Source organism: Arachis hypogaea, chromosome 17 (assembly GCF_003086295.3).
Source record: "Arachis hypogaea cultivar Tifrunner chromosome 17, arahy.Tifrunner.gnm2.J5K5, whole genome shotgun sequence".
Classification (NCBI taxonomy): domain Eukaryota; kingdom Viridiplantae; phylum Streptophyta; class Magnoliopsida; order Fabales; family Fabaceae; genus Arachis; species Arachis hypogaea.
Window position 1 is genome coordinate 85,516,500 of NC_092052.1, and position 72,089 is coordinate 85,588,588.

At 40.3% G+C, this 72,089-nt stretch overlaps 1 protein-coding gene across 1 annotated transcript; it reads right to left on the bottom strand.

Moving 5' to 3' along the window:
• Window positions 1-23,953: 23,953 nt before the first annotated feature.
• LOC112763480 (uncharacterized) lies at window positions 23,954-26,239 on the bottom strand. Its single transcript, XM_025809136.1, has 3 exons — window positions 24,937-26,239; window positions 24,580-24,840; window positions 23,954-24,225 (listed from the first exon to the last, which is right to left on the bottom strand). Exons 1-3 carry the CDS (start codon window positions 26,237-26,239, stop codon window positions 23,954-23,956), a joined length of 1,836 nt encoding a protein of 611 aa, XP_025664921.1.
• Between the last annotated feature and the right edge of the window lie 45,850 nt (window positions 26,240-72,089).

The following is a 72,089-nucleotide window of genomic DNA, read 5'->3' on the forward strand; positions in this document are numbered from 1 at the left end:
CATCACCGTTGTCAGTGGCTACATCCCCTCCTCTCAGTGAATAATATGCTCACGCACCCTGTCACGGCACGGCTATTCATCTGTCGGTTCTCGATCATGCTGGAATAGGATTCACCCTCCTTTTGCGTCTGTCACTAACGCCCAACAATCGCGAGTTTGAAGCTCGTCACAGTCATTCAATCATTGAATCCTACTCAGAATACCACAGACAAGGTTTAGACCTTCCGGATTCTCTTGAATGCCGCCATCATTCTAGCTTACGCCACGAAGATTCTGGTTAGGAGATCTAAGAGATACTCATTCTAGCTTAATTCATGTAGAACAGAAGTGTTTGTCAGGCACGCGTTCATAAGGGAGAAGGATGATGAGCGTCACACATAATCATCACCTTCATCACGTTCTTGAGTGCGAATGGATATCTTAGAAGAGAAATAAGAAGAATTGAATAGAAAACAGTAGTACTTTGCATTAATCTTTGAGGAACAGCAGAGCTCCACACCTTAATCTATGGAGTGTAGAAACTCTACCGTATGAAAATACATAAGTGAAGGTCCAGGCATGACCGAGATGGCCAGCCCCCTAAAACGTGATCAAAGGATCATAAGGTAATCCAAAGATGTCTAATACAATAGTAAAAGGTCCTATTTATAATAAACTAGCTACTAGGGTTTACATGAGTAAGTAATTGATGTACAAATCCACTTTCGGGGCCCACTTGGTGTGTGCTTGGGCTTGGGCTTGAGTGTTACACGTGCGGAGGCCATTTGTGGAGTTGAACGCCAGTTTCTGTGCCAGTTTGGGCGTTCAACTCTGGTTTTGGATCCTTTTCTGGCGCTGGACGCCAGATTTGGGCAGAAGGCTGGCGTTGAACGCCAGTTTACGTCGTCTATTCTTGGCCAAAGTATGGACTATTATATATTTCTGGAAAGCCCTGGATGTCTACTTTCCAACGCAATTGGAAGCGCGCCATTTCGAGTTTTGTAGCTCCAGAAAATCCACTTTGAGTGCAGGGAGGTCAGAATCCAACAGCATCAGCAGTCCTTTTTCAACCTCTGAATCTGATTTTTTGCTCAAGTCCCTCAATTTCAGCCAGAAAATACCTGAAATTACAGAAAAACACACAAACTCATAGTAAAGTCCAGAAATGTAAATTTAACATAAAAACTAATGAAAACATCCCTAAAAGTAACTAGATCCTACTAAAAACATACTAAAAACAATGCCAAAAAGCGTATAAATTATCCGCTCATCATCTACCTTTCGAACAAGGTTGTAAGTTTCCCTAACATGATTTTGAGACTTTTGGGCTTGGTTTTGAATATTAAAACATGGGATATAACCTAAGGGCTATAGTAGATGAATTTAAGACAAATTAGAAAATGGAGGCCTAGGTTTCTGGCGTGCTGAGAATGGTTTGACGTTAGGTGAAGGATGATTGATATGTGAGATGAGGAAGGATGAACTGTTGATATTTGGAAACTGAGTTATGAATGGACAGTGGTTGAGATGAGTCAAGGACTCTGGATGAGATGATGGATCCATGTATATTAAAAATGTTTTCTGAAAACCACTGAAATAATATTTTTATTGAGATTATGAGACGTTATGCACCCGGCAGGGATGGTGGTTGGATCCCGCCTGTCGAGGTAGTGGTGGCGGCATAAGGGCGGTGGTTCGTCCTGCTTGCGTTGAGATGTGAGGTTTGTTGTAAGAGTATCCCGCTTGTATCCCTTTGGATCTATAGAGCGTGCAGGTGCCGGTACCTGGACAGTGATCCGACCACTATATCTCGGGGGTTACTGTTCCGAGGGTTATCTGAAACTGTAGGTCGATCTCAGACGAGATCCTCAGTGATGGTCGGAACTGATGTGTCCGGCTGGTGAATGGAGGCCGGAGCTGGTACGTCCGACTTGTTTGGACTTGGACGTGCTGCTGATCCTCTGTCACCGAAGGGTGGGGGGTACCTGCAAGAGACTCCGATGCTTAAGTTAGCATAGGTATTAAACAGGTGTTATGTAGAATCAGAGTATGAGTTATACCTGGGTGCTCCAGTGTATTTATAATGGTGAGGTGTGACCTTTTTGATAAGATAAGTTAGTTATCTTATCTTATCTTTATCTTTGAGTTGAGGTCAGCGTATCTTTCAACGGAACCGCCTTCATCTCTATAGGCTTAGGCCGCCTTAGGATTTGGGTCGTGCTCCTCTGTTTGGGCCCTTAATTGGGCTCTTCTGTCGATTTGGCCGAGCTCTTTGAGAAGAGGTCGGATAGTCTGACCTGAAGAGGTTTGGTCGCTTTTTCTCGAATCATCCTAGGTCGGATAGCTCGACCCAGGGTATGAACAGTGCCCCTGCTTGAGCTCGATCTTCTTTTTGAGGTCGAGTTCTTGACTTCGGTCCTTCTCAAAGTTGAACTCAAGCATTTTTCGATTCCTTTCTTTGTAAAGTCTTTTTTGAATGAAGAACGTTTTCCTCTAAAAGCGCGCGCTTTTGTATTAGCGCTTTTTTGGGAACGCAAGCGGTTTTAATATCTGCATTTAATTGGCATTAATTTGCCCTTCATTCTCTCTTGGTTTTTATTTTGAATTTCGCGATCAAAAATGGTTTCTCTTCTTCATTTCTTCTTCGTAACTTCTCCCTTTGCTCTCTCGTTTTTTGTTTCTCTCATCTGCTCTCTGTCTTTCGCTTGCGCTTCTGCTTTCGTCGCTTGGCATTTTTCTGGGCAGCTTTTATCTCTGCGCTTCTACTCTTCCTCGAAGCTTCTTCCGTCTCCAGGTTGGTTCCATTTCGTATTTTCCTCGTTATTTTTGACTTTGCGATGGGTTTTCCTTTTGATCTTCTTTTTGCAGAAAGTTTGGATCTTTCTGTTTTTTATCATGCTTGACTTGTTGCATGCTCTGAAATTTCTTTGCTTTTTGGTGCAAATCTTTTTCTTGTTGCTTGAATCTTTTTCTTTTGCATGTTGCCGCCGTTTCTGTTTGTGCCTTGGCTGATGATTTTTTGCTTGATTTCAAAAGAAAGTTTGCGCCTTTGCTGCTTGGCCTTTTTTGACATTTCTAATATACTGTAGAAGTAGTATTTTTTGCTGGTAAACTGTAGAAGTGTGGTCCTTTTGCGTTTTTTCTTCCTTTGTTTTCTTTCTGGATTTTATTTTGATGAGTGCTGGGATGTAGGCCGTAGAAATAACTTGAAAACCTTGCTTGTTTACTGCCTCCAAGGGATGCCCCAAGACCTTTGTCTTGAGTCTTGGGGTTTTCCCTTTTTGTTTATCCGCCCGTCGAGATGTTTTGCCCTCTGTCCGAGATGTTTTTGAATAATCCATTCTTCTTTTCTTTTTGTAGGATTTAGTTGTCCTCATGTCTTCCCGAATTAACGTTGTCGAAATGCCTTCCCAGGTTCCCGCGGGTATGGCTGATTAGGTGGACTCCATGGTTCTTATGTGTGTCTCGCTGGTCGATTCTGAATTTTGTACTCAGCTTAGGCAGTTTCACAGTGTCTGTAGTAATTCTGTTGATGAGAAGAACTATGAACTTGTCCCTCCCTCTTCTGACGAGAGAGTCTGCTTTTCGACTCGAGTTGTTGATGGTCGCCCTTTCTTTTATGCTTATGATTTTTTCTTTGGTCAGCTGGGTATCACCCTTCCTTTTACCAAATTCGAAACCGACCTGTTATGGTCTTGTAATGTTTCCCCTTCTCAACTTCACCCCAATTCCTGGGGTTTTATTAAAATTTTCCAATTGTTGTGCGATGGTTTTGGTATTCCTGCTTCCCAATCTCTCTTTTTCTATCTGTTTGTCTTGACTAAGCCCGGTGTGGTAAAAAAGAAGTCGGCTTGGGTCTCCTTTCGTTCTACCCAGGGGAAGAAAGTTTTTTCCATGTTTGATGAGCCGTTCCATGATTTTAAAAACTACTTTTTCAAGGTCCGAGCTGTTGAATGAGCTCGGCCCTTTTTTCTAGATGAGAATGACGAACCTGCTTTTCCCTTGGAATGGCAAAAAGATGTGAGGGTCTCCAGGTATTCGTGGGAAATGTTGGATGAGGCTGAGCGAGCCTTTGTGACTATCTTGGAAGAACGCTGGGGTCAACCTCCCCATCTTTACACAAAGAAATTTCTAACCAATCCTACTCTTCTTCAAACTGAACTGGGTATCTTGTGTTTCTTTTATTATTTTGTTTATGTTGCTTGTAGCTATCTTTTCCGACTTATCCGACTTGTAGCTGAGTTTTCTGTTTTGTTTGCTGAGGCAATGAAGAATAATGAATCCATGAAAGCTTATAAGAGGGCGCAGAGGGCGACTGCTGCCAGAAATGCTGCTGCCCAGGTGGCTGGGGAGGGATCATCCCAAGTGCGCGAGAAGCCATCAGTGCAGAGTTCCGCCGGGGTGAAGAAGGTGATCCCTACACCCCGAGTTCATTTGGCAGATCCTCAAGTCACCTCTGCTGCTACTTCTGTTGCTCCTCCCAATAAAAAACAAAAGATTGCTGACCCCTTTGACCTCGATGCTCCTGATTTTAATGCTATTGAATTCGTGGATCAACAAATCGGTCCTTATGGCACTCTCTCCATGGACGATGTGTCCATCCTCCATCACTTGGAATTCATGGCCTGAAATCATGTGAAGATGGCGTACATGTCGGCTGCCATATATCGGACTGCTCAGAATCTCCCTCTCCACGCTACTAAAGCGTTTATGGAGGAGGCGAAACAGGAGTTTGATCGGATGAAGAAGCTAAAGGAGGAGCTTGAGACGAAGGTAGCCAAGCTGAAGAAGGACTTGAAGAATGAGGAGGCGAGCTCTCAGTCATTGGCGGCTTCTTTGAGGTTGGCTGAGGACGCAGTCTTGATGCACAAGGAGAGTCATCTTATCGGGAAGTGATGCGCCTGAGGGGGGAGCTTGACAGTGTTCGGGAAGATTATGCTGAGCTCCAAAGTCATCTCGTTGGCAGCGTGACTACTGCTTATGAGAACTTGAGGGAGCAAGTTCAGGTCATTGCTCCCGAGGCTGACCTCACCCTTTTTAGCCTGGATAATATTGTCAGGGATGGCAAGATTGTCCTTGATGATGAGGGTGATGATGATGATGTCGTTCCTCCTGTGTCTTCTACCAAAGTGCCAACCTCTTCGGTTCCTCCCGCTGTGCCCGACCCGGATTGCCAGATCCTGAATCGGGAGGATGGAATTGTGGATGCTGTGCCGATCCAGACTTGCCCTTCTTCTCCTTGTCCTAATGCTGCCAAGAAGCCTCCTGATGCTTGTTGATCTTTCTTAAAATTTGTGTAGTTGGCCCGGCTTCTGGGCTTTTTTAGAACTCTTTTATTTATTTGCTGATACTTCTTAGTTGCTTATCTAGCAACTTTTATTTTGAAAAACAAACAATAGCTCGCTATTTTTTTGATAGTAGTTTTTGGTGGCCTTTCGAGGCCTTATAACTCTGTAAAAAGTAGTTTTTTGACTAGGCATCTTTTCTATTTTCTGCTGATGTCGAAATCTTGTGGCTCGACCTCCTTGGGTTATTTTTATTATGTTATTTGTAGCTTGAATCCTTTGAGGTCGTGGTTGTGGGGGTCCAACTTGTTTCTTTGGTTTTCTTTGCTTTGTATGCTTTATTAACGTTGGTCCCCTTCTAAGCTATTCTCGTAATCCTGTGTCTTGGACCTTTGCTAGTTCTCCTTCAGGGATTACTTTTATAACTTTCTAGTTGTAGGAGTCCGACTTCGTTAGGTCAGTCTCCTTTAAGTTATTTGTAGTCCTCTTTCTTGGATCTTTATCAGATCTCTTTCAGGGACTACTTTGGTAACTTTTAAGTAGTAGGAGTCCGACTTGGTTATACCGGTCTTCTTTAAGTTATTTTTTGTAGTCCTCTTTCTTGGATCTTTGTCAGATCTCTTTCAGGGACTATTTTGATAACTTTTAAGTAGTAGGAGTCCGACTTGGTTATACCGGTCTCCTTTAAGTTATTTTTTGTAGTCCTCTTTCTTGGATCTTTGTCAGATCTCTTTCAGGGACTATTTTGATAACTTTTAAGTAGTAGGAGTCCGACTTGGTTATATCGGTCTCCTTTAAGTTATTTTTGTAATCCTCTTTCTTGGACCTTTGTCAGGTCTCTTTCAGGGATTACTTTTATAACTTGTTAGTAGTAGGAGTCCAACTTCGTTATATCGGTCTCCTTTAAGTTATTTTTGTAATCCTCTTTCTTGGACCTTTGTCAGGTCTCTTTCAGGGATTACTTTTATAACTTTTCATTTTGGGCTGACTTTGTCATGTCGAGCCCTTCTAAGTTAAAGTAATCCTCTTTAATAGGGTTGGCCAGACCTCTTTCCAGGGTTTACTTATAACTTGGGTTGACTTGGTCCGACTTCTCAATGTCGGCCAGTCTTTAAGTTATTATTTTAGCAATCCGTAAGACCTCGTCAGGTTTTTTTTTAGATCACTTTTGATAACTTCTTACATTATTCTGTGTTCATCTTTGCCGATTTGTAGAAAGTGGTTGTCGTCTCTAGATCGTCCTTTGGGTGAATCGCGTTTTCACCTTTATCGGACGGTTGTCTTTATCATGATCGTGTAGTGAAATTGTTTTTCACTTTCTGCCGATCTATTGCTTTATAATCGGACGATGAATGCTTCAGATTAATGCGTCTTGAAATCTTTGTAGAATATCTAAAATAAAATTATTTAAAGGAAAAATGCAAATATATACATATGGGATTTGTCTGAGTCTCAACTTGGTGCCTCATTAAAAAATCTTTTCAGGAAAAAGAGTGCATCCAATGATGAGATCTTTTATCTTTTCTAACTATAGTACCTTCTGAGGTTGCAGGCATGCCATGACCTGGGAAGCTCTCGTCCATCGAGTTCAGACAGTCTGTAGTAGCCCTTTCCAAGTACTTCTACAACTCGGTAGGGTCCTTTCCAGTTTGCTGCCAGCTTTTCCTCTCCTGGTCGAGTTGTTCTGATATCATTTCGGATTAGGATGAGATCATTTTCTGCAAAACTTCTCGGCACTACCTTTTGATTATATCTGGAAGCCATTCGGCGTTTTAGAGCTTCTTCCCTGATCCGAGCTCTTTCTTGGATTTCAGGTAACAAGTCAAGCTCTTCTCTCTGAAGTTGGGAGTTTGCTCCCTCATTGTAGTGAACTACTCTGGGCAATCCTTCCTCAATCTCTACTGGAATCATCGCCTCTATTCTGTATGCTAATCGGAAGGTGGATTCTTTCGTGGTGGAATGTGGCGTTGTTCGATATGCCCACAGGACCTGTGGAAGCTCTTCTGCCCAGGCTCCCTTTGCGTCTTGTAATCTCCGTTTTAATCCGGCCAATATGACTTTGTTAGCAGCTTCGGCCTGCCCATTGGCTTGTGGATGTTCGACGGAGGTGTACTGGTGCTTTATATTCAAGTCGGCTACTAGTTTTCTGAAGCCTGCATCTTTGAATTGAGTGCCATTGTCTGTGGTTATTGAATATGGAACCCCGAACCTTGTGACAATGTTTCTATATAAGAATTTCTGGCTTCTTTGAGCGGTGGCATTGGCCAGGGGCTCTGCCTCGATCCACTTTGTAAAGTAATCTACCCCTACTATGAAAAATTTAACTTGTCCTGATCCCTGTGGGAAAGGGCCAAGAAGATCGAGTCCCCATTTTGCAAACGGCCAAGGCGAGGTCACGCTGATGAGCTCTTCTGGCGGGGCGATGTGAAAGTTGGCATGTTTCTGACATGGTGGGCATGTCTTTACAAATTCTGTGGCTTCTTTCTATAGAGTTGGCCAATAAAATCCCGCCCGGGGTACTTTTTTGCCGAGAGCTCATGCTCCGAAATGATTGCCACAAATACCACCGTGTATTTCTTCTAGTACTTCCTTTGTGTTGGAGGTTGGCACACATTTTAGTAAAGGTGTTGAGATTCGTCTTTTGTACAGGATGTTGTTTATGATGGCGTAGTACTGTGCCTCCCTTTTTAACTTCTTTGCCTCCTTTTCTTCTATGGGGAGCGTTCCTATTCTGAGGTAGTTGGCTATAGGGGTCATCCGTCCTTGGTCCTGACTTGTTATGGTCAAGACTTTTTCCTCTTCTGAGATTGACGGGTTCTGTAACATTTCCTGGATGAGGCTTCTATTGTTACCCCCTGGTTTGGTGCTGGCTAGTTTTGAGAGTGCGTCAGCTCGGGCATTTTGTTCGCGGGGTATGTGGCAGATCTCATACTCCCCAACTTGTCCAAGCTGTTTCTTGGTTTTATCCAAATACTTTTTCATGGTGGGATCTTTGGCTTGGTAGCTCCCTGTTATTTGTGATGTGACCACTTGTGAATCGCTGTAAATGTTGAGTTTTTGAGCTCCGACCTCTTTAGCCAGCTTTAAACCAGCTAATAACGCTTCATATTCCGCTTGGTTGTTTGAGGCCGGGAACCCGAACTTGAGGGAGAGCTCAACCTGGGTTCCTTGGTTGCTTTCTATTATCACGCCCGCACCGCTTCCAGTTTTATTTGAAGAACCATCCACGTAAAGATTCCATTCTGTGGGGGTTTCTTGGGCATCTGTGAATTCTGCGATAAAATCGGCCAGATACTGTGATTTGATGGCCGTCCGAGCTTCATATTTGAGGTCAAACTCTGACAACTCGACTGCCCATTGTAGAATTCTGCCTGCTAAATCTATTTTCTGCAATATTTCTTTTATGGGCTGGTTAGTTCGAACCTTAATGGTGTGAGCCTGGAAGTACGGGCGGAGTCGTCGAGATGTTAGGATAAGAGTATAGGCAAATTTTTCTATTTTCTGGTAGTTCAGTTCGGATCCCTGTAGTGCCTTGCTAATGAAGTAGACGGGTTGTTGCCCATTTTCGTCTTCTCTGACTAGTGCTGAGGCTATTGCCCGGCTCCCTACTGCGAGATATAATATGAGAGGTTCTCCTTCTCGTGGTCGAGATAGGATATGTGGCCGTCCTAAGAATTCCTTGAAGTCTTTGAAGGCTTGCTCACATTCTGTCGTCCATTCGAACTGTTTTCCCTTTATTAGAGTGGCATAGAAGGGGAGAGATCTTATCGCAGCTCCTGCTAAGAATCGGGATAGGGCGGCCAATCTCCCGTTGAGTTGTTGTACTTCTTTGACACAGGTTGGGGTCTTCATGTTGAGTATGACTTGACATTTGTCTGGATTTGCTTCAATTCCCCTTTGTGTGAGCATGAAACCTAAGGATTTGCCTGCTTCTACTGCGAAGGTACATTTTGCGGGATTGAGTCGCATGTTGTGTTTCCTTATGGTGTCAAACACTTGAGCCAAGTCGGATAATAATGTATCTTCGGTTACGTTTTTATCAACATGTCGTCCACATAAACTTCCATAATTTTTCCGATGTAATCTGAGAAGACTTTATTCATTAGCCTTTGATAAGTAGCTCCTGCGTTCTTGAGACCGAAAGGCATCACGATGTAGCAGTAGTTTGCCTTTGGTGTTAAGAACGAGGTCTTTTCCTGATCTGGTGGGTACATGGGGATTTGGTTGTATCCCGAGTATGCCTCCATAAATGAGAGATATTTATATCCAGAGGAAGCATCTACCAGAGCGTCAATGCTTGGAAGTGGGTATGTGTCTTTTGGACAAGCTTTGTTGAGATCGGTGTAATCGGTGCACATTCGCCACTTCCCATTCGACTTTTTCACCAAGACGACGTTGGCTAGCCATAGTGGGTACTTGACTTCTCTTATAAATCTGGCTTCCAGCAGTGCTTGTACTTGCTCTTCCACAGTTTGGGATCGCTCTGGCCCAAGCTTTCTTCGTCTCTGCTGCACCGGTCGAGATCCTGGATAGACCGCCAACTTGTGGCACATTAGCTTAGGGTGTATGCCTGGCATGTCCGCGGCTTTCCATGCGAAGAGATTGACATTATCTCGTAAGAATTGTATTAGCAATTCTTTTAATCCTCCTTTGAGGATTGTGCCGATATTAGTTGTTTTTTCCGAGGTGTCCCCGATCTGAATTTTTTCTATCTCACCTTCTGGTTGGGGGCGAAGATCTTCTCGTCGTTGAACTCCGCCCAACTCAATTACGTGGAACTCTTCTCCTTTGCCTCTGAGGTTTAGGCTTTCGTTATAACAGCGACGTGCCATCTTTTGGTCAGCTTTTATCGTGGCTATCCTTTTTGGCATTGGGAACTTCATACATAGGTGTGGGGTCGAGACTATTGCACCGAGTTGGTTGAGTGTTGTCCGACCTATGAGAGCATTGTAAGCTGAACTTACATTGACTACGATGTATTCTATTTTGAAGGTCCTGGATTGGTCTCCTTTTCCGAAGGTTGTATGTAGTGATATATATCCTAGTGGTCGAACCGGGGTATCTCCTAACCCGAACAGACTGTTTGGATATGCCTTAAGTTCTTTTTCTTCTAAGCCGAGTTTATCAAAGGCTGTCTTGAATAATATATCAGCAGAACTCCCTTGGTCTATTAAGGTGCGGTGTAGGTTGGCGTTTGCCAATATGATGGTGATGACCATGGGATCGTCGTGTCCTGTGATGATGCCGGACGCGTCCTCCTTAGTGAATTTTATCGCTGGGATGTTGAGTGCTTCCTCCTCTCCTTCGACATGACATACTTCTTTGAGATACCTTTTGCGGGAAGATTTGGAGATCCCTCCTGCTGTGAATCCGCCATGTATCATGTGGACGTGTCTTTCTGGTGTCCAAGGTGATCGTTCTGCTCGTTTGGTATCTTCATCTCTTCGTCTTTTTCATTGATCATCATCTCGGGTGGCCAGGAATCGATCTAATTTTCCTTCCCTCACCAATTTTTCTATGATATTTTTCAAGTCGAAGCATTCGTTGGTGGCGTGTCCTCTGACCCGATGATATTCACAATATTCCTTCCGATTTCCTCTTCCTCTTTTTCCTTTGAGGGGCTGTGCTGGGGGAATCTTTTCTGTATGGCAGACCTCTTTGTATATTTCGACTAGGGATGCTCTTAGGGGAGTATAATTATGGTATTTCTTAATTTTCTCCCCTTGTCGGTCTTCTTTCTTTTTGTCTTTATCTCGGTAGGCGTTCCTAGATTTTGAGGTTTCTCCCAATCGAGCGTTTTCTTTCATGTTGATGTATTTTTCTGCTCGCTCCTGTACTTCGTCTAATGAGGTAGGGTACTTCTTTGATATAGATTGGCTAAATGGCCCCTCTCGTAGGCCATTGATGGGTTCCATGATGGCGGCCTCTGTTGGTAAGCTTTGTATGTCCATGCATGTTTTGTTGAATCTTTCCATGTAGTTGCGGAGGCTCTCCCGATCTCTTTGCTTGATCCCCAGTAGACTGGGGGCGTGCTTGGCTTTATCTTTTTGGATGGAGAATCTGGCCAGGAACTTTTGGCCAGGTCATCGAAGTTTGGGATGGAATTTGGAGGTAAGTTGTCGAACCATCGGATTGCTGCCTTTGTGAGAGTTGTTGGGAAAGCTTTGCAGCGAACGGTGTCTGAGGCGTCAGTAAGGTACATTCTGCTTCTGAAATTGTTGAGATGGTGGTTGGGATTTGTGGTGCCATCATATAAAGTCATATCTGGGAGTTTGAAGTCCATTGGGATTTTGGTTTTCATGATCTCTCTGGTGAATGGATCCTGTTCTTTACGTGAGCTTTCCTCAGGAGTGATCCGGGGGGCCTTCGATTTGAGATCGGCTTCCAATTGCTGTAATTTTTCTTCCAATTCTCGACGTCACCGTATCTCTCTTTGTAGATCCTTCCCGATTTCTCGTTGTTGTTGGGTTTCTTTTTCAAGCTGCTTCAAGTGATCTTGAAGTACTTCTATTGCCCCCGGGTTTGCTGGATTTTTGTCTCCGTTGGATTCCGGGGTGTCTTTTAGTGGGGTGTCCACGTTTTTGTGCGGCGTTCTGTTTTCTAGATGTGAATCGTGATCGTTGTCATGGTTGTCCGCCATGGTGTTGGGATGACTTCCAGGTTCCCCGGCAATTGCGCCAATGTTTCGAGGGTTACCTGAAACTGTAGGTCGATCTCGGACGAGATCCTCAGTGATGGTCGGAACCGATGTGTCCGGATGGTGAATGGAGGCCGGAGCTGGTACGTCCGACTTGTTTGGACTTGGACGTGATGCTGATCCTCTGTCACCGAAGGGTGGGGGGTACCTGCAAGAGACTCCGATGCTTAAGTTAGCATGGGTATTAAACAGGTGTTATGTAGAATCAGAGTATGAGTTATACCTGGGTGCTCCAGTGTATTTATAATGGTGAGATGTGACCTTTTTGATAAGATAAGTTAGTTATCTTATCTTATCTTTATCTTTGAGTTGAGGTCAGCGTATCTTTCAACGAAACCGCCTTCATCTCTATAGGCTTAGGCCGCCTTAGGATTCGGGTCGTGCTCCTCTGTTTGGGCCCTTAATTGGGCTCTTCTATCGATTTGGCCGAGCTCTTTGAGAAGTGGTCGGATAGTCTGACCTGAAGAGGTTTGGTCGCTTTTTCTCGAATCATCCCAGGTCGGATAGCTCGACCCAGGGTATGAACAGTTACCATATGAGATTTTCGAAGGGCGACGTCTCCATGGAGATGTGTCGGGTTGGCAGTTGAACTGACAATGTGATATCACAGCCAGTAGGACAGGAATTCATCATATGCATTTTCTATCTACTTGTATGCTTTGTCTACTTGCAATGGCTTGCCTATTTGTATAACATGCCTAATTGCTATTTGAATTATTTGCCTTATATATTTCTACTTGTGATTTGCTTGCATTGTGTATTATCTGTGTTTTCTACTTGGATTGAGAAGGTTCGGAAGGCGATGGCGATGGGATCACATGGGGGATCGGTTGGTGAAGGCTGTGGGACAGCGGTGTTTGGTTAGAGTAAAAACCCCTAAGATAGATTAAACTATTTATTTAAGTTAAGGTTGATATAATAATGCTTATTTGTTTTAGAATGCTTTAAGATTGAATCTTGTGATGGATAGGGAGCTTAGGATTGCCTTTGGCATCCCGGGGTCTTATATCCTACATCACTGGGCACAGTTACCGTAATGATAACCTCCGGTTCTCATACCACATTTCTGCTATGTTTTTCAGATGTAGGTCGCAACCCACCTCAGTGAGTGATAAACCCATATTTTATGATATATTTTGTGCTTAATCTGAGTGATTTATTCAATCCTTCACCCACTTATTCATATTAATTGCATGGTTTTACTTTCCCTTCCTTATTATATGATGTATGTGAAAAACATGTTTCCTATGCTTTAAAATTGATTATTTTAATTACCTTTATTTCCATTCAATGCCGTGATTTTTGTGTTGAGTAGTTTCAGATCTTCTAAGGCAGGAATGACTTAAAGGATGGAAAGGAAACATACAAAAATGGAAGGAAAGCATAAAACAGAGTTTTTGAAGAAACTGGCATCCACGCGATCGCATGGGCGACGCGACCGCATGCCAAGCGCGAAGAAGCAGCGATGCGGCCGCATGGCTGACGCGACCGCGCGCCTTAAGCAGAACACATATGACGCAGTCGCATGACTGACACGACCGCGTGACAAGGAAAACTCCGAATGACGCGACCGCGTGACCCACGCGGACGCGTGACAGAGGCCAAGCACCAGAAATTACAGAAAATGCTCCCAGCGAATTCTGAAGCCCTTTTTGGCCCAAATCCAAGTCCAGAAGGCATAGACCAGAGGTTATGAAGTGGGGGAATGCATCCATTCAAGAGAGACGACTTTTTAGTTTAGTTTTCATGATTTAGATTTAGTTTAGAGAGGGAGATTCTCTCCTCTCTCTTAGGATTAGGATTTAGGATTTTTCTTAGTTTTAGGAGTGACTCTCGATCCCAGGTTCAATGTTCTTTTACTTTATATTCATCTCTTACTTTTAGATTCTCTAATGCTTATATTAGTTATGTTGCCTATTTGGTTTATGCTACATTCATGTTACAGATTACTCTTTTGAATTAACGTTATTTGAGGTATTTCAGTTTAATATGGCTTTCTCTTGTTTTCATTATTGTTATTCCCATCTTAAGACATTTTTATTCCAGTAGATTTACTTTTCTTCTTTTTGGTCTTGATTAAGAAATCAGTAACTCAGGAGTTATCAAACTCAAACATGAATGATAATTGTTATCTTGTTAATTAAATGAACTTCAATAATCCCAATCTTTTCTTGGGAAATAAATAGGATTCGAAGATCAAACCAATTAATCCCTTGACCTTCCTTTATCATAGTAAAGGTTAACAAAGTGGAATTAAGATTCAATTCTCATCATCATTGATAAGGATAACTAGGATATGACCTCTAATTTCTCATACCTTGCCAAAAGTTTATTTACAGTCATTTGTTTGTTTTACTTGCCATTTAAATTGCTTGTTCTTCATTTACTTTATTTGCTAATTAAATCATTCCCTTCTCATTCTCAAAACCCCAATTTACAATCTCCATAACCAATAATAAGAACATACTTCCCTGCAGTTCCTTGAGAAGACGACTCGAGGTTTGAATACTTCGGTTATCAATTTATTTAGGGGTTTGTTACTTGTGACAACCAAAACGTTTGTATGAAAGGACTTTTGAAGGTTTAGAAACTATACTTGCGACGAGGATTTATCCGCAAATTTCTAGACCACGCAAAGGTTCCTCTCATCAAAATGGCGCCGTTGCCGGGGAACTGCAATCGTGTGCCTTATTATTGGTTATTGTAAATATTTTTCTTTTACTTGTTTATTTGCTTTTATTTTCCCCTCTTTATTTCTTTTAGCTACTATGAATTCTCACCCCTTTCGCTTTGAGTTTGGTTCTAATGTTATTGAAAGAAATGGAAGTTATAACAGGAACATGCATCAAGGTTAGAGCAATCAAATATGGATGGAGCCAAGAGGATCTGATCAACCCTTTAGGCAACAACATCCTCCAAGATATCATGGACAAAGAGCATTCTACAATGCATACCAAGCAAATAGACATGGTGGACAACCTTTTAATTACCAACAAGCCCCACCCTATGCTTATAGACCATCCTCTCAACGTAACTTCGAACCACCACACTCACAAGCTCCTTTTCTCCATTCACCACCGTATGATCCTCATTTATCCCAGTTCCAATCCAATCACTCCCAAACACCACCATTTCCCCCTGTGCCATATCCAAATCTATCACCCCGAGAATCAGAGGTTTGCCTCAAGGAAACAGTAAATCGACTTCAAACAGCCCTTCATCAACTGGAGCAAGCAGTAAGTCAATTATCTTCTAGACGTTCGAACATTCAAGGACATCCCACAGCCCCATGTGGACAATCTAATGAAGAGCGTAGCATGAAGGAGATATTAGAAACTCCAGTGGACAAGACAGAGCATGGCTTCGTCCTGGAACAAGTAGAGGAAGCTGTCATTATACAAGAGGAAGAGTTGGTTGAAGACTTAGGAGACGTTGAACCTCCATGGGAACCCAGAGTTGTGGAGAATTCTGTTAAGGACATTACAACTGATGCTAAAGAGGATTGTGCGCAATCCCCAGAGCAAGTCTTTCATGAAGAACTAGACAGAATAACTCAAGAAGCAAATTTCCTTGATGATTATAGTCACAAGTCAAGTTCTCCTAGTAATAAGCTTGCACCCACAAGTGAATTCTCTAAGATCGAAGAATCTTCCCCAAGTGAATACGAAGATGATACGGAGGTAGATTTCTCTCAACCTCTAGTCTATGACTTAAGTGATGAGGAAGACATAGATGGCTTTGATCAGGACATGGATACATTTGAAGAATCTTGCAAGGAAGTGGAGAATTTCACAGAAGAACACAAGGGAGTAGAACTCATAGAACCACTGGAACCACCTATCCCAAGGCCATTACCACCCAATACAAGTTTCAAGTGGGTACAATCCTTAACCTTTAGCTTTATTTTTCCACTTGAATATGGTTCGCTTGAAACATATGGCCAGCTTAGAGCTCTCTGTGGCTTTAAGAGTAAAAGGAAAATGGCTCGTACTCAGAGCTGGTGCACAAGGTTCAATAAGGTTCCACGCTTCAACTTGAAGTGCACAGATTGGCATCATGATCAATCAGATGGATCTCGAAAAACGTTTGGTTATCCTGGTGAGAATCTAATTTCTAAACCGCCCAGATGGAAAACTATAGATCATGACAAAGGCGGGTTTAAAAGCAAGGCTTGGGATCCTAGAATCTGTGCTGACATTCATCACCCTGGGAACCTGACAATCTGTTTGAAGCTGCTCAGAAGCTTCACATGCCTAGTTTGGGACCCCGGAGGCTATTGGCATTCCAAGCATTGGTGGAGATTTCTGGATGAATTTAAGCATAAGCCGCCATAATAGGAAGCTCATCCAATGTCCAACTTAAGGACTTTAACTAAAAGTGCTAGGTGGGAGACAACCCACCATGGTATGATCATCCCTTTTTCAATTTTTATTTAGTTTTATTTGTTTTCAAGTTTATTTTGTTGAACCTGGAGTTTTGCATCTCATTCATATTAATCATTACATCCTGCATACTGCATAATTGCATACCTGCATAAAAAAAAGGGTGTGTGACGCGACCGCATCACTCATGCGATCGCGTCACATTGCGAAAAACACTTCCCACGCGACCGCGTCATTCACGCGGCCGCATGACCTGGAGATCGGCGTAAAGATCCAACATCCAGAAAGTTAGGCTGGAATCGTGCGGCCATTGTGCATTTCGCACAATTGACCCACGCGATCGCGTCATTCACGCGATCGCGTGACTTGCACAACACACATCCCACGTGACAGCGTGAGCGACGCGATCGCGTCGCATAGGATTACACAACACCCCAAAAGGAGACAGAGAGTTGCGCTGAAACGACGCTGGATTCGTGCGTTTAGCACAAATTCCAGCGACACGATCGCATGCCCCATGCGATCGCGTCATTCACTCTTTTCCCATTCCATGCGATCGCGTCCCCCACGCGATCGCGTCGACCCCCTTTTCGCCCCAACCACACGACCGCGTGCCCCACGCGATCGCGTGGATTCAAATTTATAACCCCCCCAGTCACGCGAACCCTATCAGTCGCGCCCCCCCCCCAAACCCCTCTCCTCCCTCTCTTCTTCTCCAACCCCCAACCACCACCCAGCCACCATCACCGCCGCCACCAACCCCCCTTCCTCCTTCCCCTTTCTCTCTTCTTCTTTCTTCCTCTCCCCCCTAACCGCCACTGCTCTCCGCGACTATCACCCACTGCCGCCGCACCGTCACCACCGCCCAGCACCACCCACACGCCCCCCTTCCTTCCCCTATTACCCCCTACCACCATTACACCACCCCTCTTTCCCTCCCTTCCTCCGAACAGCGGCCACCGCCGCCGCACCACCCTCTTTTGCCGTGCCAGATGCTACCGCCGTCATCCCCAGCCACCTCTCTGCCCCACTCTCTCTCTTACGCCTACCAGGTTTCGACGAACGCCACCCTTCTATCCTTCGTAGTTAATACATTTTTTCTGTTCATGTTCGTCATTAGGCTAGTTAGATATGCATGTTGTAGTGGATTTTAGGTTGTTAGGTAGCCTAGGATATGGTTAGTGGATTTAGGTTTGTTTAATTGCACTGTTCCTATTTCTTGTTTTATTCTGCTGTTGCTGTGATGATTGTAATGTTCATATGCTGTACTTTCCTTGTTTCCTGCTGCTATGTACACTGAATTTTCATGTTTATATTCCTTATATGTAATTGCAGCTTTAGTTTTGATTCATATGAACTATTTGATTGCTGTTTATTTTCCGGGACAATCTAATTTTAGCCGGAATGCTGCCCAAATTTCTGTAAAATATTTTCATTCATGTTTTGGTTTTGGCATTTTGAACTCAAATTTCCTCTGCTTTAACCAAACCAATTCATGACTGCCAGGGCATGCTTTCTTATCCTTTTTGATTTCCTGGTTCCTAAACTGCATTTTTGATGTTTGATTCCAATTTTTGCTTTCTCTATATCTATTTGAATCATCATCACCCTATTTTCCTTGTTTGGATATGAGTTACTTATAGTTTCTAACTGTGAATATTTGTTACTTGGAATGTTTTCATTATGCCACTTACCTTAACCCGCTTTTTACTGACTCACTAATGTTAACTTCCTAAACTCTTTTTCAATTCTAACCAACCTAACCTTTCCAAACTTCTCTCTAATTTTCTTTCACTTTCTTTTAACATACTAACCATGGCATGATGTTAATTTTTCTATTTAACATGAATTCAATTACATTTTGGATTGTGATTTCTTCTTTTCGAACTTTTAACTTCTATTCAATCCTTAATGCACATTTACTTAGCTCATATTCATTACTCTCCTGCTCATTTGCCAATATGTGCTTCTTTTGTTAATTGCCTCCTTGTTTTCCTATTTTTATTATATCCTTGAATTCTGTTTTTCAGGATGTCGGACTCCCACAGAAAAGAGAAAAGAAAGGAAACAACTGGCAAATGAAAAAGAGGAGAAGCCTCTATGTCTATCATAGATCTCATGCATGATGCTTCCTTGCGGGAGAAAAATTTTACCCCGCAGGAGGAGGCCGACCAGCTTATCCCTGCCACTAATCCAGTAAAGTTTGCAAACCGATACTGTGAGCTGAGGTATCCAGTGTTTGCAGCCTCCAGGAACCTATACCTGGAGAGAACTTTGAAGATCCCAGAAGAACTCCAGCAATACACCTCTGAGCAAATCAAACAAAGAGGCTGGTTCTTCCTAGAAAGACCCCTGACTGAGGTCAATGCATCTTGGGTAAGGGAATTCTACTGCAATTACTTCAAAACCTCCCTAGATGCAGTGAACCTTAGGGGAAAGTAGATTCTGGTCACTGAAGAGGCCATTAAAGAAGTCCTGAAGCTTCTGCCTAAAACTGATCAGCTGGATGGTTATCAGAAAGCTGAGGAAGATATGTGCTTCATGCAATTTGATTGGGATGCAGTAAAGGCCCGGATAGCCCTTGACCCAACCGTTCCTTGGATTATGGGTCAGAACACCACCATGTCAAAGGGAATCAAGCAGATTTACCTGAATGATGAGCCTCAGCTATGGCATCAGATACTTAGCAACTTTATTATGCCGAGTACTCACGAGACTGAGATACCAGCCGCTATGATCACCCTCCTTTGGTGTGTGATGGAGGGTAAGGACCTATACCTGCCACGCTTTATCCGGTACTATATGGCCAGGGTCCACGTCCGAGGCACTCTTCCCTTTCCTTATCTGGTTACACAGCTAGGCCGTCGAGCTGACGTGCCATGGGATGATGCTGATGAAAAGCCACCTGCTGCAAAATGTAAGAAGATTATCCCTCACAGCAGGAACTTTCTGGCTTTGGGCTACAGACCTCCATTCCTCACTGTTACTGTTGACACAGCCACACCATCTGCCGGCCCCTCTTCTTCCACAGCTACACCTGCCACCACCACTGCACCTCCACCTGCCCAAGAGCCCATCTATCATCTAGTGCACCGCCTGTTTCGACGGCTTGACCAGATGGAGCGTCGCAACAAGCGACGCTATGAGCACCTGAAGCTGATGATACGCTCTGGCGACATCCCCTCCGAGCCTGACACACCATCCGAGGCATCTGAGGAGGAGGCAGATGCTCACGAGGCAGAGACCCATCCACAGAGTGAGGCAGAGCAGGCAGGCACCCAGCAGGCAGCATCACATTAGGAAGCTCTGCCTCAGATTTAGGCTGTAGACCCCGAGATCCCTATCCAGTCAGCACCTCCTCTGCAGCAGCCAGATCCTCAGACCACCACCACAGAGACTCCAGCTACCCATCCTTCTAGTGATGATACCCCTTCACACCCTGCTTGAGTGAGCATCGGAGACGATGCTACATTTTAAGTGTGGGGAGGTCGCCATCTCTAGCGTTCTTTTTTGGTGAACCACTACATACTCTTTTTATTTATTTTGCTACTTTTCTGTATTTTTTTATTTTTATTTTCTATTTTTTTAGTACTCATATATTGCTACTTTCATGTATTTTTACTCTATTTCTACATGTTGCATTTTAGTTCATATTTTAGCCATATAGTTTAGTTGCAATTCTAACTTATTAGTTATAGAAATTGTGGATTAATTAGTATAGTTTACCCTTTTTAGCATAAGATAGCTTAGTTTAAATTGAAAAATACAAAAAAAAAAGTAAACTAGGAACTTGAACATAATAGAAATAATCCACACACCTTGTATATATAGCATTAAATGTTAGTTAGTTAACAACATTTCATCAAGGAGAAACACTAGAACTTTAAAGCCATTCAATATAAGTTTTACATTGGGAATAATGGGAATTTTTAACTAAACCTGCATGACATACATAAGTGATAAATGATTTTTGAGCTAGAGAACACACGGCCTGTGAGTTTTGAGCTTAATTGTATGGTTACATTCAAACCATAATATTTCATTCCTGTGTGTTCCACCCTTCTTGTTTATTCTGGTGTTCTTTACTTTGTTTTAATCTATATGTCCAATTATAGAATAGAAATACATACCAAGAGAGTGATTGAGGCCATTATTTGATTTTAGCTCACTTATCCCAAAATAGCCTACCTTTTACATCACCCTTGTTAGCCCCCTTGAGCCTTTAAATCCCTTTTTTTTTTCTATAAACCACATTACTAGCCTTAAGCAGAAAAACAAAATAAAAATCCCAAGTTGAATCCTTGGTTAGCTTAAGATAGGAAGTATGTATGGTTTAAATGTGGGAAAACCTATTGGGAACATGGATGATAAAAACAAAAGGTAGAAAAGTTGAAAAGAATAAAATAATTCAAAATAAAGAGTTTTGGGAAGCATGCTCATGTAAAATCAAATTAATTGAATTACCATGTGCATAAAAAAAATATTTGTTATTTATTCTTCAGTACTTAAATAAAGGGGACACAAAAGAATTTCCCAAGTGTGAAATAAAGCAATGCACATGGAATAAAAATAATAAACATTGAAACATGAGCATGTAACATCAAAAATGGGAAAATATAGGAAAATAGGTAAAGAAGCTTTGCTTTAGAAAGTATGTATGTTAGGTGAGATCTTAGACTAATTAAGGATTCACTTATTAGCTCACTTAGCCCTATACATATACCCTTACCTTTACCTTGGCCCCATTACAACCTTTACTAAAGACCTCATGATTTTTGGTATGTCTATATTCTATAATTGTTGATTGGTTAGATGAAGAACAAAGTTATAGAAAGTAAGAATAAAAAGAAGAATAAAGTGATTAATCCAATAAACACTGAGTGATTAGAGATTAAACACAAAATCCAGTGAGGGTTCAATAGCTCATTAACATATATCTCTGCTAAATTATTAATTGTCTTGCAAGTTTATAAAATGTTTTTCTCTCCCATCTCAATTGTAAAGGCACTTTATCACTATCTAAGGTTTGGCAATATATATATATATATATATATATATATATATTGCATGGCATTCCACCACTTTAACCTAACATTACTCTTGGACTTAGCATGAGGACATGCTATTGTTTAAGTGTGGGGAGGTTGATAAACCCATATTTTATGATATATTTTGTGCTTAATCTGAGTGATTTATTCAATCCTTCACCCACTTATTCATATTAATTGCATGGTTTTACTTTCCCTTCCTTATTATATGATGTATGTGAAAAACATGTTTCCTATGCTTTAAAATTAATTATTTTAATTACCTTTATTTCCATTCAATGCCGTGATTTGTGTGTTGAGTAGTTTCAGATCTTCTAAGGCAGGAATAACTTAAAGGATGGAAAGGAAATATACAAAAATGGAAGGAAAGCATGAAACGGATTTTTGAAGAAACTGGCATCCACGCAGTCGTATGGGCGATGCGATCGCATGCCAAGCACGAAGAAGCAGCGACGTGGCCGTATGACTGACGCGACCACGCGCCTTAAGCAGAACACATATGAGGCGGTGGCATGACTAACGCGACTGCGTGACAAGGAAAACTCTGAATGACGCGACCGCGTGACTCACGCAGACGCGTGACAGAGGCCACGCACCAGAAATTGTAGAAAATGCTCCCAGCGAATTCTGAAGCCCTTTTAGGCCCAAATCCAAGTCCAGAAGGCATAGACCAGAGGTTATCAAGTGGGGGAATGCATCCATTAAAGAGAGACGACTTTTTAGTTTAGTTTTCATGATTTAAATTTAGTTTAGAGAGGGAGATTCTCTCCTCTCTCTTAGGATTAGGATTTAGGATTTCTCTTAGATTTAGGAGTGACTCTCGATCCCAGGTTCAATGTTCTTTTACTTTATATTCATCTCTTACTTTCAGATACTCTATTGCTTATATTAGTTATGTTGCCTATTTGGTTTATGCTACATTCATGTTACATATTACTCTTTTGAATTAATGTTATTTGAGGTATTTCAGTTGAATATTGCTTTCTCTTATTTACATTATTGTTATTCCCATCTGAAGACATTTTTATTCCAGTAGATTTACTTTTCTTCTTTTTGGTCTTGGTTAAGAAATCAGTAACTCAGGAGTTATCAAACTCAAACATGAATGATAATTGTTATCTTGTTAATTAAATGAACTTCAATAATCCCAATCTTTTCTTAGGAAATAAATAGGATTCGAAGATCAAACCAATTAATCCCTTGACCTTCCTTTATCTTAGTAAAGGTTAACAAAGTTGAATTAAGATTCAATTCTCATCATCATTGATAAGGATAACTAGGATAGGACCTCTAATTTCTCATACCTTGCCAAAAGTTTATTTACAGTCATTTGTTCGTTTTACTTGCCATTTAAATTGCTTGTTCTTTATTTACTTTATTTGCTAATTAAATCATTCCCTCCTCATTCTCAAAACCCCAATTTACAATCTCCATAACCAATAATAAGAACATACTTCCCTACAGTTCCTTGAGAAGACGACCCAAGTTTTGAATACTTCGGTTATCAATTTATTTAGGGGTTTGTTACTTGTGACAACCAAAACGTTTGTATGAAAGGACTTTTGAAGGTTTAGAAACTATACTTGCAACGAGGATTTATCCGTAAATTTCTAGACCACGCAAAGGTTCCTCTCATCAGTGAGTTACTTTGGATGGTGAAAGAAGCGGGGGACCTTGGATTCTTTTGGAGTCTGTTTGGTTTAATTTGTTTATACATCTCTCCTTTTGTATTTTGTTTTTCCTAGAGGCTTACATTTGAGAGAGCAAAACTTTTATAAGTTGTTTTCACTGTATGGTTTTGTATACTTGTATATGGCTAGCCGGCTTAAACTCTACGAGCCATGGCTAGTTTCCTATGATATTATATACTTACCTTTTGTTATATCTTATCTGTTTCTTGTGCCTTAAGCTAGTAGCTTAGTTAGTATGTTTTGCGCTTTTAAAATCCAAAATTTGAGCTATATCTTTCATTGGTCTTCTAGATTATATTATTCTTTCTATATATTATATGTATGAGCTTTAGAACTGTCGTAATCTCTGGTTAACCTTTGCTTTACGATGCGAGGTAAAGCTTAGGTTAATTAGGGTGTTACAAGGAAAGGTACGACCAACCAAGTAATTAGCAATGGGTGCATACCAAGGGATCACCTCGGATATTGCTAGCAAGCCCTCAAGAGGAAATGTATCACTGATAGAGTAGAATCACCCTTTGTGTGCTCCAGGCGACTCAAGGGGTCCGTCACTAAATTTTGGGAACCACTCCTATCTTTGATCTCTAGATCAAACTCTTGCAAAAGCAATTCCCATCGGATCAACCTTGGTTTCGATTCTTTCTTGGCCAACGAATATTTTAAAGTTGCATGGTCCGAATATACTACCACCTTAGAGCCAAGTAAATAAGCCCGGAATTTATCCAGGGCAAAGACAATTGCTAAAAATTCCTTCTCAGTAGTAGTATAATTAGACTGGGCTCCATCTAAAGTCTTAGAGGCATAGGCAATGACATAAGGATTCTTACCCTCATGCTGAGCTAGCGCCTCTCCTACCGTATAGTTTGATACGTCACACATGATCTTGAATGGCAAATGCCTCCATGCAATCTTCAATGTCAAATGCCTCCATGCAATCTTCACTCAAATCAAATTCCACATCCTTTTGCAATAACCGAGAGAGAGATAGTGCAACCTTACTAATGTCCTTGATGAAACGCCGGTAAAAACCTGCGTGACCAAGAAAAGCACGGACTTCCCTCACAGAATAGGTGTAAGGCAAACCAGAAATAACATCGACCTTTGCCGGATCAACAGAAATACCATCATTAGAGACGATGTGACCTAAAACAATACCTTGTCTCACCATAAAATGGCATTTTTCAAAATTAAGCACAAGGTTTGATTTAGTACATCTCTCTAATACTTTTGCAAGATTGTCGAAACAAAGATCAAAGGAGTCCCCATAAACACTAAAATCGTCCATAAACACCTCCATGCAATGCTCAAGAAGATTCGCAAATATACTCATCATACACCTTTGGAACGTAGCCGGTGCGTTGCACAAGCCAAAGGGCATTCTTTTGTAGGCATATGTTCCAAAGGGGCATGTGAAAGTGGTTTTCTCTTGGTCTTCTGGAGCAATGTGGATTTGGAAATAACCAGAATAGCTATCTAAGAAACAGTAATGAGATCTACCGGACAAGCGATCAAGCATCTGATCGATGAATGGTAACGGAAAGTGGTCCTTCCTTGTGGCCAAGTTCAAGCGCCTATAGTCAATATAGACCCTCCATGAATTTTGAACCCTTGTGGCTATAAGCTCCCCATTCTCATTCTTGATTGTAGTAACACCAGATTTCTTTGGAACCACTTGCACGGGGCTCACCCACTCACTATCCAAAATCGAATAAATAATGTCGGCTTCTAGCAGCCGGGTTACCTCCTTCTTCACAACCTCTAGAATGGTAGGATTTAGACGCCTTTGAGGTTGCCAAATGGGTTTGGCTCCTTCTTCTAGAGAAATTTAGTGTTCACAAACTTGAGGTCTTATGCCAACTAAGTCTGCCAAACTCCACCCAATAGCCCTGTTGTTTCTTCTCAATATATTAAGCAACTTCTCCTCTTGTTGGGGTGTGAGCTCCTTTGCAATTATGACCGGGAGCTTTTGATTCTCTTTAAGAAAGGCATATTTTAGGTGGGATGGAAGTGGTTTCAACTCTACACTTTGTTCATGACTTGGCACTTGGTCATCCGGCAACACCGGAGGTGGTAAGGTATCTTTTTCACATTCATGGGGGTTCCCCACACTTGGACCTTGAATCATACTTTTCCCATCAAGACTATCACGGTGGACTTCGGCCACAACATTATCAATCATATCACATTGGAAGATAGAATGGTCCTCCGGTGGATGTCTCATGGCTTCATCAAGATTAAAGCTCACCGCTCTTCCATCGATCTCAAAAGAGTAGGTACCCGAAAAAGCATCCAATTTAAACCTAGAGGTCTTCAAGAATGGCCTCCCATGCAAGATAGATGATGTCCTTCCGGAGTCACTAGGGGGCATCTTAAGAATATGGAAATCAATCGGAAAGACCAACCCCTTTATACTCACTAGAACATCCTCTACAATGCCAACCACAGAAATTATACTTTTATCCGCCAAAATAAACCAGGTGGCCGACCGTTTGAAGGGTGGAAGCTTCAAGACCTCATAAACAGACAAAGTCATAATGCTCACACAAGTGCCTAGATCACACATGCAATCAACAAATTGTACCCTATCTATAGTGCAAGTGACTAAATAAGGCCCGAGATCACCACATTTATCCGGTATATCACCCATCAAATCCGAAATTGAGCTTCCCAATGGAATAGTTTCTAAATCATGAATCCTTTCCTTGTTCATGCACAAATCCTTTAGAAACTTCGCATATTTAGGGACTTGGCGAATAGCATCAAAAAAAGGAATAGTTACCTCAACCTTTTTGAATATCTCCACCATCTTGGGATCTAGCTCAACATGCTTCTTAGTCTTCCTTGCCAATGTGGGAAATGGAATTAGAGTAGCTTCTTGCAAGACATTTCCATCCTTAGGAACTTCGCCCCTTTGTTGATCAACTTCTTCTTCAAATACCTCTTGTACCTCATCCTCCTCTTCGACTTCTTCTACCGCAACAACATCCTCGTCTTGAGTGACTTCTATTGGGCTTGGCTCTTCGAGACTCCTCTCTTGCAATTTAGCGCCGGACCTCAAGGTGATGGCATTAATGCCACCCTTGGGGTTGGGTAAAGATTGAGAAGGTAGTGCACTAGAGCTTGAGGGTTGAACATTAGAGGTAGAGGTTGGTTCCATACAGGAAAGAAGGGCTTGGATGGTAGAGGTAAGACCATTGATGCTAGAGTTAAGTGAAGCATGAAACTCTTTTTATCCTTGAAGAATAGAATAGAGTGTCTCGTCTTGGTTGGAGGAAGAAGGAGGGTATGTGATTTGGGGCACTTATGGTTGGTTGAGTTGAGGTGCTTGCCTTTGGTGAGGTGGTTGGTAGGCTTGATAGGCTTTTCCTTGGTTTTATTGTTGGTATGGAGGGTTTTGTTGGTACCGGTTTTGTTGGTGGTTGTTATTCCACCTTTGATTCCCATCATTGTCCCTTCCTCCTTTATTATAGTTGTCTCTCCATCCATGGTCGGAATTGTCTTGCCAACCTTGATTGTAGTTACCTCCTTGATTATAGTTGCCTCCTTATTGATGATACCCCTGGTTTGGACGATTTTAGTAGGCATTAGTGGCTACCAAGGTATTGTCCTCTTAGAGATTTGGGCATTCATCGGTGTAATGGGAGTAACAAGAGCAAATTCTGCACACTCTTTGGGGAACCAACTGTTGACATTGTTATGGTTAAGCAGGTGAAGGTTGTTGTCGATTGAGTTGGAGTTGCTTGAGAATGTTGGTCATCTCTCCTAAGGTCTTGGTAAGGGTGGCAGTATCACTACTAGAAGAAACTTCATTTATGGCTCTTGGATGATTTTTTCTTTGTCTAGCATGTTGGATGAACTCGGCCAAATCGATGATTAGTTGCCATGCTCCCTCCGCTGTTTTATACTTTGTCAAGGAACCATTACTTGAAGCATCCAAGAGGATCTTGTCTTGAGGTTTTATTCCTTGGCAAAAAGAGCTAATCAACACTAGAGTGTCAATCATGTGGTGAGGGCATGAGTCAAGAAGCTTCCGAAACCATTCCCAATACTCATAGAGAGTTTCCAATTCACCTTGGACAATACATGAGATTTGTTTCTTTAACCTATCTATCACCTCTGGAGGAAAGAATTTATCTAAAAACTCCCTTCTAAGCAAATCCCAATCACTAACAATCTCATCGGGCAAGGTGTATAACCACTCTTTAGCTCTTCCCTCAAGAGAGAATGGGAAGTCAAACAGTCAAATAGCAACCTCTTCGAAACCCTCCCGCCTAGTTGTTGAGCATACACCTTGAAAGTCTCTAAGGTGTCTAATAGGATCTTGAGCAGCAAGTCCATGGAACTTGGGTAGGAGATTAATCAAGGCGGTTTTCAGCTCAAAATTAGCATTCAACTCTAGATGACGCACTTGAAGTGGTTGAAGAACAAAGTCCAGAGCACCGACTTCCTTAAGGGTGACTCTTCTTAGAGTGGCCATAGTATCGGTACTTAAATCAATAGAAGAGGTATTAGTAGTATCAATGGAAGAGTAGATAGTTCCTTCCTCAAATGACGTTTTGGATTCAACCTCGGGTAAGGTTGGTGAATTGGTAGGAACCCGTTCACCACCTCCAAAGGCTAACCATCTCCGAGCTTGCCTAATATGGAGCAAAGTCCTCTCAATTTCAGGATCAAAGGTAGCCAAACTCGGATCCGGTAATGAACGCGTCATTTAATGAAAGAAGCATAGAGGTCATGACAACAAAATGCACTAAACAAAGATTAAACCTAACTAACAATTGAACTAGCAAATAATCAAGAAAAATTCAAGTATTCACATATCAACATATTTACACTAACCAATAACATGGCACACATATGCAACTCCCCGGCAATGGCGCCATTTTGATGCGTGATATTTTGTCAGTCTAGAATTTTACCAATAAATTCCGTCATGAGTATAGTCTAAACAAACAAGCTACATCGCATCAAACTTAGAAAATGTGTCACCATAATTCAAAATCAATTGCCCGGAGTAGAATCCCGGGTGGTTCTCCTTAGGAGTTGCCCTAAGATGCACATCATTGGTTAGGAGTTCTCTTGGTATTTTGGGATTGAATACAAGAAAAGTAAATGAACTTGAATTAAAACAATGAACAACTAACAATTAGACTAAGGAACACAAGAATTTTAACTAAACAAGGGTGAATGACAATCAATCAATATAAAATCCTTGGCTAGGGGTGAGAATTAGAATTCCTGTCATCATTGCCTCCATCAATTGTGACATTAATTGGCTATTGCTCCACTTAGTTAACATCTAACTACGAAGGAAAGTCAAGTGGAGATAATCAATTTGAGTCCATAAGTCCCAGTCAAATCCTAAGGAAAGATTAGCTTTAGTGGTATTCAAATCAACTAGCAATTTCCAATTGTCAATCAGATCTTGACAATTCAAGTGTCTCCAATTACCCAACCCCAAGCCATGAGTGAAGATCTACTCCATAACTACAGTTGACATTTCTTCAAACACTTGGTGAACAAGAATGCAAGACATTGTGAAATTAAGAAGAATATTCAAAGCTAACGCTATCTACTACAAGCAATTTACCACAATCAAGCAATTAACAACAATGAACACGAAATTCCTTAATGCATTAATAGAAATCAATGTAAACAAGATCCAAATCCTACATCCAAAATAACTAGAGTAACAAGAACACTAAAATGAGAGTATAAGAATGAGATCTACACATTAGAGCAAAGTAAAATTGAATTAAATTCAGATCTAACCAAAGGATTCAAGTGGAATTGAAATTGAGAAAGTCAAAGCCTAGAGAGAAGTGAGAGTTTCTCTCTCTAGAAACATGAACTCAAAAACTAGCTAAAAAATTGTCTAATGTGTGAATCCACCTCAATCCTTTGTTCCTTGGGTCTTTTCCCTCCAGAATTTAGCTCAAATTGGGCCTGAAGCTCCTCAGAAATTGCCAGCCACGATTTCACTAATGAAGTCATGTGCCGAGCGTCACGCGTGCGTGTCGGTCACGGATACGCGTCGTCTGGGTTTTTGCGAGCCACGCGTACGTGTCATGCACGCGTACACGTCGATGAGATTTTTGCCCAGCCATGCGAATGCGTCAACTCTTGTGTGCCAATCCCAGAACCAAGCTCCCACGCGTGCGCGTCGGCCACGCGTGCACGTCGATGCCAATGCTCCAAAGCTCCATTTTTCATGCTCCTTCCACTTGTGCATGCTTCCTTTCTCTCTTATAGACCATTTTTGCCCCTATAAACTCTAAAATCACTCAATAAATAGATCACGACATTGAATGGTAATAAAGGGAGATTAAAATATAGCATATTTAGGACCTAAAAAGCATATTTTCAACCATTAAGCAAAATTAGGAAGGAAGCATAAAACTATGCATTTTATATGAATAAGTGTGATGGAATGTTGATAAAACTCCTCAAATTCTACACAAGATAAAACCTAAAATTGGGTTTATCATTCGTACCTTGATCAATTCGTAGTGGTTTTCATGGACGACATCCTCATCTATTCAAAGACAGAAAGAGAGCATGAAGAGCATCTAAGGACTGTATTGCAGATACTGAGGACTTGGAAGTTATATGCTAAACTATCAAAGTGCGAATTCTGGACAAAGAAGGTGGCATTCTTGGGGCATGTTATATCACAAGGGAAAATTGCAGTGGATCCTTCAAAAATCAATACAAGAAAAACACCCATTCAACTATAGTTGAAAAGTGTAACCAAAAGTAAAAAAAAAAATTGATGCTTTAGGCTACGGCTACGCTTTTTGGGGTGATTCCTATTCGGCCGTTGCCTATTCTCAAAGGCTATGCTTTTCTGCACCAAGGGCTACGCTTTTGGTGTTTGAGAATAGGGTGCGCTTTTCAAGTGATGCTGTCCAAGACCAAAGGCTACACTTTTCAGCTTCCATTTTCGCTAGAATAGGCTATGCTTTTTAATGCTACTGCATCACCTGTAAAGCGTAGCCACATTGTATACCATGGCTACTTTTTATAAGTGTAGCCTTAGGTCCCTCATTTTTTTTTTATACTATAGCTACTGTATATAAGTGCAGCCTTAGGTCTCGTTTTTTTTTTTTTTGTATACTATAGCTACTGTATATAAGTGTAGCCTGAGGTCTCTTTTTCTTTTTCCTGTATATATATATATATATATATATATATATATATATATATATATATATAAAAATTTCTAATAATTATTAATACAACATAATAATTAATAATATGATTATGTGTATAATAATTCTGCATTTTTATTTAAATGTGTTGAATATTTTAAAATAAAATTAAATACATAATTATACTAAATAATTTCTTTAAATAATATCAAAATAATCATAATATCACTTAGAATTTACTACTAATACTCTACAAAAAAATATATCCTACATACATAAGTATCTTCTAATAAAAGTCATTAGTCAATCATACATGTAAACATTCTAAACAGTACTCTATGTTAGCCAATAAACCATAATAATAATCAGCTTAATCTTCATTGTTACCCTGCATAATTATATAAAAAAGTAGTTAGAAAAATATTTATCAATGACTGATATCATTAATTCCCCAAGACATACAAGACTCTCATACAATTTTGAAGATACTATTCCTGATCCTGTTTTATATTTGACTCTGCATTGCGCAAATACACATTACACAACACATAATATAGTAAAACAGCATTTAAGATATAGCTTCTTAATTCTTACTTTGTTTTATTATAGGTTACAGAGAAAATAGGGTTGATAACCACAGTAGTTCCGATGCAGAAAACTTCATCATCTTCTAACAATTCTTCCACTGGAACACCACGCTCCTCTACCTACAAATTATTCATAGATCAAAGTTCCCAATTAATTCTTGATTTCAATACTAGTTGAAGGAAACAACAATGTAACAAATACTAAAAGTGGCAATCATGGCAAAGATTGAGAATCAAGGCTTTCTATCCTAGTCATTAATTTTCATACAATAGTTGCCAAAGAGCTAATCCTATTTCATCATCTCCAACATTGGAATCATGTATAATGTTATCTTCACATTAAGAGAAAGTCAAATAGGACTAGTCAATCCCAATTCATAAGTAATGTTAATGGATACAAGACTAACTAATCACTCTAGATCACTAATCTAAATTGGGTATTAATGACTCAAGATTGCCCAATTTCTCTTTCCAAGCCAAGAATGCTCAAAATCGACTCTAACATCCAACCAAATATTTTGTCAAACACTTCGAATGCCCAAAAGGAAAGCATAGTAAAATTACAAGGAATAATAAATTCTACCACTATCCAATGCAAGAAATTAACAATAACAACTCAAACAATCAAGAAAAGAACATAAAACCTCAAATTACATTAAAGAAAAGTAAAATTTACAACAGTTCATAAACTAAAAATTGGCTCAAAAGAGAAATTAACAAGAGAAACTAAGAAGATTGAAGAAAATCAACAAGGAAAAGTAAAAGAAACTAAATCAAAACAAGTAATTAAACCTAAATCTAAGAGAAAACTAAACTAAGAACCCTAATTTCTAGAGGAAAGAGGGAGTTCTCTCTCTAGAACTAACCTAAGGCATGTTTCCATCTTGAATTATGCATCAAATAGCCTCAGAAATGAGTTGGAATTGGGCCTGGATGGCTTAGAAATCGCTCCCAGCGTTTTCACTATAATGAGGCCACGTGACTAGTGTCACGCGTGCGCGTGGGCAACGCCTGCGTGTTGCTTGGAAAATGTCCTTCTCGCGTGTATACATGGGTGACGCGTGCGCGTGGTCTTGAATCCACCAAATCCTCATTTCTTCATGAATTCTCCACTTTGCATGCTTTTCTCTTCACTTCTTCCATCCAATCCTTGCCTTATGAACCTGAAATCACTCAACAAACATATCAAGGTATCAAATAGAATCAAAGTGAATTAAATTTATCAAATTAAAGGCTCAAAAAGCACATTTTTAACTCTTAAGTGCAAATTAGGAGAATTTCACAACACATGCTATTTCATTGAATAAATGTGATACAAGTTGATAAAATCCCCTAAATTCAACTCAATATTTAACCACAAAATTGGGGTTTATCAAACCTCCCCATACTTAAACTAAGTGTTCATGCTCTGGGTCGAGCTGTATGACCCGGGCTGATTGACGACAAAACGACCGACCTCTTTAGGTCGGAATTACCCGACCTCCTCGCAAGGAGTTCGGCCAAATTGCTACAAAGGCCCAAGAAAGGCCCAAATGAAGGAACATAGCCCAATCTAAAGGCAGCCAAAGCCTGGAGAGATAAGGGCGGTTCCCCTTAAAGATAAGATGACTTCACTCAAAGATAAGATAAGATAACTAACCTATCTTATCTGGAAAGGTCAGCCTACGCTACTATAAATACACTAGAGTACCCAGGTATAACTCATACTCTAATTCTACTAAAAACCTGCTTAAAGTCCATGCTAACTTAAGCATCGGAGTCTCTTACAGGTACCACCACCCTCTGGTGACGAAGGATCAGCAGCACCATCAAGTCCAACAAGTCATACACGTCAGCTCCGACCATCACAGCAGATCTCAGCCGAGATCGACCTTCAGTTTCAGGTAACCCGCGGAACATTGGCGCCGTTTTCGGGGAACCTAGAACTCATCCCATCACCATAGCTGACAACATGGACAACAACCACAACTGTGATTTGGAAAACAGGACACCGCACAAGAATGCGGACACCAAATACAGAAATTTTAGAAGCCCTCTGAGAATAACAAAATCAGCTCAAGCAGCTCGAACAGGAGGCTAAATTCCAACGTGAAGCCAAAAGAGACCTCCGAAGAGAAACCAAGCGACGTCGAGAGTTAGAGGACAACTCCTAAAACTTGAAGCCGACCTAAAAACTAAAACCATCCAACCCGGACACGAGGACAACTCCCCTAAAGATCAGGATCCCTTCACCAAAGAGATCATGAAAGCTAAAGTTCCGAAGGATTTTAAAGCTTCCTACATGACCCCATACGACGGTACCTCCGATTCAAGCCATCATCTCAGCAATTTCAGAAGCAGAATGTATCTCACCGATGCCTCGGACGCTATCCGTTGCAAAGCCCTCTCGACAACCCTAACAAAGACAGCTTAAGTGGTTCGATAGTCTACCTCCCAGATCCATCACAAGTTTTGATGACTTAGCCAAGAAGTGCCAGATTTTTCATTCAGAAGGACAAAGCCAAGCACGCCGCAAGCCTATTAGGAATCAAACAAGGAGATCGGGAGTGTCTTCGGTCTTACATGGAAAGATTCAACAAAGCATGCTTGTACATACAAAGCCTACCAACAGAAGCAGCCATTATGGGTCTCATCAATGGCTTGTGAGAAGGACCCTTTAGTCACTCTATATCAAAGAAACACCCAACATCTTTAAATAAAGTGCAAGAACGGGCAGAGAAGTATATCAACATAGAAGAAAATTCTCGGCTAGGAGAGACCTCAAAATCTGGATTCTCCTACTCCTCCTGGGATAAGGATAAAGAGTCCAGGAAAAAAGAAGATCAACACGGTGAGAAGCCTAAAAAATACCACAATTACACCCCTCTTCGGGTATCTCTTGTGGACGTTTTCCGAGAAGCATGCCACACCGAGAAGATTCCACCACCTCGTCCAATCAAAAGCAAGAAAAGAGGGGAAAATCAGATAGAATACTGTGAATACCACCGAATCTATGGACATCCTACAAACGAGTGCTTCGACCAAAAGAATGTCATAGAAAATTTGGTAAGAGAGGGACGACTAGATCGATACTTAGCCAACAAAATGGATGAACCTAGAAAAAGAAGAAGAGATGAAGAAGTTAGATGAGCTGAACAACCACCCCGCACCCCAGAGAAGCACGTTCACATGATAAATGGAGGATTCGCAGGAGGAGGGATCTCCAAATCATCTCGCAAAAGGCACCTTAAAGAAGTATATCACGTTGGAGGAGGAGAAGGATCACCGGACCTCCCTACTATTACTTTTACCCAAGAAGATACGGCAGGCATCATCCTGGGACATGATGATCCCATGGTCATTACTATCATATTGGCAATGCCAACCTACACCGCACGCTGGTGGACCAAGGAAGCTCGGCGGATATCTTGTTTAAATCGACAAACTCGGCCTATAAGAAAAAAAGCTCAGAGCATATTCGAAGAACTTGTTTAGACTAGGAGACACTCCAACCCAACCCCCTGGATATATCTCACTACACACCACCTTTGGAAAGGGAACCCAATCAAGGACACTCAACATAGACTACATCGTAATCGACATGAGCTCAGCCTACAATGCCCTGATAGGTCGAACAACGCTAAATCAGCTTCCCGCAGTAGTTTTGACTCCACATCTATGCATGAAGTTTCCAACCCCAGAAGGGATCGCCACGATAAAAGGAGAGCAGAAAATTGTGTGACGCTGTTACAACGAAAGTCTGAACCTTAGAGGCAAAGGAGAAAAAGTCAACACTATCAAACTCGGAAGAGTTCGAGGTCGGGAAGAACTTCGTCCACAACTTGAGGGCGAGGTCGAGGAAGTCCAAATCGGAGATATCCCAGATAAAATAACAAATATTGGGGTGACTTTGACAAGAGACATAAAGGAGTCTCTAATACAGTTCCTAAGGGATAATCCCGACCTCTTTGCATGGAAGGCCGCAGACATGCTGGGCATAGATCCCAAACTAATATGCCACAAAATGGCAGTATACCCAGGATCTCGGCCAGTACAACAGAAGCGTCAAAAGCTCAGACCAGAGAGATCCAAAGCCGTGGAAGAACAGGTACAAGCTTTACTGGAGGCAGGATTCATAAGAGAAGTCAAGTACCCACTATAGCTAGCCAACGTTGTATTGGTGAAAAAGTCAAATGGAAAATGGAGGATGTGCACTGATTACACCGACCTCAATAAAGACTGTCCAAATGATCCATATCCACTCCCAAGCATAGACACTCTGGTGGATGCCTCCTCTGGATACAAGTACCTTTCCTTCATGGACGCTTACTCGGGATATAATCAAATCCCAATGTACCCACCTGATCAAGAAAAGACCTCATTCCTAACCCTAAAAGCAAATTATTGTTATATCGTCATGCCATTCGGACTCAAAAATGCGGGAGCTACCTACCAAAGATTAATGATAAGGTCTTCGCAGACCATATCGGGAAACTCATGGAGGTATATGTGGATGACATGTTGGTAAAAACACAAAGTAAGGAGTTATTACTGTCCGACCTCACTAAAGTGTTCGACACCATCAGAAAGCATGGCATGCGACTTAATCCCACAAAGTGTACCTTTGTAATAGAAGCTGGCAAATTTCTGGGTTTCATGTTAACACAACGAGGAATTGAGGCGAACCCGGATAAATGCCGGGCTACACTTGACATGAAAAGTTCGACCTGTGTTAAAGAAGTACAACAACTCAACAGGAGACTGGCAGCCTTGTCCAGATTTCTAGCTGGATCGGCCATAAGATCTCTTCCCTTCTACGCCACTTTGAGGAAGAGAAAAAGATTTGAATGGACGACAGAATGCGAGCAGGCTTTCCAGGATTTCAAAAGATTCCTGGGACAACCACCTATTCTAACTCGACCACGGGAAGGAGAACCACTTGTATTGTTTCTCGCAGTAGAAAATCAGTCAATAGCCTCAGCGCTAGTCAGAGAAGACGAAAAGGGACAACAACCCATCTACTTCATCAGTAAAGCCCTACAAAGGTCCAAACTGAACTACCAAAAAATAGAAAAGTTCACCTACGCTCTCATACTAACCTCTCAATGACTCTGCCCATATTTTCAAGCTCACACCATCAAGGTTCGGACCAACCAACACATAAAAGGTATTCTACAGAAGACAGATTTAGTTGGAAGAATTCTACAGTGGGCATTCGAGCTATCTGAGTTTGATCTTCAGTATGAAGCTCGGACAGCCATCAAGTCACAGTATTTGTCCGACTTCATTGTTGAGTACACTGACACCCCAGAAACTCCTACGAAATGGAACCTTTATGTAGACGACTCTTTAAACAAACCGGGAGTGGTGCAGGTGTGATAATAGAAAGCGATCAGGGAACCCAAATCGAACTCTCACTAAAATTTGAGTTCCCTGCTTCCAATAACCAGGCCGAATACGAAACATTGCTAGCTGGTTTGAGGCTAGCTAAGGAGGTGGGAGTTCAAAAGCTTATCATCTTCAGCGATTCACAAGTAGTCACCTCACAAATAGTAGAGAGCTACCAAGTTAAGGACCCTACCATGAAAAAATATCTAGACAAAACTAAGGAACAGCTCAGACAGCTCGGGAAATATGTTATGCACTCTCAAAACTAGCCAGCACTAAACCAGGGGGCAATAATAGAAGCCTCATCCAGGAAATACTACAGATTCCATCAATTTCGGAGGAAGAAAAGATTCTAGCCATAATAGGTCAGGACCAAAGATGGATGACCCCCATAATCAACTACCTCAGATCAGAGACACTTCCCACAGACAAGAAAGAGGAGAAGAGGCTAAAGCGGGAGGCACAATACTATAACACTATAAACAACATCTTATACAAGAGAGGAATTTCAACACCCCTGTTGAAATGTATGCCGACATCCAACACCAGGGAAGTTTTGGAAGAAGTACACAACGGCCTGTGTGGCAATCACCTCGGAGCACGAGCTCTCTCCAAAAAAGTACTTCGAGCCGGGTTCTTTTGGCCGAATTTACAGAAAGAAGCAACCAAGTTCATTAAGACATGCCCACCATGTAAAAAATATGCTAACTTCCACATCACCCCACCAGAGAGGCTAATCAGCGTAACATCACCTTGGCCATTCGCAAAATGGAGACTCGACCTCCTTGGACCCTTTTCCCAAGGATCAGGACAAGTCAAGTTCCTTATTGTAGGGGTAAATTACTTCATAAAATGGATTAAGGCAGAGCCCCTAGCTAATGCCACTGCTCAAAGAAGTCGGAAATTCTTGTACAGAAACATTGTTACAAGGTTTGGGATTTCGTACTCCATCACCACAGACAATGGCACCCAATTCACAGACACAGGTTTCAGGAAGTTGGTAGCTGACTTGAAAATAAAGCACCAATTCACATCCGTAGAACACCCATAAGCTAATGGACAAGCAGAAGCCGCTAACAAAGTCATATTGGCTGGGTTAAACCGCAGATGACAGGACGCAAAGGGAGCCTGGGCTGAAGAGCTCCCATAAGTCCTATGGGCATATCGGACAACTCCACACTCCACCACAAAGGAATCACCTTTCCGATTGCCTTACGGAATGGAGGCAATGATCCCAGTAGAAATCGAAGAAGGATCCCCTATAAGGATCTACTACAATGAAGAGACAAACTCCCAACTCCAAAGAAAAGATCTCGACCTACTTCCAGAAATTCGAGAAAGAGCTCGGATCAAGGAGGAGGCGTTAAAACGTCGAATGGCCTCAAGATACAATTGGAAGGTAGTACAGTGAAGCTTTTCCAACAACGACCTCATCCTAATCCAAAATGATATCGGAACAAGTCGACCAGGAGAGGGGAAGCTAGCAGCTAATTGGAAAGGACCCTATTGAGTCACAGAGGCACTGGGAAAAGGCTACTACAGGGTGTCCGAACTCGAAGGGTGAGAGCTACCAAGGTCGTGGCATGCCTGCAACCTAAGAAGGTATTATAGTTAGGAGGTAATAAATATCTTAGGTCAAGGCGCACTCTTTTTCCTGAAAAGGTTTTTTAACGAGGCACCAAACCAAGATCTATAAAATTGCCTGACTTAGAGGGGTAAACACCCACATGTATATATTTTATTTGCCTATATGTCTACTATCTATTGGAATAAAACTTTTCAGATTCTCTACAAAGTTTCTCTACCAAAACGCACTAATCTGTACGCAAAAATCCATTGCCCGATTACAAAGCTACAGGTCGGCAAGTTGAAAACCAAATTCACCATCCGACCACGATGAAAATCGAATTCATCATCCGAATTTCTACAAAGGTCGGCAAGGTGAAAACCAAATTCACCGCCCGACTTCGACAAGGTCGGCCCATGTTAGAACCAAACTCACCGCCTGACTTCGACAAAATCAGTAAGATGAAAAAGTGATAAAAACATATTAATGCAAAAAGTTATAAAAGTAATCCATAGAAAGAGGTCTGACGAGGTCTGAGTAAAAATGGATTGCTAAAAATAACTTAGAATGGACCGACATGAAGAAGTCGGACCAATCGACATGAAAGCTACAAAAGTTATAAAAAGTAATCCATAGAAAGAGGCCTGACGAGGTCTGAGTAAAAATGGATTACTAGAAATAACTTAGAAAGGATCATGACGTCGCGGAAATTGGCGAGTTAAGAATTGTTATAAGATATGCGTTGCAAGTATAGTTCTTAACCAACCAGAAATCTGCTTATCAATTTAGAAGGGTTGTCACAAAAATTAAAATTAAAATACTGGGAGTATGAATCCCAGGTCATCTCCCAACGAGTTGCAGAAAGGTGTGCTATGTTACTAATCAGATGTTTTCAAAAAGGGTTTGAGTTGAATAAATAGGAAATTAAATTGGAGAAATTAAGTAATTTAAAAAAAAGCCTTGACTGGGAGTAGATTAGTTGGAAGTTCTATTCTTGTTGCAGTACTCTCAAGATTAATTGATAATTGAAGGTTGTTCTGTTTAGTTATCCCTTACTAGGTAAGGGAAAGTCAAACAAGTTGGAATGCTGTTTCTATTCACAAGTCCTAATCCGCTTACTTGGAAGGACTGGCGTTAGTGACTAGAGAGAAATCCAACAATAAACCCAATTACAATTTCTCTTTTGAGCATTCCAACTCAAGGGTTCCTTTCAATCAACTCCCCATCAAGTTAGGGAACTACTCGCTCATTGTGAATGTGGAATTCATAACATAGAAAAGGGAATTAAAGAAAGATCATGATAAAACCACACAATTAAACACATTATTAACCATAAAATAGTGGTTTATCAACCTCCCCACACTTAAACATTAGCATGTCCTCATGCTTAATTAAAGGAGATAAAACAAATGAGTAGGAACATGTAAAACTCATGCAATGCAATGCAACCTATATATGTAAATGCAACTATATGATTCTTGTCCACTTGATCAATAGTAAATAAGCTCTTCAAAACAATTACAAATCAAATTCCACTAATTCAATTCTCATACAGTAAGAACAGATAAAAATGCAAGAAGGTAGCTCATGAAAGCAGGGGACATAGAATTTTAAGCATTGAACCCTCACTGATGATGTATGTACGCTTTAATCTCTCTAGTGTATAGGGCAATCACTCTATCCTTCTCTAATCATGCTCTCTAATTTTTATTCTTCTCCTAATCAATCAACAATATTTAATATACCAATGCAAATATCATGAGGTCTTTTCAAGGTTGTAATGGGGCCAAGGTAATGGTAAGGATACATATATGGTTAAGTAAGCTTATAAACTGAATCTATAATTAACCCAAGCTTTAACATAACATATATATATTCTATATAACTTTAGAATTCATACCTAGCTACCCAGAATTTTCCTTTCACATTCCATACTCATGTATCAGCTTTTTATTTTTAATTTTATCATACATGCATTGATCTTTGAATTCTTAACTTAACATTGGGGAAATTTTGTCCCCTTATTTATTTATTGAATATTTTTGTTTTTTTTTTTTTACATAAACATAAAAATAAACATAGCTTATCAATGCACATAGATTTTTAATTCTGATAGTTTCACATGAGTAGGTATCCAAATTCCCATTATATTATCATGACACATTTCCTTATTATCTTTTGTTCCCACAATTTCCCATACTTAATTAGCACACACAATTCAATCTTAAGCTAACCAAAGATCCAGTTTGGGATATATAATTGTTTTTCCGCTTAAGGCTAGTAATGTGGTAAAATATAGAATAAATTGGATTTAAAGGCTCAAAGTGGCTAACAAAGGTAATTGAAAGGGTAGGCTTAATTTGGATAAGTGAGCTAAACAATTAATGGCCTCAATCATATGCAAACATATAAATATAATAAATATTGGACATATAGGATGAAACAAAATATAGATTACAATCATAGAGAAGTAAACACACAAGAATAAAATAATTATTGTTAAATAATGTAACCATGCATAAGGGCTCAAATCTCACAGGCTGTGTGTTTTTTAGCTTAAAGATCATGTCCCAAATACAACTTCAAGCAAATTTAACATAAAAGTTTTAATTAAAATTAGTGAAATTTTGTTCCAAAAATAGAGTCTTAGAAGAAACTTATTGTCTTTTCAATCAAGTAGAACATGCATGCAACTAATCTATTACTATGGAATTTATCATATTCTACAAAAGAGAAACTAACTAAATATCCTAATTTATTGGTGTTTAGGGAAGAGAAATTACCTCCGGAAGTCAGGTATTGACCGACCTCCCCACACTTAAGGTTTTGCACCGTCCTCAGTGCCATCTGTCAGAAACAAAGGTGGGCTGGTAGCAGTATCTCCACAGTCGGGGCCATCATGGCTTCTTGTGCTGGTAAAGGATGTGGAGATACTACTACCAGCCCACCTTTGTTTCTGACAGTGGCACTGAGGACGGTGTAAAGCCTTAAGTGTGGGGAGGTCGGTCAGTACCTGACTTCCGGAGGTAATTTCTGAGACCAAGGCGGAAAAAGGTAAGTTGCCCATAATTTGTACGTGTCCCATGGCATTCTGGATATGTCTTGGTAGATTCAGAGGTTGGTCTGTAAGAATACACCATAGTAGGACGGCCATGTCCGCAGTGAAGGAGGACTCGTGAGTGCTCGGAAAGACGTAATGGGACATGATCTGTGCCCATACGCGAGCCTCCAAGGTAAGTGCTGAAGCTGATATTCCCTTAGGGCGGGTACGATGGTATCCGTAGATCCAACGGCTGCCATGTAGTGCGATAACTCTGAGAACGGCGTCCCAGTCAAATTGGTACATCTTGCGCTTGAGTGCAGCTTCTTGAATGGTGTCCAATCCTTCTGGAATAGGGGGAAGACCTAGAGCTCTTTGAATGGCCTCTTCTGTAATGGGAACTTGCTTTTGACGGACAAAGATAGACTGCAGGGTTGGCAGGTGGAAGTTGGAGTAGAACTCGACTACCCAAGAAAGGTTGACCTGCCTCGGCTGTCTATGTAGGAAATCCCATTGTCTTTGTGCAATTTGTGGCTCAACAAAGGTAGCAATATGGTTTGGAAGGAGAAGAAGGTATTCGTTGTTGTAACTCCTTTCTGCCAGGATGGGGAACATCTGCTCACAGTAGCGATTGGGAAATCGCGCAGTGTCCTTTGCTGGGAAGGCTCTTTCTTTATCATCAACCTTTATAATCCTCTTAGTTCTTTTTGTTGAGGGTTTAACCGCAGTTGAAGTGGGCTCTGCCACCAATGCTCATTTTGTTCCTCTTCTTGCTGGTTGTTTGGGAGTAGCTTTCTCCTTTCCTTTCTTGGTGGCCATCCTGAAAAAGGAAAGAGGAAGGGAATTAAGTTCAAAGAGAAAGAGCAAGGAAGAGGGTTGTAGGAGTGAAAATTAATGCACGGTAAAGAGGATGTCGTTAACACATGGTCATGACTACATGTGAAAAGGTCATCAATGGAAATATAGCAAGTGCATATGAGGACAAATAAATGCAAGAGGTTTATTGGCATGCAGGCAAAGGCATGAGGAGCATAGATCAAGCATTCAATATCCAAGTTAGGTTACCAAGTCTTTCAAACTAACAATTTATTTGTAATAACAATTATATTTAAGTAATAAAATATAAAAAGGGTTTTGTGAAAAGCAAGCATTGAATAGTAGAGTAACGTAGAAAAGTGCATAATGCGATATGGGCTATTTCACAAACACATAGCATGCATGATAATTAAGGTATAGAAAGTATTAAATTGAACATGCAAGCAACCCTTTAAAAAGTAATATATAATTGCCAAACAAATTTACAACAATCCACAAGCATATAATGAGAAATAATGACTCAAATAAATTTCTAACACCAAGTAAAAAGGGAAAAAAAAGAAAAAGAAAATATGAATAATGAAAATAAAAAGAAAAGAAGATAACATATAAAAATAAGAAGAAAATAGAAAAGTAAAGAGGGAAGAAGAAAAAGAAAAACCTTGTTAATGGGGTGAGAGAGAGTGAGAGTGTAAAAAGTGAGAAAGAAGGAAGAAGGGAGAAGGAAGAAATAAGGAGGAAAAAGAGAAAATAGGATTTGAGGAAAAGAAAGATAAGATAATTGGCAAACCAGGGAAGCTGTGCGGCACAAGCGACGCGGTCGCGTGGGGCACGCGGTCGTGCGACTTGCGCTTATACTGAATGACGCGGCCGCGTCGGTCACGCGGTCGCGTGACATGTTTCATGCTACTGGCGCGAGGGCAGCCTCGCGCTCGCACAACTCTCTGTTCGAAATTTTATTTTTGCCAAATCTGGGTTGACGCGATCGCATGGGGCATGTGATCGCGTGAGTGGCCATTAAAAGGATATGACGCGGTCGCGTCGGTCACGCGGCCGCGTGGGAAGAATTGTGCGTTCAGCACCAATCCAGCACCACTCTAGCACAACTTTCGGTTGTGCACCCTTTTTCACGTCGAAATCCAGGGCACGCGGTCGCGTGGGTCACGCGGTCGCGTGGGAGGCCAATGTTCCTATGTGACGCGGACGCGTCGGCGACGCGGTCGCGTGGGGCAATTTGTGCCACTGGCACGCCTCCAGCCATGCTCTTGCGTGACTCTCTGTTCGTTTTATTTTTTTCCTCCCATGACCTGCGACGCGGACGCATCAATGAGGCGGTCGCGTCGCGTGAAAATTATTTTTTTTTTAAGTATGTAAATGCAAATGCACGAAATGTACTAATAAAGAGAAGAGTTATTGAATTGAAAAACGAAGAATAAAGAAAAGAACGATCATACCATGGTGGGTTGTCTCCCACCTAGCACTTGCTTTAACGTCCGTAAGTTGGACGCTCCACTAGCTCAATCTTCGGCTATGTGGGGATCTTATAAGAGGAAGATCTCGAGCTCCTTGTTTTTCTGACTCCTCTCTCCATGGTACAGCGTTAAACGATGTCCATTAACTTTGATAAGTTCAAAGCTTGAAGGATGGCTTAGGTGATAAACTCCGTATGGACCTTCCCATCTTGATCTCAACTTGCCTGGCATGAGCCTCAGTCGAGATTTGTAAAGGAGGACTAAATCCCCAGGTTGGAACTCTTTTCTCTTGATGTGCTGATCATGTACAGCCTTCATCTTCTCCTTATATAGTCTTGAGTTCTCATAAGCTTCTAGGTGAAGGCTTTCCAATTCTTGCAGTTTCAATTTCCTTTTAGCTCCGGCTTTCTCAATTCCCATGTTGCACTCCTTTACTGCCCAAAAGGCTTTGTGCTCTATTTCAACAGGGAGATGACGAGCTTTTCCATAAACTAAGCGGAAAGGACTCATCCCAATGGGTGTTTTGTATGCGGTTCTGTATGCCCAGAGTGCATCTTGTAGCCTGGTGCTCCAGTCTCTTCTATGAGGTTTGACTATCTTTTGCAAGATACGCTTTATCTCTCTTTTTGACACCTCGGCTTGCCCATTAGTCTGAGGATGGTAGGCTGTTGCAACCTTATGAATTATCCCATGCTTCTTCATTAATCCTGTTAGTCTCCTGTTACAAAAATGGGTGCCTTGATCGCTCACGATTGCTCGTGGTGATACAAAGCGACAGATAATGTGGTTTCTCACAAAGGAAACAACAGTGTTAGCATCATCAGTGCGGGTAGGAATTGCTTCCACCCATTTGGAAACGTAATCCACAGCTAACAATATATAAAAATAAGCATTAGAATTTGGAAATGGACCCATGAAGTCAATGCCCCAAACATCAAAAATTTTACAGAAAAGCATAATTTGTTGAGGCATTTCATCCCTCTTGGATATATTACCAAATTTTTGGCATGGAAAACAAGATCTACAAAATTTAGCAGCGTCTCTAAAAAGTGTAAGCCACCAGAATCCACAGTCTAAGATTTTTCTAGCTATTCTTTGAGGGCCAAAATGTCCTCCACTCTCAAATGAGTGACAGGCCTCTAAGATGGACTGAAATTCTGATTGAGGCACACACCATCTAATTACCTGGTCAGCGCCACATCTCCATAAATATGGGTCATCCCATATATAATATTTAGACTCGCTTTTCAGCTTGTCTCTTTGATGCTTAGAAAAGTTTGGAGGAAAGGTGCGGCTAACTAGATAATTAGCTACAGGTGCATACCAAGGGACTACGTCAGATACTGCTTTCAGGTTATCAAATGGGAAATTATCAGCTATAGGAGTGGGGTCATCTGTAATGTGCTCAAGGCGACTCAAATGGTCTGCCACTAAATTCTGGTTACCACTCCTATCCTTAATTTCTAAATCAAATTCTTGTAATAGCAGTATCCAACGTATAAGCCTTGGTTTGGATTTCTTTTTAGCCAATAGATACTTTAGAGCTGCGTGGTCTGAGCACAATACTACCTTCGTACGAAGTAAATAGACTCTGAATTTACCCAGAGCAAAAACAATAGCAAGAAGCTCTTTCTCAGTAGTAGTGTAATTGGACTGAGCGGCATCTAAAGTTTTAGACGCATAAGCAATAACAAAGGGGTCCTTACCATCACGCTGAGCCAGTTCTGCTCCTATTGCATGGTTGGAGGCGTCGCACATTATTTCAAATGGCTGGCTCCAGTCTGGTCCTCTCACAATTGGAGCTTGAGTCAGGGTGGTCTTCAGCTTATCAAACACTTGTTTGTAATCCTCACTGAGCTCGAACTCAATGTCCTTCTGCAGTAGTCTGGATAAGGGAAGTGCTACCTTACTGAAGTCCTTAATGAATCTCCTGTAAAAACCTGCATGGCCAAGGAACGAGCGGATTTCCCTCAGAGAGGAGGGGTAAGCTAAACTAGAAATAACATCCACCTTTGCCGGATCTACAGAAATTCCAGTATTAGACACAATATGTCCTAGTACAATCCCTTGTTTTACCATAAAGTGACATTTTTCAAAATTTAATACAAGGTTTGTACTGACACATCTATCTAATACTCTAGATAATCCATCTAAGCAAAGGCTAAAGGAATCGCCATATACACTAAAATCATCCATAAAAACTTCCATACAGTCCTCAATAACATCAGAGAAAAGACTCATCATGCACCTTTGGAAAGTAGCTGGTGCATTGCACAAGCCAAAGGGCGTTTTCTTGTAAGCATAAGTCCCAAAAGGACATGTAAAAGTGGTTTTCTCCTGATCCTCAGGAGCTATATGAATCTGGAAATAACCTGTGTAACCATCTAGAAAACAATAATGTGATTTACCTGACAGGCGATCCAGCATTTGAACAATGAATGGAAGAGGATAGTGATCCTTACGGGTGGCCTGGTTAAGGCGTCTGTAGTCAATGCAGACCCTCCAGGCGTTCTAAACTCTGGTTGCTATGAGATCTCCATGCTCATTTTTTACTGTAGTGACTACAGACTTCTTGGGCACCACTTGTACTGGGCTTACCCATTCACTGTCTGAACTGGGGTAGATGATATATGCCTCCAGTAGTCTGGTCACTTCCTTCTTGACTACCTCTAAGATAGTGGGGTTCAATCTTCTCTGGGGTTGACGGACAGGTCTTGCTCCCTCTTCTAAAAATATCCTATGCTCACAGACTTGAGGGTTGATGCTGACTATGTCTGCCAAACTCCAACCAATTGCCTTCTTGTGCCTCCTCAGCACACTAAGTAACTACTCTTCCTGTTGAGAAGTGAGTTCCCTTGCAATGATAACTGGAAACTTCTGCTCGTCTTCAAGGTAAGCATATTTGAGGTGTGGAGGAAGGGGTTTTAATTCTAACTTCTGATCATGGTCAGGCTCTGGGTTGTCTAGAGCTGGTAACAATGGTAAAGCACTGTCATTGTCCTCTGAGAATGTCCCCACACTTGGACCTTGTCCGATGTACTTCTCTTCAAATTCCTCCTGGTGAACATCAGCCACGGTTTCATCTATAATGTCCCACTGGAGGATAGAATGATCCTCCGGAGGATGCTTCATAACTACATTCAGATTGAAGATTACTACTCGGCCATCTATTTCAAAGGAGTATGTTTCTGAAAAAGCATCTAATTTAAACCTTGAGGTCTTCAGGAATGGTCTTCCGAGTAGGATTGATGATGGCTTCTCTGAGTCATTTTGGGGCATCTCCAGGATATAAAAATCAGTGAAAAATGTGAGCCCCTTAATGCCCACTAATACATCTTCAGCAACTCCAGCCACTGTAATAATGCTTTTATCTGCTAACACAAAATGAGCTGCCGACCTTTTTAAGGGAGGGAGCCTCAAAATATCATATATAGACAAAGGCATTATACTCACACATGCTCCTAAATCACATATGCAGTCAGAAAATACTACACCACCAATAGTACAATTAACCATACATGGACCTGGGTCACTACACTTTTCAGGTAAACCTCCCATTAAAGCAGATATGGAACTACCTAAAGGAATAGTTTCTAATTCATTAATTTTGTCTTTATGTATACATAAATATTTTAGAAACTTTGCATATTTAGGTACCTGTTGAATAACATCAAAAAGAGGAGCAATTACCTCAACCTTTTTGAATATCTCTACCATTTTGGGATCAGGTTCCAGCTGCTTCCTGGGCTTCCTTACAAGTTGTGGAAATGGAATGGGAGTGGTGTCTTCTACAGTGTCTGCGCCCTGTGGTACTTCCTCCTGTGGTTGAACTTCTTCTTTTTCAGCCATGTCCTGTATGTCCTCCTCCTCTTTAACATCTTCTATTTCCACTACCTCTTCAGCTGAGGCGTGTTCTGGTGGGTTTGGCTCCTCCTGATTCCTCTCCTGCAGTGTGGTTCCGGACCTTAGGGTGATGGCATTAATGCTACCCTTTGGATTGGGTAATGGTTGAGAGGAAATTCCATTGGAGCTCAAAGGCTGGTTATTGGAGTTATTCATTGATCCAATTTGTGAGACAAGAGCTTCCATGGTAGAGTTCAGACCATTTAGTGTAGCATAAAGGTTATTTTCCATGGTCTATTGTCTCCGATCAATGGATTGTAGTAAGTCACCATTAGAAGATGAGGAAGGATAAGTAATTTAAGAGGTCTGCTGTTGGGTATTCTATGGTCCTTGGGATTGCCTTAGGTGAGGTACTCTGTAAGGCTGGTTCTAGTTCTGCTACCTGTTGTTATTATTATTCCACCTCTGATTTCCCTGATTGTCTCTGCCTCCTCTGTTGTTGTCCCTCCAATTCTGGTTAGAATTGTCCTGCCATCCATGGCTGTAATTGCCACCTTGATTGTACCCTTGGTTGGGGCGGTCATAGAAGTTTTGAGTGGCTGCCACGGTGTTGTCTTCCTGCTGGAGCTGCGGGAATTCATCAGTATAATGGCTATAATCAGCACAGATTCCGCAAACTCTCTGTGGGACTAACTGTTGGCTTTTCTGTGGTGGAGAAGGTTGAGCTTACTGAACTTATTGTTGATTCAATTGCATCTGCTTCAGCAAGTTGGTCATTTCACAGATACTCTGAGTTAGAGCAGCAGCCTCTCTGCTAGAGGATACTTCTGCAACGGCTTTTGAACGGCCTTATTTCTGCCTGTGATTCCGAGTAGATTTAGCTAAGTCGCTGATCAATTGCCATGCCTCATCAGTGGTCTTGTACTTTTTCATAGACCCATTGCTAGCACTTTCCAATGTGGTCTTATCTTGGGGTCTCATGCCCTGTGTGACGTAACCGAGTAACACTATCTTGTCAATCATATGGTAGGGGCATGCTTCCAGAAGATTATTGAAGCGCTCCCAGTATTCATACAGAGTCTCAAATTCGTCCTGAACAATCATGGAAATATCTTTCCTCAGTTTATTAGTAACTTCAGCTGGAAAGAATTTTTCCAAGAATTCTCTTCTAAGTGTATCCCAGTTGGATACAATTGCAGCGGGTTGAGTGTAGTACCACTCTCTCGCCTTTCCCTTAGGAGAAAATGGGAAGGCTTTCAACAAAATTGAAGTTTCATCTGCACCATCACGCATGACAGTAGAACAGGCTGCTTGAAAATCTCTCAGGTGCTTGATAGGCTCTTGAGTAGGTAAGCCATGAGAATTGGGCATCAAATTGAGCAGTACAGCCTTTATTTCAAAGTCTGTAGCCACCGCTGGGTGATGCACTTGAAACGGTTGAATTGTAAAATCAGGGGCTCCAGCCTCCTGGATAGTAACTCTCTTAGGTGCTGCCATGTTACCTGTACGTAAATCAATCAAATCAGTAGAACGGGGGCTGGTTTCTTCCTCAAATGACGTTTCAGATCCGCCCACAGAGAGGACTAACTGACGCCGAGCTTGCCTTATTCGTGAAATAGTTCTTTCAATCTTAGGATCGAATACTGGCAACCTTGGATCAGGAAGTGAACTTCTCATCTAATGAAAGAAACAAGCAGCTCATAGTATAAAGATAAAATAAATTCCAATCAATAACTTAGCACTCTGTTGTAACTCCCCGGCAACTGCGCCAAAAATTGGCGTGGTGGAAATTGGCGAGTTAAGAATTGTTATAAGATATGCGTTGCAAGTATAGTTCTTAACCAACCAGAAATTCACTTATCAATTTAGAAGGGTTGTCACAAAAATTAAAATTAAAATACTGGGAGTATAAATCCCAGGTCGTCTCCCAACGAGTTGCAGAAAGGTGTGCTATGTTATTAATCAGATGTTTTCAAAAGGGTTTGAGTTGAATAAACAGGAAATTAAATTGGGGAAATTAAGTAATTTAAATAAAAGCCTTGACTGGAAGTAGATTAGTTGGAAGCCCTATTCTTGTTGCAGTACTCTCAAGATTAATTGATAATTGAAGGTTGTTCTGTTTAGTTATCCCTTACTAGGTAAGGGAAAGTCAAACAAGTTGGAATGCTGTTTCTATTCACAAGTCCCAATCCGCTTACTTGGAAGGACTAGCGTTAGTGACTAGAGAGCAATCCAACAATAAACCCAATTACAATTTCTCTTTTGAGCATTCCAACTCAAGGGTTCCTTTCAATTAACTCCCCATCAAGTTAGAAAACTACTCGCTCATTGTGAATGTGGAATTCATAACATAGAAAAGGGAATTAAAGAAAGACATGATAAACAAAAATCAAAGGAATCAATTAAAAATAAAGGTAACTCTTGTATTAATAAATTCTAAAATAATCCAATAGTAAAATTGAGTAAATTAAAGGACATGGAAGAGTAAAGCCAAGTAAAGAAAACGAACTAGAATGACAATGTCTTGGTGAGGTAATAACTCTTCTCAATATCCCAATGCAAAAGCAAAAAAAATAAAATCCTATGAACTATGAATGTGTAGAGAAAAAACCTAGAGGAGGAGTAAAACTAGATCTAGAAACTAAAATTGTGTAGAATGAATGTTGTTGTTGGTTTCTGCATGTCCTCTGGCTCTAGTCTGCCTTTCCGGGCCAAAAATTGGGTCAAAACAGGGCCCAAAATCGCCCCCAGCGAATTCTGCAGATTATGCAGATCGCGCACGTCACGCGATCGCGTCATTCATGCGGACGCGTCATTCGGCGTTTTGTCCTGCCACGTGAGCACGTCGTTTACGCCTCCGCGTCACTTGTGCTATTCCAATCCGCGCGGTTGCGTGAGCCATGCGGCCGCGTCACTGCGATTTCTTCTCTCTTGTGCGGTCGCGTGAGCCATGCGGCCACGTCACTTCTCGCTGGTCATCTCCTCAATTTCTTGTGTTCCTTCCATTTTTTGCAAGCTTCCTTTTCAATCTCCAATTCATCCATGCCCTATAAAGCCTGAAACACTTAACACACAGATCATGGCATCGAATGGAATAAAGGAGAATTAAAATACATAATTAAAAGTCTCTAGGAAGCAAGTTTTCAATCATGTAATAATTTTAGGAAGGAAATATAAATGCATGCTACTTATATGAATAAGTGGGTAAAGATCATGATAAAACCACACAATTAAACACATTATAAACCATAAAATAGTGGTTTATCAGACCGACTAAGAAGAAGTCGGACCAGACCAATCAAAGCGACAAAGTTAGAAAAAGTAATCCATAGAAAGAGGCCTAGCCAGCCCTGATTAAAAATGGATTACTAAAAATAACTTAAGAAGAATCGACAAGTGAAGTCGACCAACGAAAGCTACAGATTGGAGCGACAAGAGAAGTCGGACCAACGAAAGCTATAGCTCGGATCGACACGAGAAGTCGGACCAACAAAAAGCGTGCTCTAGAAGGGACATAGCTCAGCCCAAAAAGACGACCTTATGACAAAGTTACGAAAAGTGTTCTACGAGAATACAAAAAAAAAAAAATTCATCAGACAAGTCATCACATCAACAAGAAAGAGGTCGGACAGCCGAATCTCGATACCTTACAGAGGATCTACAGAAATCCCAAAAAGACAGCCAGCATGTCAAAAGAAAACAAGTCTATTCTAAAAATCATTAAAGAAACTCAGGAGGCAACCTGGAAGAGGACCTCAAGAATTCAAAAGAACTTTGTTTATCTACTAAGTTGCATAGAAGCAACTAACAGTCAAAGGATCCAAGTTATAACCAAAATTACAGAAATAGAGTTCAAAAGCCCACAAGTCGGGCTGTGGAGATAAAAACACATAAATCATAAGGGGTGTAAAGTTTCCCCAGTAGCAGCGTCAGTAGCAGAAGGAGGAGGAATGATATTCATAGGGACAGCGTCCACGGTCCCATCCTCACGATTGAGTATCTCACAATCCGGATCGGGTTGGGAACGGACCTCGGCAGAAGGATTTGAAGAATTCATGGCAACAGAGGTTTTGACTGGTGGCACAGGGGGAGGATCTTCTTCTCCATCCTCATCTGGGGCAGGGACGATTTTTTCGTCCTCCACAATGTTGTCCAAACAGAAGAGAGTCAGGTCGAGCTCGGGAGCAAGAACTCGAACCTGGGCCTTCAAGTTTTCATTGGCATCAGTCACATTGCCCACAAGATGACCCTGAAGCTCAGAATAATCAACTTGGGCTGACTCAATCTCTCCCTAACCTCTAGCAACTCACCATAGGTTCGAGTATAACTCTCCTTCGACTTCTTAGCCATCTCTTCGTCTAGATTCGCAGCAGCCTCCGCAGCCCGCAGGAACAGCTCTGGATTTCTCTTTCTCTAAATCTAGTTCCAACTTGGCCACTTTGGGGTCCAGCTCATCCTTCAACCCCTTGATCCTGTCATACTCCGACTTGGCATCCAGCATAAAAGCCTTCCTCGCATGGACGGGAGAGTCTTGGATTGAGCGAAACAAAGCTGCACCCATATGCGCCATCTGAACACTACTACTGGTGATAAAATCCAAGTGGTGCAGGATGGACACATCATCCATAGGAAGTCAGCCATAAGGGGCAATCTGGTTATCAACAAACTCCACAGCATCAAAGTCAGGGGCATCCAGATTATAGGGTTCAACAGTCTTCTGCTTCTTGGGTAGTGGACCGGCAGCAGAGGGAGAGGCAGCACTAGAGGTCGGCTGGGGAGGATCAGAAGAAGCAAAGTGAACCTGGGGAGTTGGGATGATCTTCCTCGGTCTAGAATTGTCCGGGGTCGACCTCTTCAGCGTAACCTTGGAAGACCCTTCCCCAGGACCTTTGGCCGAGATATTCTGAGCAGCAGTCACCTTCCTTGCCCTCTTAAAAGCTTTCATGGAATCAGTGGTCTTTACCATCTCTGAAAAAATAAAGCAGCAAAACCAAAGTTGCAGATAAGAACGAGGTGGACTGACAAAACAAACAGATAAAATAAAGGAAAAAAGACAAGACTAATAAAGAAATCGGCAACTACCCAATTCAATTCGAAGAAGGGAGGGATCCCCCAAGAACCTCTTCGTGTCAAGATGGGGAGGCTCCCCCCAATTTTCCTCTAGTACATGTACTAAAGCCTGCTCAACTTCATCCAATATTTCCCAAGTATACCTAGACATTACAACATTTTTTTGCCAGCATAAGGGGAAGGCAGGCTCATTATTCTATTCCAAGAAGAAAGGCCGAGCTCCTTCAACAGCTCAGACCTTGAAATAATAGTTTTTAAAATCCCTAAAAGACTCGTCATACATAGAAAAAACTTTTTTTCCATGGGCAGCTCGGAAAGAAATCCAGAAAGCCTTCTTCTTAGCTGCCCCAGGCTTCGTCAAAACAAAAAGGTAAAGAAAGAGAGTTTGAGAAGGTCAGACATCCAGTTCTTGGCACAACAGTTGGAAGATTTTTATGAAACCCCACGAGTTCAGGTGAAGTTGAGAAGGAGCTACGTTGCAAGACCACAACAGGTCGGTCTCAAAGGAAGTAAAAGGAATGGTAATGCTCATTTGGCTAAAAAAGTAATCATACGCATAAAAGAAGGGACGTTTCCCCAGAGTCAAAGAAGGAAACCAAACCCTCTCATCAGGGTCAGGCGCTATCAACTCATAATTCTTCTCCTGATCTCTACTACTACAAACCCTGTGATGTCTCCTAAGCTGCACGTAATACTCAGAATTAACCACAAAAACACACATCAAGACGAGGGAGTCCAGCCAGTCAGACATGCCATCGGGGACTTTGGTGGACGTCTCGACAATATTTTTGCGAGAAGGCATGGGTCAACTAGTCCTACAGTGAGAAAAAGGAAAAATGGGTTACTAATCAAACAGCTCAAGAAAACAGCTTGGACAAATATGGAGATAGCTTGGACAAAATCATACGAATGTTAGAAGTCAGATACAGCAGCAAAAGAAAACCCCAGGACTCACACCAAGGTCCAGGGGCATCCTTTGGAGGCAATAACAAAGCAAGGATCCAGGAAAAACACAAAATAATATCAAACCTTCTCTAACAAAATAGCGATCCATCCATTCAAACAGCGAACATCAAGCAGGCAGAAATCATAAAAAAGATGTAACCTTTTTCAAATTCACAGTCCATTACTCCAAGATACAAACAGAAGAAGATCGATGCATAAATAAATCAAGTAAAAGGGACAGAAACAAGCAACAAATCGAAGAAACCCTCAAGGCACGCATTACAGGCACAACGACGCAGACAAGATGCAAACTTTCCAAATCCAAACAAAGATCAAAACTTTTTCATCCCCAAACAAACACAAGCAAATAAAAAGAACAGAGAGAAAGAAGACGAGAAACCAACCTGCAGTGGAGAAGAGATGATAAACACTCAAAGACCGAAGCAACGACGAAACCACGCCAAACAATCGCTTTTCGAGCAAAGAAAGTGGAAAGCGCAAAGAATGGAAAGATTTGAGAACAAAAGAACGAAGCACCAGCAAGGAGTCCAAGAGAAAAGTGAAAGAAGAAACTGAAGTAAATCTTTGAAAATTCGAAATGACAGATAAGGAGAGGGAAGCAAAGGAAACGACAAAATGGGAGTTAATGAGTTTTTAAACTTCGCACGTTCCCAAGAAAAGCGCAACGCGTTCTGCAATTAAAAAGGAAACGCTCCGCATTCAAGTCGCTAAATAGGAGTTCTACAACGAGATCAACAAATAATGCTCGAGCTCGGCTTCTCCAAAAGAGATCAAAGTCTAAAAACACCCGACCTCAAAAGGAAGACCACGCTCAAGCAGGGGCACTGTTCATGCCCTGGGTCGAGCTGTATGACCTGGGCTGGTTGACGACAAGTCGACTGACCTCTTCAGGTCGAAATTACCCAACCTCCTCTAAAGGAGTTTGGCTAAATCACTATAAAGACCCAAGAAAGGCCCAAATGAAGGAACATAGCCCAATCTAAAGGCAGCCAAAGTCTGGAAAGATAAGGGTGGTTCCCCTTAAAGATAAGATGACTTCATTCAAAGATAAGATAAGATAACTAACCTATCTTATCTGGAAAGGTCAGCCTACGCTACTATAAATACACTGGAGCACCCAAGTATAACTTATACTCTGATTCTACTAAAAACCTGCTTAAAGCCCATGCTAACTTAAGCATCGGAGTCTCTTGCAGGTACCACCACCCTCCGGTGACAAAGGATCAGCTGCACCATTAAGTCTAACAAGTCGAACACGTTAGCTTCAGCTATCAAAGCTCATCCAAGATCGACCTTCAGTTTCAGGTAACCCTCAGAACACTAAGCATGTCCTCATGCTAAATTCATGAAAGAGACAAGGAGTATCAACATTTATTCAATGCAAACTATCTATATGCACCCTATCTAAATGCAATCTATCTAAATGAATACAACTACTTGGTCAAAATATATCAATTCCCAAGAATACATATCAAATACAAGGGCTAAAGTAATCATATCAAATCAATTCCACAATTGAATTGAGTTATTGAAAAGAATTATAAACTTGCAAGAAAAAAGATGATCATAGGTGAAAACATGGAATTGAGCAATCGAACCCTCACCGGATGTATATCCGCTCTAGTCGCTCAAGTGTATGGGGTTGCTTCATTCGATTCTCCTCTAGTCATGCTTTCTAAGATTTGTTTTTCATGTAACAATAAACAATTATTCAATGCATGCATACAAATATCATGAGGACTTATCCATAGGTTGTAATGGGGCTAGGGTCAAGGTAGGATTATATTTGGTCAAGTGAGCTTGAAATTTGAATCTTTGATTAACTTAAACATCCCACCTAACCTATGACAACCTATACAATTTAAAGCATACCTAACTACCCATTCTTCACTTTTTCACACACTCATGCATTCTCCTTTTGATCACAACACATATGCATCGTTGTTATTACTTAACTTTGGGGTATTTTGTCCCATTTTTATTTCTTTCTTTTTCTCTTTTTCTTTTTTTATTTTTTTATTTTTATTTTTTTCATTTTTCTTTTGTTTTTCAAATTAAAATATATACAAGAGCATCAATGCATATGGTTTAAATATTTAATGCGTGAATATGTACCCAATTCCCAAGATTTTTCACAAAACTATAAAGTTCACTTTTATCTCACCCAATGTTCCCAAATTTTCCACAATTGAATGATAAACACCCTCACTAAACTAAGTTAATCAAAGATCCAAACAAGGGACGTTTATTATTTTTCGCTTTATGGCTTGTAATGTGCTAAAATTAAGAACAAAAGGGAATAATCATAGGCTCAAAATTGGTTAACAATGGTAGATAAAAGGTAAGGCTATTTGGGTAAGTGAGCTATTCAAAATAAAGCCCTCAATCATATAAATGCATTCATACACAAAATAATGGACATAAAGAATCAAACAAATCAAAGATTATAATCATAAAAAGAGAATAATACATGCAAGAATAAAAATAGTGGTTATATGATGTAACCACACAATTAGGCTCAAAAATCACATGCTTATGTGCTCTTAGCTCAAAACATGTTCCACAATGTATAATTCAAGAAAGTTCAATGAAAAATTTTTTTTTACCCAAATCAATTAGGGTGCCCTATAGATAAAATCCTTGGAAGATTTCATTATTTTGACTAAGCTTATTATATGTATATATGCAAAATAAGAAAATGCAACTAAAAATCCTAAATGACCTAAAAATAACATAAAAAATTGAAATGTGAAAGTCTTGGGATTAGAAATTTGTCACCCAAAAATGCTCTTCGCCCGGGCGACCTCCCCACACTTAAAAGTTTGCACCGTCCTCGGTGCATTCAAAGTTGAGCAAGGGGTACGGCGACGCTCCGGATTGCCACCTTCAGCTGGTGGATCAACCGGATGCTGCGTATTCTTTTCTTCTGCTTCCCTTTTCTCTTATGACAAATCATCCTAAATGATAGAAAACAGGATATAATAAGACAAGTAAATGCACAAGCAAAGAAGTATAGATTGTTGGAATGAGGTAAGAATCACTAAAATGAAGTGGGTGACTCGATGTGTGACATGGATAAAAACAAGTGTGTGAATTCTTGGTTACGTGCAGTTTAGAGCTCACACACTAGCATGAAAAGTAAAGTCACAATTACAGAAAAGAAGCATGCACTTCATTCATTCTAGTGTGCTAGAAATACTCTGAAGGAAACTTGTAAGTTAAGACAAGCAAACAAGTGCTAAAGAAGCATAAAAGCATTCAAGCAAGAATTAAGTGATTCTGAAATGGATAATGCATGGCCATTGGTTGATGTGCAAGAGAACTTAATGGACCAAATGATATATAAAACTTACACATCAATCAATGACACACCTTGAAGTTTGTTTGAAATACCTAAGTGATATAGAAGTGGAAGACATGGGTGCTATGGAACTTAGGAACAAGGAGATGGAAATTGAAATCAATTACATAGCAAGAATGGTCCACAAAACTTTACAGAGCTAAAAAATATGTCACTAGGTAAGCTTATGATCTAGTTTCATAATTTCAAAATATCAATGCATGAACTAGGTGACTTAAATAAAAATCAACCGTAGCAAAGCATCACCTAACAAAAATGAATTGAATAGAAGTAATTGCCTAATAATAGATAATGAACTTTAATTACATGGGGGCCAAAACATGTAATTTAGAAATCAAAAAATATTATGAAGGCAATATCATACGTACTTGGTATTTAAAAATGTTAAGCATGAAGGGTTCAAAACCAAGTAACAATAAGTAGCCTCAATAAAGAGATCCAACAATGAATATCAAAAACAATTATGCTAAAATAGCATCAAGTTAATAATAAGCAGCAATAAAGAGCAAACAAAATTAATAATCCAACACTTATCGCCTAAAACAAAAATTAAGTTATATAGCTAACTAACTAACTAACCAATTAACTAACTAAATAAGGTGATGGTGGATGGTGATTAGTAGTGTTGGATGATGGTTGAAGGAGGGAAAGAAAAGAGGAAAAGGGAAAAGAAAAAAATAAATGGAGAGAAAAGAAGAAAAGAAGTGATTGAAACAGGCCAGGGGGCCACGCATACTGATGAGCGGATATTTTATACGCTTTTTGGCATCATTTTCATATAGTTTTTATTATGTATTGTTTAGTTTTTGTTAAGTTTTTATAGGTTTTAGTGTTAAATTCAAATTTTTGGATTCTACTATGAGTTTTTGTGTTTTTGTGCAATTTCAGGTAATTTCTGGCTGAAATTGAGGAGCTGGAGCAAAAGTGTGATTCAGAGATAGAGAAAGCACTGCAGATGCTGTCCGGATCTGATGTCCTTGCACTCCGAAGAGATTTTCTAGAGCCATAGAAGTCCAAATAGAGCGTTCTCAATGGCTATGGGAAGCTGACTTCTAGAGCTTTCCAGAAATATATAATATTCCCTACTTTGCTTCGGATTAGAAGTCCCCAAACTGGCATCCAACGCCAGCTCCCTGCCCTCTTCTAGGCGTCTTGCGCCCAAAGAGCAGAGCCCAGCATCAAAACGCCCAGAGAGGACCCCTTAGCCAGCGTTCAACGCACTAGGAGCCTCATAGCACGTGGATCTCATCAAAGCTCAACCTAAACACTCACCAAGTGGGCCCCAGAAGTTAATTTTAGCAAAGCTAGACTGTTTTACCCTTACTAGTCATCTATTTAGTATTTAAAGACTTTTTACATGTTTTATCAGGCATTTTCTATTGGAGACGCACATCATACATGTTTATCATTGTATTTCCATTCAGTATAAGTTTCTAAACCTCCTAGGGTAAGGGGAGGAGCCCTGCTGAGTCCTATAAATTAATAAAAGTATTACTGTTTCTTCTACGATCCGTGTTTGATTTATGTAAGACCCAGAACCTTTGAAAAGTCTTTTTATGATCAAGTCTCAAATCATATGGTTATTTATAGCCTTAATTTCAGAAATTATTTTATTAAAGGTAATTAAGGCAAGTTTCGATTTATTGAATTTGAGATAAGTTGTGATTATTATCCAATTTTATAATTATTGGATTATTTTCTATATTTAAATTATAAAGTTGATAGTTATAAAGTAATAAGGATTTTATACGATTTGGATTAGATAAGTAATATTTTAAATATTACTATTGCTATTTTGGAAAAATGAAGAAATTAAGTATATTATTTCTAATTATTTGATTTGGGCATTTTATTGAAAGTAATTTGTAAAAATTGATGAGCAAATAGTATTTTCTATATACCATTAGTGTTGAATTTAATTTGGGTTTCAATTACTATATTATCTCTATTTTTAAGTGAAATTACAAAAGTAACCCTAACCCTAATTTTCAAACTAATGAAACCCTAACCCAGCGACCCGTTACTCGACCCAGTCCCCTTTTCCCCCTCACCCAACTGCAGCCGAAATTCCCTTTCTCCACCAAAGCAGTAGCACACACGGTTTCCTTTTTCCTTTTCCATGAAAAGAAAGAAACAGAAGCAGGAAACGGAGAGAAGGGAGGAAGCAGCTCGCCGGCCAGCCGTGCCTTGCCACTGCCGTCCCCACCTCGCCGCCGAACCTGCCACGCCTTGCCGTTAGTCACCGCCGTCACCCACATTCTTCCCCTCATAACCTCACCCTCAGATTTCATCAACCCACACACACCGAACAAACGCACACCCATGGTGGAGAAGAGATAGGGCAGAGAGAGGGAGAGCGCACGCGAGGAGCATGACCCGCTGTGCCGTCGTGTGTCATCCCCGTCGTCGAGCTCCCAGGGCAACCATCGGTAAGATTCAAAGGAGAGAGAAGCTTGAGGAGAGAGGGAGATTGGCGGAGGGAAGGTTCTGTTCGTGCAGCCATGCCTCCCTGCCTCAGATCCATCACCATCACCATCTCCACTGCCTTTTCCGCCGCCACCAGGCCGTGAATGCCGTTTCGGTTGTTGCGTTCGCTGCTGCCTGGATCCCTGTGGTCCAAGCCACCAATGATGGAGCTTCATTTCTGCTTTCCTGATCTGCCGTGAGTGAGCGACGTTGGGAGAGAGAGAGTCGCCTTGGAGCCACAAGCTGCGACGGTCGCCGCCGCGTCGCGTAGGAGAGGAAGGCTGAGACTGAGCGCCACTGGGAGAGAGGAAGACGCGGGTTGGAGGAGCTGCATCCAGTCGCCATTGTCGCCAGAGTTCTGAGGCCACCGGGACCACCGCCGGAGCTTCTGGCTACTTCTGCCATCGCCAAAAAAAGTTGCCGGTAAGGGTTTTATTTGAGGATTCTGTCCTTTTTGAATTTCGAGAATACCGTAGTCACTGCGTGTTGGTTTCAGTTGGCATGATACGGCTGTTGTGCTAGGAGTTACTGCAAGTTGCCACTGCCAGAATCACTACCAGGGCTGCCGCTTCATGGTACAGTCACTTCTTATTTGCGGCAAGCGTTTACGTTCCGGTAACCCTTTTAGTCGCAGTCCTGTTAAACATTGAGGTGTTGTAGCATTTGTTGTTATGAGAGTTAATCTTGGTTGTTACGTGTTGCGAATAGAGTTGCTGTGGTCACTACAAAAGTGAGCGAAGCCGTGATTCAAGCTGCTGGTAATTTCAGGTTAAGAGAAAATGTTCCTGTGACGTGTTTGGGTTATGGAATTTGCATTTTGAGGTAGGGGCGCTTTCCAAAAACTATGTTTTAAGTATTGGAATTATTACATATGGATACTGTCGTGAGATATTGTGTATTTGGTGATTGTATCTGCCTTATGTATTATTTGATTGTCTTGAATGATTATGGATGTTTGTTTGGCCGAATCGTTGTGTGGCTTTGTGAAATGTAATGTTTTGACGTTGATTATTTAAATATTTGAAATATGAGTTTAATCCGTTGAGGATTGATTTGAATTGAGTTAATTATTTTGATGATGTGAAAAGTTGAATGCACTTTTGAATTCAGCTTGGTTTATTTTAATTGACTTGGTTTTGGACAAATGATTTATTATTGAACCGATTCTTTTAAGCTTTGGAAATGAGTTAAATCGGTTGATATTGAGATGATTTTGGTATGGTTTCCTTGAGATATGCCACTGAGGCGACTGTTGGATTTAGCTTGCTTTTGAATTGATTTCTAGTTTTGAGCTGTTGAAAAGGAATGAGCAACGGTTTAGTTGGGACCCGAACCGGATGGCAAAGTCCAAGTTTTAGGGGAGATGCTGCCAAAATTTCTATAAAATCTGAGTCTTTATTTGAAATGTTATTTTGGAAATTTTGAGTTTAATGCCTTTCCTATTTACTTCGAGGATTGTAAATTTAGGGCTTCTTTTATTACCTTTACTTAGAACAATTATGAAAGCGATAAAGCTACACTTTGAAAGAATTGTTGAAAGAGAATCATGATTTCCCCTTATTTTCCAAGAAGAATAGTATGTCTTTGGGTACAAGTCATTCGAAAGAGAATTTTGCCTTTCGGCTGTTTTAAAAGGTAAAACGGGTTTATGTTTTTCTCTATTAACATAAAGATTGTCCCTTGGAAGAGTTTTCATGATTTTAAAAGGACTTGGATTTCGATTGATGAACCTCATTATTTTTATGTTTTAAATAAGATTCAGAGTATCCTTTGAACTCTAGTTTGAAACAACAAAAATGATTCTCTTAGCAGTTTGAAACGCTTTAGATTTAATTATGGAATTGAAGCCGGTTTTGTTTAAGTAAAGGAAATGGCTTTGAGAAGAGTAATTGATTACATGACTCGGATTGGCTTAGATCCTATTTTATTACTCAAATCAAGAAACCAAGGTGTTTAATGATTTTAAGTGAATTTGGCAAAATGAGTTATGATATCCTCCCCTAAAGACTTGAGACTCTGCCGAGAAACTTTTGTTATAAAATCCCCTTGTTGGATGGATGATTTTGAATGTTTCAAAATGAATCTTTAACTTGCCATAGTTATGGGAGTTGTGGAAAGAGGATGCCGAGAGTGGCATTGTTTTTAAAAGGGGAACTTACTTTGAGTAAAAGTGGCTTATGAGCCTGAGATGAATTGAGAAATGAGATCTTTAAAGCCGAGACTGAAAAGAGTTGAAACTTGATTTCAAAGTGAATGAATTGAGAAAAGTGATTTATGGTTTGAATGCCAATTTATGAATTTGACGATGTTGAATGGTGGAGGTGCTATTTTGTTATGAGCCGGAATGGCTGTGTATGATATTGATTTATGGCTGATTGCCGAATGAGTTATGGGCCGTATGGCTGACTATGAATTATTAAGTTAAGCTGAATGGCTGAGATGGATGTTGATCCATGGCTAGGACTGAACGAATACATGTTTGAGATACCTGGGTAGTAGCAAGGGTTGTGGTTCGTCCCACTTTCTCCAGGTCAGAGACTGTGACGCCTGGGCAGTAGCGGTGGTAGTGGTGATTCCACTCGCTCCAGGTTGAGCTTTTAAACACCTGCCAGGGTAGTAGCCACAGTAGTGGTTATTCCACTGGCTCTGGGTTGAGCGGGTAGTAGCGATGAGGTTGTAGCTCAAACTTACTTGCTTCGCGATGGGTGTTTCTGTCCATGGTTAGCTACCAGGACATGTCGGGTTGGCTATATAACCGACAGATGATATCATCAACCTCTAGGGACAGGCATGCATCATATGCATCTATGTGACATTGTTTGGGTGTGCATATTGTACTTGGTTTGCCTATGTGATTAACTGCTAATTGTTCTACTTGCTGTAATTGTTTGTTTGTGCTTGAACTTCCTATCTGTGTTTGCAACTGGGACTCTTTTGGTTTGTGGTGATTGGTTGATGGTTGGATTGTTAGGCCTAGGGCCATGGTTGAAATGAGATGGACCAATGATTGGTTTCGGTTTTGTGTTTTTGGTTTGGACAAGTATGAAATGCTAATTTGGTTCAGCATGGTTAAACCTTTTTGAAAGGCTTTTAAGTCTTTGAGAATTGAATGGTTCCTCTTTTAGAAAAGATTTCCGACTTTACTTTCATTGTAAACCATTGTTTTTGAAAAGAGGCATGAGACGGTTATTAATCACTGGTGCGGTTTATCTTCACGTATCCTATTACAGTAATTCCCAAAAACCCTCTACTGAGAACCCTTTCGAGGATGATGTTCTCACCCCCCCTACATTTTTCCCCCTTTTAGGATATGGGCGTAGAAGTCACGAAGAGTTATTTAGTTGTTGTTGAGATGCTTTGTATTGTTTTAGTTATGGTTTATTGTACCCTCGCCTTTATCTTGATATATTCTGTAAGAGGGATAGGGACTGTATTGGATAATGCTTGTAATATTATCTATGTATATAAGTGTATATATGTATGTACTCTTTATGAGTTTTTGTAAGTTGTATGGTATTTATGGATGTACGTTATCGAACGAAAGTATTTTTGGGAGCGGTATTACGGTTTAAAGTTTTAAACAGGCTCATATTTTAGTATTAAATATTATAAGTGTCGTCGTAATGTCTGAGTTATCAGAGTCGCGCAGCCAGAAGCGTGAGCTTTGGTAGTTAGGGTGTTACAATTTATTTCTAAGATGTATACTCGCTCTTCAGCATGGTGAATAGGATGATCAGACAATCAGCTCTGTTCATCATACTAAGATAAACGTGCCTCATAAACACCCGCGTCTACTTGGGTTCATGTGAATATGTGACTGGAAAGCACGAGCCAACAACTATGTTTATACATCTCTCATATGGTTAATCCACGACTTCGTTGGGGACTTCTCGAGACACCAGTTCAGCCAATTTCTGGGGAGATTAGGGTCTCCGTGGTATAGGCTAGAATCCAAAGAAGCAACATCCTCTGATCCGGAAGATTCGACCTTGTCTGCGGCGTTTTTAGTAGGATCGCCAAGAGAATGAACTGCTAGAGCTTCACCCTTCGTCAGATTGGATGACCACGGCCAATGGCGTTCAATCTGTAGCAGAGGAGATCAATGACCACGGCGCATAGCGTTGATAACACAAGCAGAGAAGACAATGATACCAGAGTTAATTCAGAAAGATAAAGCAACTCCAATCCTTTACCTTATTCATATTACTGATTTTAATCCAAATACAACTTATGAATAGTTTTCCCTTATCATAAAAACACATCCTTCTGATCTCGCCTGACTAAGACCTGCAAGATAACCATAGCTTGCTTCAAGCTAACAATCCTCGTGGGATCGACCTTGACTCGCTCAGGTATTACTTGGATGACTCAGTGAATTTGCTGGTACAGCTGTACGAAAGTGTGGGATTCGTGCACTAAGTTTTTGGCACGTTGCCAGGGATTGTTCGAGTTTGGACAAACTGACGGATTGTCTTGCTCCCTAGATCAGGTAACTTTTATTTTGTTGAGTCTTTATTTTTATTTTCTTCTCTAGCTTTTCAAAAAAAATAAAAAATTTTTCAAAAATATTTTTCCTTTCTTTGTTTGATCTCTTGATTTTGTTTGAGTCTTTCCGGTTTTCTGTTTTTGAATTCCAAAAATTTTAAAACTTCTTCAAAAACTTTTTTCAAAAAATTTTTATTTTCTTTATTAGATCTTTATTTTTGGTTTGAGTCTGTTGTGCTTGTTCTTCGTTAAAATTTTTGCCCGCTATAAGTTCTTCTTTCAAAATTTTTTTCAAAAATAGTTTCTTTGTTTGAGTCTTTGTTTGTGTTCTTGTTGAGTCAATTTTTGAAAATATTGAGTCCTTTTTCTAAAAATTTTTAAATTTAGTGTCTTTTTGTTTGAGTCTTGTTTCAATTCTTTAAGTTTGGTGTCTTCTTGTTTATTTTCTTTTATTTTTTGAAAATTTCTCTTTGGGTTTCTAAAAATTTTAAGTTTGGTGTCCTTTTTTTTGTTCTTCTATTCTTTGAGTCTTTGAGTTTTGTTCTTTGTGTTCTTGAGTTTTATTTGTGTTTTGATCTTAAAATTTTTAAGTTTGGTGTTCTTTTGTGTTTCCCTCCAAAATTTTGAAATATTAGGGGGTGCTAGATAAAAAAATTTTAAGTCTTGTGTCTTTTACTTGTTTTTCTTTTTCATCGTTAAATTTAAAAATAAAAAGATATCTTTTCTATCTTTATTTAATTATTAATTTCTAAAATTTTAAAATAAAAATTCAGATTTTGAATTCAAAATTTTTATCTTATCTTATCTTGGTTTTCAAAATTTCAAAAATCAAATCTTTGCAAAATTATAATTCTTATCTTTTTCAAATTTCAAATTTTTAAAAATCATATCTTTTTCAAAATCAAATTTCAAAATCTTATCTTTTTAAAATCTTTTTCAAATCCTTTTTTGTTTCTTATCTTATCTTTTCTAACTTCATATTTTAAAATCAAATCGTTTCAAAACTTTTTAATTTCTTATCTTATCTTTTCTTATCTCCTTTCTAATTTCAAATTTCAATTTCAAATCTTTTCTTATCTTATCTCTTATCTTATTTTAAATTCAAATCTTTTCTTAACCACTTCTCTTCTCTGTTCTTTTTCAAAACATCCTAACTAACTCTTCTCTCTGTCTCAATTTTCGAAAACTATCTCTTCTTCTCTCTCTTCTATTTTCGAAAATTTACTAACTAATTTTCAATTCTTTTTAAATTAACAACCTAATTTTTGAAAACAATTAATAAATAAATTAAAAATAAAAATATTTTAATTCTTATTTATCTTTTCTATTTATACTTCTTCTTTTATTCACTTCTATTATTCGAACTCTATCCCTCTCTCATCTTCCATCTTCCCTTTTCTATTTTCTTCTTCTTTCTTCACATCTCACTGGAAGCTCTTTTGTCCAGGTGGTACAAAAAGCTTTCTTCCTTTCTTTCTTTTCCTTTCTTGTTTATGACCAAGAATAGGGATAAAGAACCCCTATTGACTCCTGATCCTGAACCTGAGAAGACTTTAAGGAGACGTTTACAACAAGATAAAGCACAACACTCCGGAAGAAACCTCTCAGATAACTTTGACCAAGAAAAGGAAGACATGGCCGAACCTCAAGAGGAGCCCAGAAAAGGTTCTTGTTGACTTCACCATACCTACCTCTGACTTTTATGGCAGAACCATCTCTGTACCTTCCATTGGAGCTAACAATTATGAACTTAAGCCTTAGTTAGTCTCTCTACTGCAGTAGAACTTCAAATTCCATGGACTTCTGGTGCGGTATTTATAACCACAAACTAACGGGCAAGTGCACCGGGTCGTACCAAGTAATACCTCAGGTGAGTGAGGGTCGATCCCACGAGGATTGAAGGACTAAGCAACAATGGTTGATTAATTTACTTAGTTAGGCAAACAGAAGGTAGTGTTTAAATGTTCAAGGAGGATTAAACGTTCAGAAATTTAATCCTTGAACACAGAAATTTTCTTCTGGTGCTTTGCACCTTAAGCCTAGCCGTGACTTTAAATGTTTTGTCTCAAGCTTTACTTGACACAGAAACACTACAAGCACTTAACTGGGGAATTCTCTTTAAGTTCTAAATATTTTTATTTTTATTATTATATTTAATTTTTTTTTTCAGTTACTCCCAGATAGTAGTGCTCAAAGTCTTTGGCGTACTCTACAATTGATCTCGACTCTAAATGTTTTGTCTCAAGGATTACTTGACACAAGAACACCACAAGCATGTGACTAGGGAAACAACTCTTTGAGCTTTTAATCATGTCTGACCTCCCTAGTCATTGATGCTCAGAGACTTGGACCTTGCTCTTATTTTTCTTTTGCTATTTCTTTTGCTTCAAGGATTAAACTTTCATTAATTTCAAAGAAATCATAATAGTTCTCTAAATTTTTGTTCCTTATACATCAACATTCTTTGATTCAAATTTAAATATGCACTGTTCATATCATGCATTCAGAATTATAAAAAATACCAACACATCTAAGTAAATAAGAATATTCTTTAATATAAACTCACTTTCTCATGCAATACATCACTTCTGTATTTTTTATTTGAATTCAAGCTCAGTGAGTAATACATGAGACATCTTTTCGGAATTAAAGCAATTAAGAGAACACTAAACTAGACCTCGGATTCTAACTAATAAAGGATCATGCAACAAACAAAGCAAAATAGCAGAAAATTGGAACATAATATAGTAAAAGTGGGAAGGAATATAGGATGAAAGGAACTCAACCACCTTAGTTATCCTAGCGGTCATTTTATTCTTCAGGTTGTGCTCCTTCGTGAAGATGATTCGCCTCCCTTTTGGTGCCATAAAAATAAACAGAAAATCCATAAGCAAAACGTCAACACCAAACTTAAAGGTTTGCTTGTCCTCAAGCAAAGAAGAATTGAAAACAAAAACAAATAGTAAGATAAAAGAAGAATAAAAGGATAAAAGAACAAGAGAGAATTAGGATTGGGAGAGAGAGAAAGAAAATTAAAACTGGGCAGTAAACTAGTGTAATTGTGCCGTTCGTCGGGCGCGAAAATTTCATAATGACACATGAGCGTCAGGCATGCATCCGCGTGCCCTTGATTTTGTGCGATTCGAACGAAGCCAGCCACGCGCACGCATAACTCTCTGTTCGTGTTGTATGGAATCAAAATTTTCAGATGACGCGTGCGCATCATGCACGCGCAGGCGTGGATGGCCATTTGCGCAAATGACGCGCACGCGTCTGGGACGCGTACGCGTGATCAACATTGTGTTTCTAGCACACTTCCAGCCACAAGCTAGCATAACTCTCTGCCCAAACACTCATTGACGCCGATTTTCATGGTCACGCGTACACGTCGATAACGCGCACGCGTGGATGGCTAAAATCACAAACGACGCGCACGCGTGGGTACACGTACGCATGGGCTTGTTTGTGCGAAAGGCATCATTCCTGCGCCACTCCCGTGCAACTCTCTGTTCACTTTTATTTTTCACGCACATGCATATGATGCGTACGCATCAGCGACGCTCGCGCGTCATGTGGTTTTTTTTTTGTCCGGCTCTTGTTCTAAGATAGCTGCATGATCTGAAAAATAGTAAAAGCTTAGTAAAAATCAAATAATGAAGAAAACTAATACTACGAAAAATAGCTAAGGATACGAATTTATCGGGTTACCTCCAGACAAGCGCTTCTTTATCGTCACTAACTTGACGGTCAGCTCCTCTAAGGAGGAGGATCATAGGGGCTCAGCTCCTCGCCCCTTACTTTGAACTTCTTTCCTGTGTCTCCATAAATTAGCTCAATATGCTCCAGAGAGAGGATTCTGTTTACTGTATAAATCCACACTGGATTCCTAGTCAACACCACCTTCATTCCTGGGAAGAAACTTTTAGTGGGGATCTTTTTGTTTCTCCATCCCTTGGGTACTTTCTTCTGTTTGGGAACCTCCTCCTTGGGGATGATGTATTCCCGACACCAACCCTAGGTTTGATGTCAGGAGGAATTTTATTGGTTGTCACTAGAGGGGGTTTGAGCTGTACTTCCTGCTGTGTATTATCAGGGGGTTCTTGAAGGTTTGGATCAATAAGCTCCGTCTGCATGCACCTCTCTTCTTTACCTGCTGAATGTATATCTTTGAAGACATGAAAGACCAGTTGCTCATTATTCACTCTGAGCACTAATTCACCCACTTCCACATCAATCAGAGCTCTTCCAGTGGCTAGGAATGGTCTTCCTAGAATTATAGAGGCATTCTCATCCTCCCCTGTATCAAGAATCACAAAATCTGCTGGGAGAAAGAACTTACCCACTTTGACCAAGATATTCTCCACTAATTCGTATGCAAGCTTCATAGATTTGTCTGCCATCTATGATGCTATCTTTGTGGGTTATGCCTCTTGGTAAGTTATTCTAAATGATGGCACTGCATTCTTTATTCAGACCACTGTCTTATCTCCCTTTAAAGGCTTCTTCTTTGACAATAGCTCCTTCATGAACTTGACATAGAGAGGCATTTGCTCCAAAACCTCAGTAAAAGGAATATTGATTTGTAACTTTCTGAAGACTTCCAAGAACTTTGAAAAATGCTTGTCCTTGGTCTCCTTTTGAAGTCTCTAAGGATATGACATTTTAAGCTTGTACTCAGGAGCCTTTGGCAATGTAGGATTAGTGTCAAGAGAGTCTGGGAATGGGTTGTCTGCACGCTTTGGACGGACATGCTCTTCTTCTTCCTTCTTTTCCTCTGGAGCTTTTTTTCAATGGGCTCCTCACTAACTTGTGCTTCCAAACTTGTCACTTGTCCATTTATCTAGGTGATAGCCTTGCATTCCTCTCTTGGATTTGGAATTGTGTTACCCGGAAGGCTATTGGTGGTCCTCTAATCAATTTCATTAACTCTTATGGCTATTTGACCCATCTGAATCTCCAAATTCTTGATTGATGCTCTGGTTTTCTACACAAAACTCTTTATCATCTCCCAATTAGCATCTTCTTGGGATTTAGAGTTTGCCTGCTGAGACTGAAATTGGCGGTTATTGTAATTGTTCTGTTGGAAGCCGCCCTGAGAATTATTGTTGAAGTTCTGAGGTCTCTGAGGTTGGTCTCTCCATCCAAAATTTGGGTGATTTCTCCATCCCTGATTGTAGGTCTGAGAATAGGGATCATTATTGGGATTTCTAGGAGCACTCCCCATGTAATTGACCTGTTCAGAAGAGAATTGAGCATAATCATAATTATCATTTTGCACAAAATTACCTGCCATGTCATAGGAGGTCTCTTGAGGTGGATTTTGAGTGTTGATAGCTAAGACTTGCATGCCACCCATCTGTTGAGTAAGTAGATTTATTTGCTGAGACATAAGCTTGTTCTGAGCAAGAAGAGCATTAACAGCTTCTACTTCCAGCATGCCTCTCTTCTGAGATGTCTCAGAGTTCACAGGATTCCTGTTAGATGAGTATAAATATTGGTTGCTTGCAACCAATTTAATCAGCTCAATAGTCCTCTCCGGTGTCTTCTTTTTGTGCAATGAACCGCCTGCAGAAGTATCTAAGCTCATCTTGGATATCTCACCCATGCCTTCATAAAAGATATCTAGTTGGGTCCATTTGGAGAATATGTCCAGAGGGCATTGCCTAGTCAGTAGCCTGTACCTCTCCCAAGCTTCATAAAGAGTTTCACCCTCTTTCTGCCTGAAGGTTTGAACCTCTAACCTAAGCTTAGTCAGCTTCTTTAGTGGGAAAACTTTTGTGAGGAACTCAGTACCAACCTTTTCCCAAGTGTTCAAACTCTCCTTTGGTTGGGAATCTAGCCATAGCTTTGCTTTATCTCACAGAGCAAACGGGAAGAGAATGAGTTTGTACACCTCAGGGTTCACTCCATTTGTCTTCACAGTATCACAAATCTGAAGAAAATCAGATAGAACTGATATGGATCTTCATGAGGAAGTCCATGATATTGACAATTTTTTTGCACCAGGGTGACCAGTTGTGGCTTCAACTCAACGTTGTTCGCAGCTATAGGAGGTACCACAATACTTTTTCCATAAAGATCCGCAATAGGGGCAGAATAAGAGCCAAGCACTCTCCTTTGTTCATCATCCCCATTCGAATTTGCCACATTGGCATTAATAGCATTATTATTATCCATAGTGGACTCTGCAGCCTTGTAAAGTCTTGCTTGTTGTAAACGTCGCCTATAAGTCCTTTCAGGTTTAGGATCAAAGTCTAACAGAGGTTCCTTGTCCCTGTTCCTGCTCATAAACAGACAAAAGACAAGAAAAGATGGGATTCTCTATGTCAGAGTACAGAGAACTCCCAGTGAGGTAACCTATGTAAAAAATAAAAATAAAAATACTAAATAAATAAATAAATAAAAATTAAAAATTAATAACTAAATTTGATAAAAAAAATTCGAAAATTAACAGGAAAAATTAATAGGAAAAATAAAATTAACTAGGTGACACCAAACTTAATTTCAGAAATAAAGGAAAAATATTAATACTATTATTAAAGAAATTTTCGAAAATGATAAGGCAATATCTAAATAAAATTAAAACTAAAATGCCTAATCTATGTAATCAAACAACTTCAAATTCCATGGACTTCTGGTGCGGTATTTATAACCACAAACTAACCGGCAAGTGCATCGGGTCGTACCAAGTAATACCTCAGGTGAGTGAGGGTCGATCCCACGAGGATTGAAGGACTAAGCAACAATGGTTGATTAATTTACTTAGTTAGGCAAACAGAAGGTAGTGTTTAAATGTTCAAGGAGCATTAAACAATCGTTCAGAAATTAAAATAGTAAAGTAAATGAGTTGGGAATATGTATGGAGAAACAATTAAGGTTTCAGAGTTATCTATTTTTCCGGATTTACTTTTCTTACTAACTATTTTAATTATACAGGATTTAATTCAAGGCAAACTATATGTGACTAGACCCTAATTCCTTAGACCTTTCTAGTCTCCTCTAAAATTTACCAACTGCCAATTCCTTGGTCAATTAATTCCAAGTAGAGGGTGATGATCAAATTCCAGTTTATATGCCACAAAAATCCTAATTACCCAAAAATAAAAGGATTATATGTCACGTATCCCGTTAAATCCAGATAATTAAAATTTAGGATAATATGTTTTCAAGCTGTTGTTCAAGTAAAGAGCTTTTCCAAGTTATACAAGAACACAATTAGAAAGAGGGTCATACTTCCGTTCCACACAATTTCATAAGATAAAAAGCGAAAACAATTCTTAAATTATAAATCCATACATGAATTAAAATAGAAAAAGCATTAAATCAATCCATACAAATAGACAGAGCTCCTAACCTTAACAATGGAGGATTAGTTGCTCATGGTTTTGAGAGGAAAACTAGGATTCTTGTAAACTGTAAAATACGGAATGTAACTTCGAATAAAATCCCCTTAGGGAAGAAAAGTTTCTTCCTTTTATATCTAATCCTAATAATTTAAAATCTAATTTCTAAAACTTAAAATATATATATTTTCCTAAAAATAATATTTGAATTTAAATCAGAATAATCAGCAAGTCTTCAGTTGATGGGTGGGAACCACTTGTTTTGTCAATTCTGTAGCTTCTAATATGTGTTTTTTGGGCTGGATACTGGGTCAAAACAGCCCAGAAATCGCCCCGAGCATTTTTTTTGCCTTTTCTGCACGTGGCACATGTCAGCGTACACGTCAGTCACGCGTACGCGTCGATGGTCTTTTTCGCGAGTCATGCGGACGCGTCAGGTACGCGCACACGTCGCCGTGCAAATCTTCAAATCACGCGTACGCGTCAGTCACGTGCACGCGTCACCATAGAAAGCTCTAAATCATGGGTACGCGTCAAGTACGAGCACACGTCGCTCCTCGCTGTCATCTTCTTTAATTCTTGTGCTACAGAAACTCCATCAAATCCAGCCGAGTGCTACCTAAAATAAACCAAATTGCAAAAGACTCAAAGTAGCATCCATATTGGCTAAAAGATAATTAATTCTTTATTAAACTCAACAATTTAGATGCAAAATCACTAGGAAAAGATAGAAAAGATGCTCACGCATCAATTTCCATTGGATGATCCACATCAGTTCTTAGCTGAATTCTTACAGATCTATGATACTGTAAAGACTAATGGAGTAAATCCTGAAGTCTACAAGCTTATGCTCTTTCCCTTTGCTGTAAGAGATAGAGCTAAGATATGGTTAGATTCCCAAATTTAGAGAGAGTCTTGACTCTTGAGAAATGCTGGTTAATTCTTTTCTAGCTAAATTCTTCCCCCTTAAAATGATGAGCAAAATTAGAGTGGAAGTTCAAACCTTCAGAGAAAGATAAGGTGAATCCCTCTATAAGGCTTTGGAAAGATACAAGCAATTGATCAAGAGGTGTCCTCCTGACATGCTCTCAGAATGGTCTATCATAGGTATGTTCTATGATGTCTATCTAAGATGTCCAAAATTTCATTGGACAGCTCTGCAGGTGGATCACTCCACTTGAAGAAAACACCTGAAAAAGCTAGAGAACTCATTGAAATGGTTGCAAACAACCAATTCATGTACACTTTTGAAAGAAATTCTGTAAACCATGGGACCTCTCAGAAGAAAAGAGTTCATGAAGTTGATACTCTGAATTCCATATTGGTTCAGAACAGGATCTTGACCCAACAGGTCAATATAATCTCCCAGCATCTGACTGGAATGCAAACTGCAGCTGGCAGTACTTAGGAAGCTTCTTCTGTAGTAGAAGCTTATGAACCTGATCAACCTACCATGGAGGAGGTGAATTACAT

What these genes read in the sequence shown, in the direction of transcription:
- LOC112763480 (XM_025809136.1), bottom strand. Translation starts at nt 26,239, where the DNA reads ATGGAACCAACCTCTACCTCTAATGTTCAACCCTCAAGCTCTAGTGCA. An exon ending in GAGTTTGGCAGACTTAGTTG is followed by an intron (nt 24,841 to 24,936) that starts GCATAAGACCTC and finishes CTACCATTCTAG; the next exon opens with AGGTTGTGAAGAAGGAGGTA. An exon ending in GATGCTTGATCGCTTGTCCG is followed by an intron (nt 24,226 to 24,579) that starts GTAGATCTCATT and finishes GTATTGTTTTAG; the next exon opens with GTCACATCGTCTCTAATGAT.